At 42.4% G+C, this 72,089-nt stretch overlaps 1 protein-coding gene across 2 annotated transcripts in view; it reads right to left on the reverse strand.

Moving 5' to 3' along the window:
- Window positions 1-70,493: 70,493 nt before the first annotated feature.
- The window catches only part of Uri1 (URI1 prefoldin like chaperone), a 66,237-nt gene continuing 64,641 nt past the window's right edge, over window positions 70,494-72,089 (reverse strand). For both annotated transcript variants that reach the window (XM_078032231.1, XM_078032230.1), the window contains one exon: window positions 70,494-72,089. This exon is cut by the window's right edge and continues 175 nt beyond it. In XM_078032231.1, the coding sequence (XP_077888357.1) occupies window positions 72,085-72,089 (5 nt within the window). In that variant the 3' untranslated portion in view covers window positions 70,494-72,084.

Consider the following 72,089-nt stretch of genomic DNA (forward strand, 5'->3'; position numbering starts at 1 on the left):
CATATTTTAGAAACGTACAACCTTCTAATAGAAATGAATAAACTACTCAACCATAAAGTTGCTATAGAAGATACGCTTGTTCTGATTCGAAAGGGCATCTGCTATCTGCAATATTGATAATACTTTTCAAATTTCATCTGCTTTTGTTTGCATTCTGTGTCGTCTGTTTAAACACACTGGGAATAATAATGAATCCCTGCATTATCTCTACTTTTTCAAGGCCGAACATATAACTTTATCACAAAAATAATTAAAATTCTTTGGCACTCTTGTATCTTTTCCATTAAACGTTATCAACCAGTGACAATAAACTAACATGAGCCCAAGGCTGGCCATGGGCCGCCTTTACAAAGAATGCATTTGTCCCCGGGCGAGAGACATGAATTTTCAGTTTACAGGGTCAGACGGTCCTGAAGTTTTTTACAGTAGGAGACCACAAATCTATACCTCCTGTCCCCTAACGGGGGGCTGGCGGCGGCCACAGGGTGCCCCATAAATTCTCAGGCAAGAATACACTTTAATAGGCAAAAAAACCTTGGCAGCTTAATAATTCTGAGTTGCAAATTTAAATATTTTACATATCATTAGACATTAAAAACAAAGATTTATGCCGCTCGTCTCCACGGAGTGAGGACTCCGTCGACTTCACACACGGCCATGAATCTGCTTGAGGTTCATTAGCTGAGCGTCTTTGGCTAAGAAGGCCCCGTCGAGTGGAGGCTGCCTCTAAATCATGGCTTTTATTTTCCCGCCATCAGGCGCCACTTGAGGAGACCCCTCCCCTGAGCAAGGCCCCACACCGGCTTCCCCACCTGCCAACATCCAGTCACCAAGGGCAGGACCCCAGCTGTCCCCACCTCCGGCCATCAGGGGCGTCCAAATCCTTTTGGCAATGGGACCCCCATCACCCAGGACACCCTAGGGCCTGGGGGATTGGTCTAGAAGGAGGTACTGTGCCAGGGGGCTCTGGGTGGGGGCTCTGGGTCAATTGACATATAACTGGGTCTTGGTTGGCAGCTTCAGAGGAGACAAAAGAGGAAGAGGAGAAGGAGAGGACCAAGGAAGGCCTGGGGGTGGGGGATGAGAGGAGGACCTCCAGCCACAGGCCCTATTCCTCAAGGGCCAGAGCCTCCTCTCAGTGCACTGTTTGGGGTGCTCCCCACCCCCTCTTCTCAGAGTGGCCCCTTTGTACAGCTGCACGTGTCTCAAAATCCTGCTTCTCTTTCCAGCGGCCTCACAGCCCTCCTGGGGAAGCTCTTCTGCTCCCAGTGCAGCCCGTGCCCTCTGGAGTCTCCCTTGGGGTCTTCCTGAGCAGAACCTCACCAGCCTGGAGGCCCCTGGGCCACAGCCATGGCTGAAAATGATTCTGGGGGGTGGTGGGGTACTGGGGGTAGCTCAACCCAAGAGGAACAGCGCCCCCTCCCCACCTGGCACTCCCCCCACCCCCACGTGGCCTGGCGTCCTGAGGCCCAGAGGTTCCCCACTGGCAGCCAGGGGTGAGGATGGGGGGAGCTGTTTTTTAAGGTCTTTTATTTTCTGAATTTCAAATACTTTGACTGAGGGGGGGGTGGGGAGGGCCCCTCCTAGGGGTTGTCAATCCCAGGAGAGAGTAAACAGCTAGCCCCTACAGCACTGTTTTCAAATGCAAACCACCTCCTCCGTGGGTTCTCACTCTCTGGACTGCTGTCTGTCCATCTACCCTAATGACCCCAGGGCAGGTGTGGGCAACTGGTGACAGTCCCTGTGCCCCAGAGCCTGCTGACATGACCCAGACTAGCAATCTAAACTCCTGGCCCTTCTCCACCAGTTCCTCCCCAGGGGAATCGGGTTACAGCCCCCTACCTTTCCCTCTGTCCCTCCACCTCCTGACCAGCCCTGGCACTTCCCTGTGTGGCTCTGCACAGGTGCCCGTCTCCTCCTCTTGGAAACAGTGAGCCACAAAATGCTTTTCAATAGCCATTGTCTTCTGATCTGTTGGCCTCATGATAAATTCAATTTTCTATCCACGCACTATATTTTAAAATAAGGCATAAAGCTGACAGAAACAGATTTGTTTGGTTTTGGGGTGCCGACGATTGGACCCAGGGCCTTGGGTGTGCCAGGCAAGCAATCTACCATTGAGTCACACCCCCAGTACCCCACCACCCCCCAAAATCATTTTAAGTCAGTTCAGCGTTACTAAAGCCTTTTTTGTATGCATTTATATGCATGTCTTTGGTTTTGGGGGGATGGCAGGGACACTGGGATTGAACTTGAGGGTGCTTCACCACTGAGCCACATCCCCAGTCTTTCTTCATTTTTTATGTTGAGATAGGGTCTCACTAAGTTGCTGAGTGCCTCACTAAGTTGCAGGAGGCTGGCTTTGAACTTGTGATCCTCCTGTCAGCCTCCTGAGTCTCTGGGCTTACAGGCGTGCGCCGCATCACCTGGCCACATGCATGTCCTTTGAGGAAGCAGGAGCTGTCTGGAACCACAGTCCACACCACTCCCTATTGTCACACGCACTTCCCTGCCAGGCCTGACGGCTGAGGACTTTGGGACCCTGGCCTGTGGGCTCCCTTCTTGGTGGCTGGAGTTTGAGGAGGAGGGGTCTAGTCACACTCAGGGAAGGCTCGGAGGCTCTGGGGGCTCTGGGAGGTCTGTGATGACCGGTAGGAGGAAGTGGGCAGCCGGGTCCCCAGATTCCCGGGACAAAGCAATGGCCCCATGTCGGCTTCCGTCTGCAGAGTTGGTGAAGTGCCCCTGAGACCTCAGCAGAACCCAGAGTCACCTCCAGAGCCCGCCAGCCCTGGAGAAGTCCTCTCCCCCAGCACTTTCCTCTTCCTCTAGGGGGAGACCAGGTGCAAGAGGCAGGAAGGAACTGACTGTGACCCAGCGGTGGTGGGCTTCAGGGTGCATGAGGAAGAGTCGCCGTGCCCACACCCCTCTGCTCTCATGCCAGACCCCGCTAGCTGACAGTGAGAGAGACAAAGAGGCACCGGGGACAAAGCAAAGGAGAGGTGGCCACAAAGGGGAGATTCTAACAGAAGTTTCACAGACGGTGCTGTGGCTTGAATGTGTCCCCTCCAATATTAAGGTTTTGAATCTGAGTCTCTACGCGGTCCTGTTGGAAAGACAGTGACTCAGTCAAAAGGATGAGTACCCTGTCAAGCTGCTGAGGCCCTCGATGCTCTTCAACTCTAGGTGAGGTCAACCCTCCCCACTCTGGGAGGTTGCAGCAACAATAAATATACCATCTAGGGAACAGAAAGTCTGGGTCCTTGCCTCTCAACACCTTGATCTGGGACTGCCAGCCTCCAGACTGAAAAAAACCACTTTCTGTTGTTTGTAAATTACCAAGTGTCAGGTATTTTGCTATAGCAACTCACACAGTCCAAAGAGAGATGGAAAGCAGATGGAGAAGCAGAAACTGACTGAGGAGGACTGGGCCGCACAACTGGGCAACGGACACTCGGGGCTGGAGGTGCCACCAGTGTCTGAGTGTGGGGTGTTGAAGGAGCTGGAACCGGAGGACTGGAGTCGTCCCATAATCTTCCAGCTGCGGAAGAGTATTCCTACCAAATCCAGCAAAAAAGTGGGGCACATTCTCTGAAGAAGTTGAGCAGAGGTGACAGGCCCCTGATGAAAATAAGGTGCAGAGAAGCCTCACAGGGAACAGAGGGACCCACAACTGACAGCTGTACTCACCCCTGCACCTCCATGCCTACGGAGACCAGAGGACTTCTCACAGCAAAAATGACAGGTTCAGGAGAAAGACCCACAGATACCACCCAGGACAGTTCCCTAGGGGCCGGCCACCTTCCAGTGACCCCCAGCAAGGTCCCAGCCAGTGGACCCTGACTACAGATCTCCTGGTTAATGCAGGGACTGCTGAGGGCCACTGTCTAGGAGGAATGTTTCTAAGGGGAGAGACAGAGGCCAGATGAGGAAGCTTCGAGAGTCCCAGGCAATGCCCGAGCAAGCGGAAGTGCCCACAGAGTTACCATGAATGCCTCAGAGAGGCCACAGAAGACACAGATGACATGACTCCACGAAATGTGAAATATGATATATCAAGAAATATGTAATGGAGGGGTAAGACAAGATAATACAAATGGAAGAAATGATTTACAGTAGAAGGGGTAGAGAGAAAAGGGGAGGGGAGGGGAGGGGAGGGGGGATAGTAGAAAATAGGACTGACAGCAGAATACATCAGACACTAGAAAGGCAATATGTGAATCAATGGAAGGGTAACTGATGTGATACAGCAATCTGTATACGGGGTAAAGTTGGGAGTTCATAACCCGCTTGAATCAAACTGTGAAATATGATGTATTAAGAACTGTGTAAGGTTTTGAACGACCAAAAATTAAAAAAAAGAAAAAAAGAAAAAAAAAAAAAAGAACTGGAGACTGATAAAAAAGAACATTTGCTAAAAAAGAAGAAAAGAAAGAGGGAAAGCAGGAAAAGAAGGAGAAAGAAAGGAAAATCAAGAACTTTATAAAAAAAGAATTTTTTCAGAAAATCAAGAGCGATTGGAAACTAAGAAAATTCCTTAGAAAGTAGAACAGAAAAAAGGGGGGAAATTAGATGAGAATAGATAATATGGAAGCAGAGAATAGATCGGAGGTTTAGAAAGTGAAACAGAGGACCACGAGGAAAGATGTGACTGAGAAAAGCCCAGGTAGATCGCTTAAAGGAAATAACTCAAAAACCATCCTAGGACTGAATGACCAGGTTTCCCGGAAGAAAGGGTCCATCTCTCAGAAGCACAGGGATAAAGAAAGAATATTAAAGTCTTCAGAGGACAAAAGAAGTCCCATTCAAAAGACTAGGAAAGGTGTTGGGCTTCTTAAAAACTAACCTGGGTCTGGGGGCGGTGGTGCACGCCTGTAATCCCAGTGGCTCGGGAGGCTGAGACAGGAGGATGGCAAGTTCAAAGCCAGCCTCAGAAAAAAGAGTTGCTAAGCAGCTCAGTGAGATCCTGTCTCTAAATAAAATACAAAATAGAGCTGGGGATGTGGTTCAGTGATCGAGTGCCCCTGAGTTCAATCCCCAGTACCCCACCCCGCAAAACATGAAAGCCAACCTGGGGCATTGACCACGGGGCAATGCTTTCAACACTGGGAGAGAAAATAATCTCAACTTAGAATTCTAGATCCATCAACTCACGGGCATAAGATATTTCAAACATGCACCTTTTCTCAGAAAGTCACTGGAGGATGCGCACCACCAGAATGAGGGCATACAACAAGAATGATGAAGATGATCTATAAAGAAGGGGAGGGGACGGTCAAGGCAATTCTCAGGCTGATGCTGAAGGACTGAACCTGCCTTCTAGGAAGGAACCGCTGCTGTACCCAATGGAATGAATGTCCTCAGGAGAGAGAGAAAAAAGAGGGGGGAAATGAAAGAAAAACCAACATTAGGTGTTTACTGTTCTGGCAAGATATTTGGCATAAATTAATAATAGTACATGAAAAAAATAAAATAAAACACAAAACAGTAACTACAACAACAACCAAAAAAACCTCAAAGGCAATTGGAGCAACCAAAGGAATGGAAAGTGCTGCCCAGGGGAAATGGAGTCAGGGTGGGCAGCAGGAGGACAGAGACTCCCGGTTTTCATTATAAGCACTATCTGGTGTTTAAAATTATTCACATACATCAGTTGTATACAAATTAACGTATAAAAAGAAAACGGGCCAGGCATGGTGGTGCACACCTGGAATCCCAGCAGCTCGGGAGGCTGAGACAGGAGGATGGTGAGTTCAAAGCCAGCCTCAGCAAAAACAAGTTGCTAAGCAACTCAGTGAGACCCTGTCTCTAAATAAAATACAAAATAGGGCTGAGGATGTGTCTCAGTGATTGAGTGTCCTTGAGCTCCATCCCTGGTACCAAGAAAAAAAAAAAAAACGGAAATGATACTGTCTTCCATGCAGCTGTGTCTCATCCACAGGAGATCTGCCTGGCTAGCCAGCAAAGCAAGGGTACCCACAAACCCAAGGAGGGCCAGGACCTGCTCTGGCCTGGATACCCCTTGGCACCCTCTCTGAGAGTGGCTTGCTGGACCCTGACCTCCAGATCCCGTCTGGCCTCTGCAGCCCTCGGGTCTCTGAAGAAGGTGGTAGTGGCTGCCCTTCCCTCCTGGGGAGGGACTCTGGATCAGCTGAGCGAGACATCCATACTTCTAACATGAAGAGACGGTTCTCCCCGAGAGATGGATGTCTTTCCATTACCCCAGCCCGAGAGAACCAGCCTGTTGTACCAGCACATCCCGCCCTCCTCCTGGCAGAGAGCAGGCTGATGAGGAACCCTGGGAGCCGGGACCCCTGCTCTGTCCCTGCAGCCACCTCCACCCGCAGCTCTTGGCTGATCCCAAGTCTTCCTCACGGATCTCTTCTCTATGAGGCGGCCACCACAGTTCCCACCTTCTGGTGAGAAAGCCCAGCTCAGAGAAGGGAAGACCTCGCCGTGGACGAGGCTGGCAGGATCAGACAGAGCTGGGGCCACCCTCGATGCCCCAGGGGTGCTCCTCCTGGCTCAGCAGGCTCAGCGCTGTCAGGGGTGCAGCGGGGACCACGCGTGGGCTCAGGGAGGCCTTCCTTGTTCCTCGTCTCCCCAACCCCCAGGCAGCACAGCCAGGAGCCCAGGCTGCAGTCAGGACACTCCAGGACAGATACCAGCAGAACCCAGATGTCCCTGTCCCCTGGCTAATGGCCTTTCCCTGGCCCTCTTCCCTTCCCTGTGTCCTCTCCTAGGTGGACATGCAGTCTCCTGGGTCCTCTGCTGGCTTCCTCTCTTTCCAGCCACAGTGGGTGCTTTTCGTGATTCTTGAGGTTAAAATAAAAGGGATTTTTCCAGTTACACCCTGTGTTTCCCTCTGGACCAGACAGTAGAGGGGGTTGTGGGAGGGACGAGGCTGAAGAAGGGGGCAAGGTTATAACAGGGACCAAGCCTACCCAGGGCCCCCATGCACCCCGCCCCCAGCCTGGCCGGGTGAGTCCCGTGGAGATGCGGGAAGAATCCCACCCCTGGCCTGGTTTCTGTGCCCCCCATGCCTGCAGGCATTTCCCACATGCAAGGTGGTCCACCCTCCTTTGGCCCAGGCATGCAGGGACCTCTGTGGGGCAGAGAGGACTGTCCAAAAAAGCTTGGTCCAGCCTCAAAATAGCCATCTTCTGCCAGGGAAGGGATCCAGGAGCAGTGAGCACGGGCCACCATGGGTGCAGGAGGGCAGGCTGGTCCTCAGGGTCTCCCGAGGGTGGGGGTGTGGGTGGACTGTGTGTTTATGGATGGGTGTGAGTACGATTGTGAGCGTGTCTGCTGTGTGTGTACATACGTGAGCATGTGGGAACCCCTGTGACTGTGTGGAAGCAGGAGCAAGGCAGAGCATCCCTGTCCTTGCCTCTGATGTCCCAGGTCCCCGGATGGTGTGGTGTGACCTGGTTGAGAGTCCTGGCTCAGAGCCATGGCTGCTGCACTGCATGACTCTGGAGGAGCCCTTGTCATGTTCATCTGCATGAATGACACCCCTGCTGTGGTTCAGTGCTCAGCCTGTGCAACTGTATACCACAGCTGCACTCTGCATACATAAAGTGGAGGATCTCCTAAGCCCTGGGCAGCCCTCCTGGACAAATCTACAATCACAGAGCCAAGACCAGCCCTCGCTCTCTTCTACAGAGTTGTCTTCTAAAGAGGCCGAACCTGATTTTGAGGTCTCTCCTTCCTGTGTCATGCATCCCAGGGGCTGTCGGGCCAGGGGCTGCCTCTTTGTTGGGTGAGGGTCCAAGCCTGGATGGGTATGCACAGGCCTGAAGTGCGAATTGGGGGATCTGGTAAAGAGTTTTCAAATTGAGGAGTGGGGGGCCATGGAGACAGCTCAGGCACAGAATCACTGTGCACCTTTCCCCCCTTTGAGCCTCAGTTTCCCTATGTAAAGTAGAAGAGCTGGACTGCAGGGTCCCCTCCCCTACAGCTCTAAAGAATCAGCACCCCTTTGTTCCACAGAGCTGAGCAGAGGCTGGGGATTGCCCAGGGCCGGGAATGGTAAGAAGCAAGCAAGGCAGCGCTGGGCGGGTGGGGAGGGTGTCCTGCCCCTCGCCCTGTGTCAGTGACTAACATGGACGTCTGGGTACCTCTCCCAGCGACTTCTCATCACCGACTTAACACTGTCTGCCCAACGACCCCCTTTAAATCGTGTTGTAAAGGCACTGACTTGGGGGGGGGTGTTCTGGTCCCCAACACACCAGGCTCCCTGCAGGCTGGGAGGGGAACGGGGACCTCACGGATCTCTAAAGCAAGGTCCCCGAGTTCCCACGTTCCCCTAACTCCAGAGCCACGGCTTCACGCAGCGGCCAATAAGGATTCATGTTCCCGTCTTCCTGGGACCCTGGACAGTCCCACCGTTCCCTGATGGGGGTGAGAGGGGCCTGGGTGGGGGCGGCAGAGGAGTAAGAGAACAAGGAGCTGCTCAAAAGCCCGCCAGCCCGCTCTCCCCTCCCGGCTCCCCAGATCACAAAGGGCTCGCTTCCCATTTGCTTCCTATTCAACCATGTCTCTCCATTGTCAATAAAAGCCATTTTTAAGGTCAACTATCTTCTTCCATCAACCGCCAACCCCACACAGCTTCCACGGCATCAGCCCCAGCACCACATCATGAAATAAAAATTAAATTGTAGTTGGGCTTTTAAATCAACTCAATTAAAATAAAGAGATTCTTGGCTTGATATAGGGAAATATTTGTATTTCCAATTCTATTTGTTAATACATTGACATATGTGCTATTTTTTAAATGTAGCACTAAGTGCACTTTCTGTCAATGCCATAGATTTTTTAATAGACTGAGAAAATGCATTTCATTTCTTCTTATTTTCCTTCAATACATCATTTGGTTCTGCTTTTTTGCCTGCATGAAATTCATTTTCTAATGGAAATATTTGTTTTGTAAATCAAATATGTATTATGCACAAAATGCAAAGCACAAATTAAATTATGTTAATGAAATGAAAGAGATATGAAATGCATATTTCATGGACAAAACATAACCTCAGCAAACAACCATTTCTTGATAAAATCTTTAAACACAATCTCATTCTGTGACAGACATATTGTTAAAGTAGATAGCACCTCATTTAAATGGTTTCCTTTAATATTAGTGCTTAGTATATAATTGTAAATAACTTTTGGGATGAAAAACCAATAATGAAATACTGTCTTTAATAGTTTGCTATTGATGTCAGCATAAAATTTGTCGTAGTTGAATATTGGAAATTGGGAGTGCACAGAAATATTCTCAAAAGCTGTAAATGATTGCATATTTAAATAGAGCTGACTAAGGCAAAGATGTTATAGATATTAGTAATAGGCAGAAAATTATGCTGACCTAACATTATTTGACAAAACCCACTGTTTTAAATTATATATTGGTTACACTTAATGAATAATAGATTTTGTAGGTGTTGTTTCTCCGATCATAATGCTGATGGTACGATATGTCGGGGTTTCTTAGTCATTTTTCTGACAATAAACACAGCCTCGGCTCACAAAGGTCAGGTGAGAGGCCATCGGGTCACTGATGTCCCCCATTCAGTGCTCTCCTACTAGAGAAGGGCTCTCCCGGGGAGGACATGCCCTAAGGGTGTATGGAGCTACAGCGACCATCTCCCAGGGGCAGGGAAAAGCCTGCTCCCACCCAAGGGGCCCTGTGCCCTCCACCAGTTGGTTGGCTTGGGTCCAGCCAAGGTCAGGAACTCCTGGATGGACCTGCTGGGAGCTCCAGCTGAGTCTAGTTCACCAGGAATGCCAGATCCTGGGAGTGGAGGAGGCCTGGGTCAGAAGACACCAAGGGACACCCGTCTTGGCCCAGGTCACCTTTATCATGAATTGTGGCAAAGATGGGAAGGGACGTGTCCAGGCAGCAATGTGACCAGGAAAGACACGGTGGCTTGTGCTTCTTCCTTGAGGAAGAGACCCTGAGCCTTTGTCCTCAGGCTCCACTTGGAATACAGTGCTGTGGGTCAGCTCCTGTCAATCTGCGTGTGTGTGTGCGCGCGCGCACACACCCATGAGAGGGGGGTGTGCGGTGCATCCATCCAAGGAGCATGTGCTGGTGCAGGTGTGTCTTGTGTGTGGCTCTGTGGACAGATGAGCACAGCACATGTACATACTCTGTGTGAGGCCTGATTGTGGGGGGCCTAGTGGCTCACTGTGTGCACATGTGGGGGGGTAGGTGGAGGGGTTGGTATGATGAAGAGGGGGCCACCTGTGACAGAGAAGGGCGCAAACAGGAGTATGACGAGAGGGGACAGGAGCTGGCAGAAGAGCAGCAGCACTCTGAATTTCTTCAAATGCTTTTGAAAAACAAGCGCTTCAGACTCAGGTTTTTGTGGTAGGAAAAGAAAGAAAGAAAACTCTGAACTCCCTATCGATGCCGGTACTCTCTCAATCCCTTCTTTCTGTAAGTGTCTAAACCCTAAGCCTACGGTCAGGGCTGGGTCCTCCAGTGCTCTGACCCTGAGCTGCTGTGTGGCCTTTGATAAATCACTCTTCCTCTCTGAGCTTTTATTTCTTCTCTTGCCTCCCCTTCTGGGCCAGAGATGTCTGTGAAACAGGAACAGACTTTTGCAAACCCTCTGTATGACTTGGCACTGCTGCTACCTACCTGAACAGGGAGCAGGCAGGAACGTCCTTCATGGTGGGCACAGGGGCCAGCTGCTTTTCTACCAATCCCCACGATGAGGATGAGTGATGAGAGTCCATCTGCCAATGCCCGCTCCCCTCCAGCAGTGACCCTAAGTTTCCAGGGTCTTCCACAGTCACCCCCTGGGCCCCAACTGAGGGTCGCATTTGGGGTTCTATCTTGAATCTCCCAACTCCTGCCAGATCCCCATAAGGTCTTCAGTAAGTGAAAAATGACATTCCATCAGGACACACGAGACAGGTGTTAGGGGGTGCCTCCTGTTCACAGCCAGCCCCAGGTACAGTCCTGGGCAAACAGGAAGAGTCTAATGATCGCTTACCGAAAGATTTCCGACGGCAGGCAGCAAAGTATTCGTTCATTTATCCGACAGCTACTCTGGACTCTTACGATATGCCAGGCACAGCCCAGCATTGGGCACGAATCGATCACTGTCATCGTCCCTTCCTCATGGAGTTCACAATAAAAATCATTCGACTCGCTGTATAATTGTGCCTGGTGACAAATGCTGTAAAGGAGAAGTACGTGCACGTGTCTGCTCAGGCTGCTGGAGCATCCACGGCCTGGATGGCTGTGACCACAGACTTTTACTGTCTCACTGCCCTGGAAGTCAGAGGCCCAAGACCAAGGTGTTGGCAGGATGGCTTCCCCCTGGGGGCTGTTAGGAAAGACCTGTTCCAGGCCTCTCTCCTGGCAAGCTTTGGTGTCCTTGACCTGCATCATACTGATGTGTGTGTGTGTGTGTGTGTGTGTGTGTGTGTGTGTGTGTGTGTACACGCGCACAGGTCCCCTGTTTATCAGGACACCATTCATTTTGGATTAGAGACCCACACCACTCCAATATGACTTCGTTGTCATTAATGACATCTGCAATGACCTTCTTTCTGAATGAGGTTGCTTTCTGAGGCGCAGGGCATTAGGATTCCAACATCTAAATTTGGGGGACACAGTTCAGCCCGTAACAGAGGAAGAGCTACAGAAGAGGGTCTGCACCAGGTGGTCTGTGTGAGATGGGAGGAGGCAGAGGGGGGCAGACAGGCCCATGACCAGCTCAAAAATGTGAAAGACCTCGCTGAGCCCAGGACAAAATGGAAGACGGGGGACAAAATACCGAGGGCGTGACGGGGAGACAGAGAGCAGGGGCAGAGCTGGCAGGGCCCCAGTGGGAAAAGCAGGCTTGAGGTGATGTCATTCTCAGAGGTGGGGACCCCCAGCTCCCCAGGATATAGAAGAGGCTCTGGGTTCTTCTCCATTCTGTTCCCCACCCCCACTGTCCGCCAGCAGGTGAAGGCGAATTCTTGATCAGGTGGCAGCCGCAGGGGAAGTCCCATCCCGCAGCCCACAGACATGGATTCAGAGAGATCATGGCACAGCATGTGCCCACATCACTCACCCATCGGCCAGGTAGGCTGGGAGCTCTCTGGCCTTTGTGCACCTTTGTAGAGCTCTGAGCTTCAAATCCCCCCCGGGGCCACTGGACACCCTCCATCCTGACGCTCAGACCAGGTTGGGGAACTGCAGGAGCCTGTCCAGAGGCAATAGCAGCAAGGGTCAGCAGAACCACGAGGCCCCAGCTAGAGGCCAGCCACTCTCAGGCACTTAGGCCAGGGCTCCCAGGCATACCGAGCTCCGGGTCAGTGGTCACCTCCCAGACCTGTGCTCCGTCCTGTGGGAATCGTGCCACCCGGGGGGCCTCCCATGCCGCTTACCTCGCAGCGGGCAAACGTTTTTATCCATTCCCTGAAATTAAACTTTCCCATTTTTCATTATCAAATTCCGAGCTGGTGTCATCTCCCCCATGCCGGCGTGCGGCACTCGTTTACAACGCCCGAGATTAATATTAGGTGTTTGTAAAAGGCGAATATTAGCTTCTCCCTTATATCTGTCAGAATTAATAACTTCCCCATCACAGATAACTCCGGGTCAATATTAGATTCGCAGATGAGGCTGGAAATCAAATGTATGGAAATATAACGTCTCATTTGTACGTATTCAAAAGAGGCCCTTTCATTATTGAAATTCAGCGGCAACTGTTCAAAGGTCAGAGGACTTTGTGGCCTGGAAATACCCACCATCTGGCCTGGGCAGTTGAGAGCTAGGACAAATTGGTGGCCCTCCACGGGGAGCCCGGGAGGATGCGGGAGGCAGCGCTGGCGCGGGCGGGCAACTCTGCCAGGAATTTTTATAGGGCAGAGAGGGATCGAGAGCTTACCCGCCACCGTCCCAGCTCATGCTGGGACCCAAGCCAGGGCCTGGCATGGGCACCCCGCCAATGGCTGCCGTCCATATGCCCTCGCCACCTGAGTGCCAAATTGGGGGCATGGGTCGCCTGCCTTCCTTCGAGCAGCTGGGTAGGGAACTCGCAGGCAACAAGGGGTTAAAAGCCAGTGTGCAGGAGGACCCATCTTTTCCCAGAAAAGCCATGCCACCCCCCAACCTCACCCACCATATGTGGGGGGGGGATACAGACAGCGGCCTCCAAGATGGGCAGGCCCACCTCCCCGTTTGGCAATCGCTCATAAATCATAATTGACAAGCATAATTTTTCCCTTGAGCAGCAAGGGTGCTTTATTTAGTTGTTTCTATTTTATCTGGTTGTGGGAGATGATGGACCCCCCCCCTTCCTCACCACTTTGACTGTTTCCCATAATAATAAAACTCCCCACGAGGAGGCTGAGCTCTGATCCCGTGAACTCCTCCTGCCCTGGGGAAAGAGCAGCTTGGGGAGCCAGCCCCCCCCCCAGGTCAGGGAGTTGGAGGAGCCACCCACAGGAACCCCAAGGTTGACAAAAGGAGCTGAGTTTCCAAATCCCCAGTGGAGAGGGGCGGCTGGGCCCCATCCCCCACCTCCTCCCAGCTGGGGTGCCCCGAGACACCTCTCCTCCCCCAAGGAGGGGTTACAGCCCTCCAGGACCCCAAAAGCAGATGAACCGAGGAGGTTCAACAAGGGGAAAGGGCTCACCTGCCACCGAGGAAGAGGACAGATTGGCACCCCAGACCCCAAGCAGCAGGTACCAGGTTAGTCCATGGGAGCATCACCCTGATCCTTTTAGGGGTTCCTGGGAGCAAAGACCTAGGAAGATCTCCACTGTCCTCTGTATCCTGAGGCCACGTTCCTAGGGTCTGCAGGAGGCTCTCCACAGAGGCCTGCCTACCGGCTATGTCACAGACCCTGGCACCCCATGGTAAGATGGTAAAAGGGGTTGAGTCCTGTGTGTACCCCGGGCTCCCCTGCCCCAAGCTGTCTCGACATCTAGAGGGCAGAGGGTCAGCCGTCCCCTCCAGGGGCCAAGGAAGAAAATCCCCCAGGAAATCCTTCAGCCCAGCCCTCCAGCCCTGGCAGCTTCGGGAGCCCATTCTTCTCGCTGCTCAGAAACCCCTCTCCGATTCCCATAAATGACTTAAGCTTTTCCCTGTTACCAACTCCTTCCAGCTGGGCTGCCATTGAGGTCCCCGCTCCAGGGCTGTGTCTTTGTGGGGAAGGGGCCCCTGCTCTGGGGAAGATGAAGGAAAAAGGCCTTCTCTTTCTCCCCCCCTAAGCCCCTCACACTGGCGGTGACCCACAGTTAAATCCGTTTTAACAAGGCCCACTTCCTCACCAAACCAGTTAAAAGGCTCCAAAAATAAACAAGGTTCAGGGCAAGTGTTTCCTGCAGCTCTGGAGGCCCAGATGGGGAGGAGGGGACGACATCAGGGCCCCTTACCTGATGGAGCAGTGTGCTGCCTTCCCATACAGGGTTCTGAATACACCCCACCTGCAAAGATGGGGTGCTAGGCCTGTGCTGAGAGCCATAGCCAAGTAGGAATGACGCATGGCAATTTCCTTGTCAGCCTACCCATGTTGCTTAGAGGGAGGACTCTCCATTGTGGAAATGGGCTTGCCTTGGACCCAGGTCATTTGCAGTGACATTGCATGAATGTTTGAGAGTTTGGGTTTGAAAGGTGACCCTGCTCAGGGATTAGGGTGGCTCCGGGTTTAGGGTGAATCCTGCTGGGAATAGGGCGAATCCTGCTGCCTCAGGTGCCCGCTCCTTGAGTTCCCGGGGAGTTCTCGCGGGGTTCTGAGAGTATTTGGTATGCAGAGCCCGGTGGAGGGAGTGTATTTTCCCAGAATGTGCGTGTAGAGTGCCGGTGAAAGTCGGGAATAAAGAGTTGCTGTTGGAATCTACAAGTTTTTGTGGTGGCTCCGTTATTTTGTGCCCAGCTAGACTGTGGCAGGCCTGGCTGCTACCTTCCCAGATGGGATGCTAAGACCCCCCTCCTGCAAAGATGGGGTGCTAGGCCTGTCCACTGTTTTCCCAAATGGGGTGCTAGAATGTTTCCCTTCCTAGCAAAGATGAGGCACTGAGTCTGCTTCCCCAGCCTTCAAAAAGTGGGGTGTTAGAAATTCCCCTACTTCAAATATGAGGTCCGAGGCCTGCCTCCTCCCCTGCCTGAAGTCCCTCCACAGGGCAGTATCACTGGGCTGAGAAGTGGTTATTCTAGGGGCAAGCCTGGGCCACCTGAGCTCCCCCTTCCAACCAGCAGCCATTCTTACTGCGCCCCCCATGGGACACTCACCAAAGTGGGCAGCGAAACTTGGACCTCCCCCGCCTGACCTGCGGTGACGGTGCTGGCCAAAGGCAGACTTGTCCCATCCTTGCTATGACTGATTTGCATACCTGTATTCCCCCAAATGGAGCTGGGGTATTAGCAGGAGCCAAGCCAGCATGGGGGGCTTGAGGAAGCATGTTCCCCCAAAGGCACCAGGGAGTCCAAACCCTCATCTTCTTCTCAGAGCAGGCACATCCTCAAACACCTCTCAGGCTGCAGCCACGGTCACCCTGGGTCACCCAGAGACCAGAGCCCCACTCTGAGGAGAATCACAGAGCCTCCTTTGGGACAGGTGGAAGGACTGGGAGCAGGGAGGAGAAGCAGCTCCTGTGCACACTGGCCATGGCCATGGGTATGTCACAGGCCAGGCCACATCTGCACCTATAGCGGGAGTCCTTTTATCTCCAGAGCTTTCCACCTTCATTGGAGCTAAAAGAGGCAGAGGAATGAGCCAAGGACTCACTCACAGGCCCCAGAGCCGGTGGGTATGCGATGCAGATTCCTACCAAGGCTGCAGGGTACTAGAAGCACCTGGGCACTCAGGGGGCTCAGGGCTTGGAGGGCAGAGCCCTGTGCACCTGCTCCCCTCCCACAGCTAACCAAGAAATCAGTCTTGCTAAGAAGCTCCCACCACTCACACAAATACCATGTCCACCCCAGATCCACGCCCACTCATTCATCCACTCGTCAGTCCATCTACCCTCAAACATTAATCGAGCACTTTTATGGGCAAAATACCAATCTAAACACTAAGGATACAGTGGCCACTATGGCAGGTGACAGGCTTTGGCATCATCATGCCTAGAGGGAAATGAGAAACCACCTCATATGCTCTGAGAGAAAACAGGAAAGGCCCTGGGTGGTCAGGGATGGCTCCTGCAATCCAAGGGTCCAGAAATAGGCACTGTCTCAACCAAGCCCTATGGTGAGGGGAGCTGGGGATGCAACGGCTCAGGAAAGACCCAAGGGCCAAGGCCACACAAGTGTGCTCAATGCAAAGTACCTGCATGTGCTAGAAAAGGTAGAGAGCAAGGCTGAGTTTACCAAAGGAGAGGCTGAGGTTCCCTCCCTAGACGGCTCTTACCAGAATGGCCCATGTGGGCTGCAGTGGGTCCTGGCCTCATCCTGGGCAGCCCCAGCCGGTCCTCTGTGCCAACAAAGCAGGAGCAATCAGCAGGCCTTGGGGACCCTATGTGTGGAGCCCTCCCTGACTTGGCTCAGCCAGGGCCTGGACGGCACTTTCTGTGGCCCCCAAGCAGCAGGCTATGGGGCCCTGGGGCTCCAGACCCAGGCTCCAGCTGGCAGGTATATGAACAGGGTGGGGCGTCACAACACACAGAGGATGGAAGAGGCAGCCTGATCTCCCTTATCCTCCAGGGGATCATTGTTTCATTCATTCCTTCTCTGAGTGGGCCTAGGACAGGCAGATCTAGACCTGGGACTTGGGTGGCTGTTGACTGCTGTTTGTGTTAGTCAGCTCTCCATCACTGTAACAAAATGGTTCCAATAAACAACTTAAAAGAAGAAAGGTTTATTTTGGCTCACAGTTTCAGAGGTTTCAGTCCTTGGTCTTCTGGCCCTGTTGCCTTTGGACCTGGGGTGAGACAGAACATCACGGTGGGGTGTGTATGGTGAAGGAAATTGTCTACCTAACGGTGCCCTGGAAACAGAGAGCGAGAGAAAGGAACAGGCTGAGGTCCCCATATCCCCCGCCGCCCCCAGAGCTCACCCTAATGACCTAACTCCCTTCCAAAGGGCCCCACTTCTAAAGGCTTCACCATCTCCTAGTGGTGCCATCAGCTGAAAGCCAAGCCCTCAACACACGAGCTTTTGGGAGACATTCAAAATCCAAACTATAACCTTGCTTATCTCTGTTTTAATCAGGCTTATTTTATTTTATTTTATTGCCACAGTGACCAAAAGACTTGTCAAGAACAATTTTAGAGGAGGAAAAGTTGATTTGGGGCTCACAGTTTCAGAGGTCTCAGTCCATAGATGGCCGACTCCATTCCTCATGGCCGGAGATAAGGCAGAACATCATGGTGGAAGAGTATGGGGAGGGGAGGAAAGCAGTTCAAGACACGGCACCAGGAATTAGAGAGAGAGAGAGAGAGAGAGAGAGAGAGAGAGAGAGAGAGAGAGAGAGAGAGAGAGAGAGAGAGACTAAAGACCAGGGACAGATTATATATCTCAAAGGCATGCCTTCACAATGACCCTCCTCCTCCAGCCACATCTTACCTGCCCATAGTTACCACCCAGTTAATCCTCATCAAAGGGTTAATGATTAGGTTTTCATACCAAATCATTTCACCCCTAAACTTTCTTGCATTGGAATTTTGGGCAGATACTTCATATCCAAACCATAATACTCGCCCCCTGAATTACACATTCCCAGGGAGAAAGGTCGAGTCTTACTTGCCCATCACCATATTCCCAGGGTCCAGCCCAGGGGAAGTACCTCACAAATGTCCATCACAAGAAGGAAGGAGCCAACTGATTCTCGGTCCTCAAGTTGTTGACAGTATTAGGGCTTCTACTCACATGGGCACTGCCATGAGCTCACCTTGAATGCTGTGGGGCTGGAGAGGGTGGACGGACCAAGAATCTGAGCCCAGTGCCCTGCCCACCCAGCCTGGTTTGGTTTTGGAGAGTGATTTCAATAGACCCCCATCTCATCAGGAAGTTGAGGGGTGAGTGGCAGGTGGAGAGATGGAGGGTCTGCCTGCTACACAGGGCAACTGTTGGCTCAGCAGGTGCCCATTCTCTTGGCTGAAGTGCTGAAGCAAAAGTGAAAACCACTATCAGAGGCCACAGTCTGCTGTCCCTTTGCTACCAGCACCCATTTACTAACCACTCAGAAGACCTCATCCAGTAAGTGAGCGTTGGGGACAGATGGATGGATGGATGGGTGGATGGATGGATGGATGGATGGATGGATGGATGGATGGATGGATGGGTGGATGGGTGGGTGGGTGGATGGATGGATGGGTGGGTGGGTGGATGGATGTGGCGGGTGCATACATAAGATGGACGGATGGCAAAGTCAGTGGACCTGGCCATAACCCTCCTCTTGAGCCTTGCTTTATCTTTTCATCCCCCTGCTCTGAGCTACAGAGTGAAGTGGCAGCTCTCCTGGCCTCCCGTGTGGGATTGTCCTCCCCCGCTGTTCTCCAGCATCCCTCTGCTGGAGCTGGCTGGGTCATTGTCACTGCCTCCAACACACTTCCACATCCTATTCACCACCCACCATGCTGGGGCCATTACCTCCTATGCTTCTCCCCTCCTGGATGCCTTTTTGGGCTTCTCCTGTTCTCAGTTAGTGGCGGGCCAACTGCTGACTTCTCTCCCTTCCTACAGTGAGGCCAGCAGCAGGGCCACTGCTCCCTGTGCTCTGAGCCAGGAAGCCTCTGGATGCAGGTTTAAAGTTCTCCTTCCAGGAACTGACTCTGGCAGTGTGAGGTTCTTGGTGATGAGGAACAGTCTCCAGGACCCTTTCTCCCTGGCCCCAGACCCTGGCCCCATTTCCTGTATGTCCTAGACCTGGTGATATTCTGAACCCCTGCCCTGCACACAGGTCCTGATTTATGTATATGACCAGAAGCTCTGGGGGACCATAAGTAGGAGCAGTAGGAAAGGGGTCACACCAGTGGTGCCTCTTCTCCCAGAGCCCTGCAGGGGGCTGGGTGGCGACTTGGGCCCACCAAGCTAAACTTATTAAGCCCCTGAGGTCTCTGAGCTGCTGTGTTGCAGGAAGTGGGGATTTTGCCTTCACATCAAGAGCCTCAGGCAGCATCATGAGTGTCTTCCGAAGTGGACAAGGCAAAGGACAGCCTCATGGCTCGCCCTGTGCTGGGAGGACATGCAGGGCCCGCTGGCCTGGCTGCACAGCAGCTCTAGCCATGGGCAGCGCCCACGTCACCGTTGTCGGGCCAGCTCACTGTGCTCCAACCCCAAGCTCCAGGCCTGGGGGCTTCTGTCTGGGTCTGCACATCAGCCACATGGCTGCACCTGGGCTCAGGTGAAGGTCTGAGCCCAACCACATAGCACCTGGCTGCAGAGCTGAGAGGTGGTCGTGTCACCTCACTCTGCAGTGTGGTCCTTCCCTCCCTTCTTGAGGTTTGCCCGTCCTTCTTGGGGGAGGGTGCATTTCCATATCACACATTCTGTGATCTCTGTGACCTTTCAGGCACATTTACTCCTGGCACGTTGGCCAAATGACAGGTCCTCCCTCTGAGACACCCGGGTCAATGCCCAATATCCACAAAGCTCCTGATCCAACAGAGCCTGCCTGCCTCCTCCCTCAGCACCTGGGCCGCCTCCATCACCCATTTCCCAAATCCACATCCACCTTCCCCAAGTGACATGAGGCCATGGAGACCAGAGGTCAGGCCTAGGTGGCCTGGGGCCTACACCACACTGGCACAGAAGGCTTCCATGCAGGCTTGTTGGACACCAGAGCCCCAGATTGATTTTGCAGGCACTCCCTAGCATTCAGAGTCCTCTTGGAATGTGAGCAGAGGAACAGCTGATTTGCCTCTGGAGAGTATGAACCCAAAGCCTGGGGTCCCCAGGTCATGCTCTCTGGCAGCCCCTAGTCCTGGGGGACAGCCCAGTCCTCTGCCCTCCTGCCAGGGCCCTGCACAGTCTGCCATCCTGCCTCCTGGGGGGCATTTGAGCACAATGGGCTTGGCGGCCCCTCTGCTTCCCAGGCGGATGTGATGGCAAATAGCAGGCGCTTGGCATATCCTCGGGATTTCTGAGCATAACAGAAATGTCAGGCGGATTTTAATGAAAGGCTGTGTGCTTCTGGGGATTGACAGGCCGACACAGAATCCTAATTTTCAGATGGCTTGTTCTCGGGGCTCTTGGCACCCTGGGCCAGAGCTGAGGGGAGCCCCCCAAGTGCTCCTGGGGGGCCTGGTCCATCTCCCCCACTTGCACCGGCAACCACCCTCAGCCGACAGACTTTCCTTCCCGGCTCTGGCCACCGGTTCTGAGTCCTAATTTAGAAACCAAATTACTTCTCTTCCTCACCCGCAGCAGTTGGACGCCTGCCTTTTGCCTACACTTTGTGAACAACGTGTGGTGGAGGAGGCTGTGTCCCCTCCACTGACGTCAGAAGGGCTTGCTGAGAGCACAGTGGCAGCCCTGGGCAGGTGCCACCGGGTGGAGGGCCTGGGCCAAGCGGCCATAGTGGCCGTGGTAAAGGGAAATCCTGCTTCCTGGCCAGCTCCAGATGTTACAGACCTTGACCCCAGGGCCAGGGTTGGTGAGCTGCTGGGGAAGGGTGCTCAGCAGGGTGGGCCTTGCCTTCATCAGTGAAACGGTGGTCACCCCCCGTGGGCTGAGAGCCTGGTCCTCGGATGTGAGCTTCTCAGGTGCTTTTGGTGGCTCTTTCTGGGCCATGGCAGCCCTAGGTGCTGGGGACAGCTCTGGGCTGGACAGACAGGGCTGGGGTCCGACACAAGGTAGTCCAGAGGGACAGAGCCACCACATCCCCACCATCCTTCTTTGCAGTGCAAATGCAAGCCCCTTCAAGTCTCCTCCCTCTTGACTCCATCATCCAATCCCAGGAGCTAAGGTCTGGTGGGAGGGACACAGAGCACGAAACAAAATGAACCCAGCTGTGCAGAGGACAGCGGGGGGGGGGGGGGGGGGGGGGGGGGTGGGCGGGTGATTCAACCTGGCAGGGCCCCTGGGGAGTTGGAGCCTGGGGCTCCCACAGTCTGCTGGCACTTGAAAGGGACCCAGGTCTGAGGGAACTCCAGCTGGCCTTCAGCTGCCCCTCACCCAGACTTCCAGGCCTGGTCAGCTCCGTCTCTCTAGCTAAGCAGGGGACAGGAATGGGCAGCTCTCAGACTATAGTCTGGCAAGTCCAGTCAGAGGGGCGGGGGGGAGAAAGAGAGAGAGAGCCTCAAGCAGGCTGGGTATCCACACCTGCAGCATGGGCCCTCTCCCCTCTCCAGGGTCTTAGCATCACCAGCCTGGTGCTGAAGGCCTCTGGTGACTCCTCAGTCTAAATCCTTTCCCTCTAAGGAGCTGAACCAAAGCTGGGATCCCACAGCCAAGAATCTTACTGAGAAACCTGAGCCCAGAGGGAAGCTAGCCCTCCTGGGGCAGCCCAATCCGAGAAGGCTGCCTGGAGGAGGTTGGTACTTAGGCCTCTACGAGGGACAGGATTCCGATGGGCAGCAGAGAAGGAGGCAGTCCTGGTGCAGGGACAGAGTGACAGAGGAGACCAGGTCAAGGACCCCAGGGCTCCCAATTGCTGGGCAGGGAAGCAGGGCAGAGGCAGCGTGGAGGCTGGGAAGCTCCTCTGACTCCGCTGGAGGGCGGAGCTCTGTGCTGTGAAAGGTGCCGAGGTCAGAGCCCATAAAACCAGTCCTGACCCGTTCACCCACCTATAGGCCTGAGAGGACCTGGGAGCCACCTGCAGGCTCCAGGTGGGGATGGTAGGGCAACTGAGGGTCTGAAGGGATTCTGAAGAGGATAAAGTCCATGGTCACTTCAGGAGGCAGCTGGGCAGGGTGAGGGGGATCCAAACATCAGGCCACTTGGCTCCGCTGTCTGCAATGTCCTCGGGCCCTGCAGCCCGACCCCACCTTCACCAGGGCTCTCCTCTGGAAGTCATCCCTGTTACTCGCTCACCCAGGCTCCTCCCTGCCACTCACCCCTTCCTGTCCCGCTCTGGCCACCAGGCCTTCTTTCCAATCCTCGAATGCACTGGGCTCCTTCCCAGACTCCTCTGCCTGCCAGCAGCGCTCTGGGCTCCAGTCCGCTGGCCTCCTCCTCCCGCCCTCCCTCTCCACCCGCAGCTCTCCTGCACACACCCTGGCTCCCGCAGCTGGGTTGAATCCCCCCCTCCATTCTCAGAACGTTCTGTGGGGGGGCCCCTTAGGCCCCTCACCATTCTGGGGAGCAGTGTGCTCCTCTGGGCTATTGTGTGATTGCTGTCACCTGCCCTTCATCCCCACTTAACCAGGGACGCTTTGAAAGCAGGGCCCAGGGTAATTCCCAGGACACAGCCCCAGTCTGGCACTTAGTCCACGGTTACCACCAGCCAAGGGGGTGAGGGAATCGATGAGCAATCCGGGGGAATGATTCACACCGGCCTGTGCCAGCACTCACCAGGAATGACCTCTATCTACAGGTCTGTCCCCGCCACCAGATGGGAGGCACCTCGTGCACTGCAGGGTCTGACTCCCTGTGTCCCCAGGACGCAGGACCTGAAGCATCAGTCAATCGGGCTGGCTGATTGGCTGAGTGACTCGGGAAGGAAGCAGAAGGAGAGTCTCTGGCTTCTCCCCTTGGCCCCTCCCCTCCAAGGCCACAGGTCCCCATCACTCAGCCCTCCTCAAGGAAGGGGGTGCCAGGGATCACGGCAAGGGGTACTCCCTGAACTACGCCTCCCGAGCATTGCAGATCTGAAGCGGAAGCTCCACAGATAACCCCAAAGAGGAGCAGAGATCAATGTCCTGGCCTATTGACAAAACCCTCCTCCGCCGTACTGCAGATATTTTTCACATTTTTTATTGTGTTCATGTATGTTGATTCATAGCGGTTTTGTCAATAAAAACACACCACACAAAGTCTCACAGTAAAACTGTCACCAAAAATTATTTATGGCTACGATAACTGCAAATTATACATCGAAGGGGATTTGTGGTCGTGGGTAGGATAGAGGGTGCTGGCCTTGTGGGTGGAGAGGAAGACCCCTCTAAACACCTGTGTCACCTGGCTGCCACTCCTCCCAACCACCCTTCCTACCCCCCCCCCCAAGGAGGACCAGCTTCAGATCAGGTCCTGCTCCCCCAGGAATATCAGGGTCTGGTGGGAGGTGACATCATGGATAGAGTTGACACTAACAAACACCAGGAGAATGCAATCAGTGCGGTGACACAAGCACCCACAAGCGTGACGACCATTTTTCACCTGGAAAACCGGGAAGGCATCTTCAAGGAGATGACAACTGGACCACCTCTGGAAGAGCAGGTGGATTTCAAACACTCCAGCAGAAAGCAGGAGTGCACAAAAAAGCTTGCAGGCAAGAAAATGCTTACCATGTTCCTAAAACAAGGAGGCAACCCGCTTAGCACCCTCAGCACACGATCCTGCGTGAAGGGATGCTGGGGACAAGCCCAGATCCACACGCACCTACAAGAGCCCGTGCTTCCTGGAAGATGGAGACCATCCGCTGATCTACTCAGTCAATAAGTGCTTTTATTGAATAATAAAATAAGTGATTTCTTCCTTGGAAAATGGACCCCCCATTTTTGGCATTTCTTGGGCAAAGTGTAAATTGTGGAGGTGGCACAAACTATAAAAACATGCTTTTCTTTTAAACTATAAATGTGCCAAGAGGTGGTGCAGGGGGCCGGGGGTTGGGGGGGAACCTTAGATTCCCTAGTGGCTGCTGCCTGTCGTCATGGACAATAATCGGTGGGCATGGGCACGAGGGGTGGGCGGGCCGCGTGCTGGTCCTGGGTAAATGGCACCGGGGCAAGCCAGGGGCGGAGAAACTGGTGGGGAGTGGAGGAGGGGGCAACTTCTCCAGCGCCATGCTTGCTATTTTGGGCAATTAACAAGGAGGCAGGGATCATTTTTTTTCCTGGAATGTCTGCCTGGGGGTCAGGAATTTATACTTACATCAATTGGTTGAGTAAATGGGAAAGAACGCATTTAAAAAAAAAAAAAAGAAAAGAAAAGAAATCAGTGGAAGATTTCTGCTCCACCCCAGCAGCCCCTTTTCCTGCACATCTTTCTCTTTATGCGGTTTTGTCTCAGTGATTTGAGCATGTTCTAATTTTGTCATTCAAGCCATCTGACTTTCACTGCTCTATACAAACAAAACCTAATTTAGTCTGAGATGTTTTAAGTCATAACAATGACGGATGGCCAGGGTTCAGGTGTGGTGGAATATTTAAATACCTAGTCTATATTTTTCTGATATAAAGACAGGCAGCTTTTTTGTACTCTGATTAATTATGATTTTGCATTTCAGAAAAAAAAATAGCTTTTTCTATTCTACATTATTAATTGGTTATTTAATTAGGAATTCTCCAAGCTTCAGATGTTGGGAAGCTAAATCTGTGAGTGGGTTTTAAAAAAAAAAAAAAAAAAAAAGCCGAGCTCCATCCTGTTGCCTTTTTTGTATCTTATGAAGGTCACAATAAGACGTGATTGTTTGGCATAGCGGCGGTGAATTATGCCACCCAGGCAAGCTTTTAACCTATGTGCCTTCACTCTGAGTGAGACACACGGGCATGTGCTCTCTTTAAACCGTTCTCTATTGAAGAGGATTCAATCACCATAATGAATCTGAGGCCAGGCAGCAATCTTCCGCACTGAAAGAATTTCTAAAAGATTGTAGAATTTGTAAAACGAACAGCTCGCAGACTAAATGGCTGTGTGGGTGAATCAATTATTGCAAGGCCCCAAGTAGTCATAATATTTAGTACATATCATAGAGTGTTTCAGGTACAATAAGATATGCTCGTTTTTTCCCTGCTCCTGCTGCAAGTGGTACCAAATGCCTGCAAACAAGCCCAGCCGATCCGCAGCAGCCGGGGAGAGCTGGGTCAAGTGGAACGCGACGTGGCGCCCATCCACTCGTGAGCGTGGGCACGTGCGCCGGGCCAGGAGGGGCTGCCTGCTTGGAGAGGCCAGGGTGGGGACAGCGGCAGTGTCTCCCGCCAGCCTCCCCACAATCCCATCGAGTCCGCTTCCCAAACCCACGGAGATGCTCAGTTGCCAGTTCTCTCTTTTTTTAGAGCCTGGTTTTGAACCGTTTCCTTATTAATACAATAATTATTTTTCTCTGACAGCACCATTTATAACCATCTACTCTGTGTCCAACTAGCCCTGTTTTCATTAATCAGTGGGCATGGAGACGACTGTCATCACCTCTCTGGATTATGACTTATCGGCCACATGCAGGCTCCTTTCGGGTGGACCACAAATCAGGTGAGGATGGAGGTTTGCTGGCTGCCCGGTGGGAAAGCCGCTCACACACAGGCCTCGGGACAGTCTGAAGTCCTTGACTTTCGGGAAGGGCATCCAGGGAATCCCAGGGAACTCGGGGAAGACTGTTTCCACACTGCTTTTGAAGTCCTGAGACAACCGTAATTGAGAATGTAAAATAGTATCACCCTTGTGGAGAATAGTATGGAGGTCTCTCAAAAAACAGAAAATAAATCTACTGGATGAACCAGCTGTCCTCCTACTGGGTATGTCTCCAGAGGAAATGCAATTGGTGTAACAGAGCGATACCTGCACACCCATGTTTACTGCAGCACTATTCACAACAGCCAAGAGATAGAATCAATGCGTCCATTGATGGACAGAGGGACAAAGAACAATAGAATACTATTCAGCCACCAAAAAGAATGACATCCTGTCATCTGTGGCTATGTGGATGGAACTGGAGGTGTGTCAAGTGAAATAAGTCAGGCATAGAAAGACAAGTACCACATGTGGCAGCAAAAAAAAAAAAAGTTAATTTCATAGAAGTGGAGAGTAGAAAGGTGGTCTCCAGAGGTTAGGAAGGATGTGGGAGATGGCAGGAGTTCCAATAAAGGTACTGAAAGACAGTTGGATGCAGGAATAAGTTCTAGTGCTCTGTAGCACCCTACAACAGTAGGGTGGTTGTGGCTTATAACTTGTTTAATATGCTATTAGGAACTAGTAGAGAGGAGTTCAACGTGTCCCCACTCCAAATCATAAATGTTTAAGGAGACGGCTATGCTAATTATCCTGATTTGATCATTACACATTGTATATATTTACCAAACGATCACACTGAATGTACCCCACAAGAGTGTGCCATTATGTGTGTCAACCTAAAATTAAATTTAAGAATCGTAAGACAGGGAGTGCCCACCTCCTTCAAGCATTGTGGGAGGGTTGGGTGGAATCCAAGGGGAACTTAAAAATATCATCAGGCCCAAGTCTCGACTGTAGGAGTTCTAGAGGAAACCTACCAAGCCAAGGCAGGGTTAAAGATGAATGTTGGATGGGTTGGGATTGAGACAAGGTAGTTTGCTGGCTGTTTCTAGAAAGCAGCTGGGAGATCCTTGAGGTCCCTTTAATGCAACATCTCAGATGCCTCTCTGTTATCACGGCAACCCGCACCCCTCCAATCTGCCCTAGAAGGGAACCCAGTGCCTGGCATTTTAGATTCTCAGAGTCACAGACATGGCTTTGACTTAGGCTCCCTGGAGGAATCTTTCCTCATTGAGGTCCATGAAGCCTCAACGGTGTCTCCAGAGGACAGACACATCTGGACCCTGGTGAACTTCAGTCTGGCTCTGTCCCTGTGACGACTCCCATGGCACAAACACTCTGATGACTTGAGTGACTTGCCATTCTTAGCTGGTAAGGAGATAAAAAGAAAATCCCCCACGTTGTTCCAACTCCTTGGAGATCTTTCCTCCTGTGAACCTCACTTTGGAGCACCCTTGATTATACAGCATAGAAAAGTCACATTCTTTCTGGAAGTCTCTTGGCTGGTAGCCAAGACTCTAGCATGGGTCTCTGGAGCCCCCGTCTCCTCCCTACAGTGCATCTGCTGGCTGGCTGCCTCCTCCTTAGCCAGTTCCTCCCTGGATCACCCAGGACACCTATGAATCATTCCCAGAGAAGAAAAGATGCCTCTTCCCGGAGATGCCCAGCGCAGAGCTCCCTCACTAGCTTGTTCAAGCAGCAGCAATGGGTCAGACTATCCATGACCCAAACATTCTCTCAGCCCCAATCTCAATGGTCTCATTCTAATACTCCACTGAAGGAAGGGGAATCAATAAAAGTAGCTTGAAAAGCTATGTAGCAATAAGACCCATAGGAATAAAGACCATCGAGTACTGAGGAAGAAATTAATAAAAAAAATATGTCCATAAGCTTTACAGGGAATATTATAGAACTTTTTTCAAGAGCTCTTAAAGAAGTCTCAACTCAATGGAGAGCTATACCATATTCATGGATAGGGAAGTTGAACATGGTGTAGATGTTCATTCTCTGCACCTCTGCAGACTCAATGACTCAATGTTATTTCATTGACTCAATGTTATTTCATTTAAAATCCCAACGGGAACTTTCAAGAAATTTGTTCAATGAAATGGAAGAATAAGGAGGCAAGAATAGCCAGAACTCTTCTCAAGATGAAGGGTATCAAGGAAAGACTTGCCCAGTTATATCTCAGGACTTAGTGTGAACCTTCAGTAAAATAAAGTGAGGTATTAAGGCAGAGGGAAAGAAATCAACCAGATAAATAGAAAGCCTAGAAATAAAATTTCACTCTAAGGTATATAGTATTCAGTTTATGAAAAAAAAATTGTATCACATCAATAAAGGACAAAAAAATGCCCTCGCTATTGAATAATTAAAGCTGAAAACTTATTAGCCATTTGAGAAAAGAAAAAAAAGTATCTTCTTTGCATATCATGTTGACAAACCAAATCCAGTTGGATTAAAGACTTAAATATTAAAAACAGAACTTTACACTTCTTGGTAGAAAATGTATCTAAATATCATTTAGACTTTGGGGCAGGAATAGATTCCCTTAAAAAGACATAAGTAATTATAAAGAAAAATATTAATACAATCAACCGTGTTAAAATTAAGAACTTTGTATTTATCCGAAGATATTTTTAAAAGTAAAAAGAGAAGTCATTAGATACTTGCAATGTGTACCATTAAAAGTATGAATAGTTCATTGAATATCAATGATAAGAGCATAGGCAACCCAATGGGGAAAAGGCAAGGGACATGAACATGCATTTCACAGAAGAATAAATAGAATCAATATGTTTATAACTAATAAAAGATCAATTTTATTGGTGATCGGGGAAATGCAATCAAGAACATAATGAGAGATGGTTTCATACTTACTTAATTAATATATACTAACAGTCTAATAATACCAGGTGCTGGAGAGGATATGGATCCACATGATTTTTTAAATTGTTAGAGAAGCAATCACTTTACAAAATCATCTTGGAATCAGGTCCTACAATTGACTATTCTCAGCAATTCCACTCGTAGATATATAAAACCCAGAGGCAAATTATGCATGTATACAAGAAGAAAGGCGCAAAGATGTTCATTCATATATCAATTTGTAATATCAGGATCCCAGAAACAACCCAAATGCCCATTCACAGGAGAGCAGATAATTAGTATTTTCACCCAATGGAACACTATATGGGAACACTACATACCAGTGAACAATGTCCAGATGCAATAGTACCAAAGAATCTCAGTAATATAAGATTAATTGCTAAAGTGGGCCACAAATGATCATATACAAGATGGTACCCTTCTACAGTTAAAAACAACCAAACAAAAATATATGCTTATAGGAATGCAATGTAGACATAATAAAATAAATCAAAGGAGAACAAAAGATTGACAGAGAATTGAGAAGACAGTTCCCTTGAATAAGGGAGGTGGGGATACAGGGTGTTGGGTAGGTTATTAAGTTCTTAGCTTTTGTTCTGGATATTGGGCTCATGTTATTGAAAGTACCATTTAACAGCTTGAGAGACTGAGGCAGGCGGATCAAGAGTTCAAAGCCAGCCTCAGCAAAAACAAGGCTCAGTGAGACCCTGTCTCTAAATAAATTACAAAATAGGGCTGAGGATGAGGTTCAGTGGTCGAGTGGCCCTGAGTTCAAACCCTGGTATGACTCCTCACACCCCCTGCAAAAGAAAAGAAAAGAAAAGAAAAGAAAAGAAAAGAAAAGAAAAGAAAGAAAGAAAGAAAGAAAGAAAGAAAGAAAGAAAGAAAGAAAGAAAGAAAGAAAGAAAGAGCCATTTAAGTTGTAACCCGATATAAGGGCCATGCACAGAGCAGGGATGAGTGTGTAGGAACTAAGGAGGATGAAAGCTCTGTTCTATGTGCTCAGGTCTAACTGTCAAAAGCACACGCGCCTTGACCTGGCAATTCCACTTCTAGGGACGTCTCCCACGGAAAATGACCCGAGATGTGTGCACAGAGCTGTGCACAGGCTGGTCAGGGCTGAGTTGTTTCTCAGGAAGAGCATTAATGCCCGACCATGGAGGACCGGCTAAATAAACACATGGCACTATCGTGCGATGGAATATTAAAGAAGTTTCAAGAAGTAGGGTGGCATTTTGTACATATGTACCCTGGGGGAAGAAATTAAAATGAAATGCAGCAGAAAATCTACGACTCTGAGAGCATGATGAGATTACAGGTGATGCTTTGTCTTCGTCTTTCCTACCATCTCTGAGGAGGCTATCCTATCACCTTTAAAGGTATATTTAAAATAGAATTAAAGGTATATTTAAAATAGAATTAAAGGTATATTTAAAATAGAATTAAAGGTATATTTAAAATAATAAAGGGCAAACGATCACAGCTGGGGTATGAGAAAAACAGCTGCTATGAACAAGACTCCTTTTCAGATACTCTCCTAATTACTTCCTCTCTTGGGCAAGGAGGACACTTTTTTAATATTTTATCTTTTCATATTTTACATGTTAAAATAGAATGTTTGTTACAGAAACCGGGATGATAGAGAAAAATATAAATAAATACCCCAGAATCCCTCTACCCAGCATAGCCTTTCTTCCTTCTGACCCTTTTCTCCAAAGTAGACTCAAGAATTACAGGCCCTCCACCAGGCTTCAGCACAGTTATGGGGATGATTAACTGAAACACATAACTTGACTAGGGTTTGGTACCTAGGACTGGTTAAATTCAAGTCCACATGTTGCTTTGAAGGTACTTGTTAGATGTAATGAGTAGTTACTGGGGGTGAGCCTCATCTAATCAGTTGGAGGCATCAAGAGAAAAGACAGGTTCCCTGGGGAAGAAGGAATTTTGCCTCCAAACTGACTTTGAACTTGAACTGAAACATCAGTTCTTCTCTGGACCTCTAGCCTGCTGGTCTGCTTTGCAGATTAGGACTATCATCATCAAGTAAGATGACTGCTTGAAATCTTCGTCTAAATGTGTGTGTGTGTGCGTGTGTGTGCGCACGCGCACGTGTATCTGTGTGTGCCTCCATCCTACCAGTTCTGTCTCTCTGGATAACCCTGGCTAATACCTACTAATACAATTATATATATTTGCATTTGGAATTTTTTATAACAGGATATGCACATTCTATTTTCACATCACATTGAATACATCATAAGCATTAGCCAATGTTATTTTAGGTCTTCAAAAACCTTCTTAATAATGGCTGGAGTTGTAGCTCAGTGGTAGAGCGCTTGCCTAGCATGTGTGAGACCGTGGGTTTGATTCTCAGCACCACGTATAAACAAATAAATAAAGGTCCATCGATAACTAATAAAATTTTTTTTTTAAAAAAAACGTCTTAATGATCATATATTTTTATGATTTATTTTTAACCAGTTCCCTATTCCAGACCCTGGGACTGTCCCCCAATTTTTCACTATCATAAGTAATGATGCAACTCACAGATTATGGACATCATCTTTGCCTTGCTGATTCAATTCTTACAACATTATTTATTTGTTTATGGTGCTGGGCCTCAGGCATGCTAGGCAAGTTTTTTTTTCCAAAGGACTAAGGAGTCAGGGGTCTGGAATCTAGAATTGGTTTGACTGGGTCCCGTGGTTTGCTCCATCTCTGGAGGCCTCAGCGGGTTGACCTCCATTATTTCCAGCCACTAGTTATGAGCTACAAGACTAGCCCTTGTTATTTTATTCTGAGACACGGTCTCACTAAATCACCCAGGCTGGGCTCAAGCCTGCCATCCTCCTGCCTCAGCCTCCCAAGTCACTGGCATTACAGGTTTGTGTTACTGATCCATTCTTTCCTGGTCCCCGGTGTCACTGAGTTCCTTGGTGACCCCTCTATCCAGGCTTCTCCATCGGAACAGCCCTCAGGTCACCCAGCCGCCCAGCCAGAAAACAAGGGATGATCCTCGATACTTCTGTTCCCCTGTGAGTCCACCCATGAGTCCTGTCAGTTCTGAGTCAAAAATATACTTAGAATTTGCCCCTTTATCTCCATCGTCCTCACCCCCCTCTCCTGAGGGCTGTAACAACCTTCGACTCACCCACCTGCTTCCATGCTCAGCCTCCCACGGTCCGTTCCAAAGGGAGTGGACCGAGTGGTCTTCTTTAACCCAGAGTCAGATCCAGTCTAGTCCCATTTGGAGCCCTTCAGGGCCTTCCTGTTCCAGAGAACAAGCCCTTCCCAGGCCAGCAAAGCCCTGGTGACATTCCATCCCCCTGCGGGCCTCTCTCTGCCCTGTGACCTAGGGTCTGATCTCAGGGGACACTCCCGGGAGCTCAGTCCGGGCCTTGGCATTGGCCGGCTCCTCTGCCCAGGTGCTCTGTGCAGCTTCTCTGTTTACCCTGGGGTCTGGTGACCTCCTTGGTGCCTCCTCTTGGGTCTGGATGACCGTTGTCTCTCTTGACCCTGCCCCACCCCTGTTTCTGCAGGTTCATTTGGTATTTAGGTTGTTTTCCTCACTCGACTCCAAATTCCATGAATTTAGGGTTGAGACCTGTCCATCAGCGTCGATCACGTGATAGGAACTCAAGACAGACTTTTGAATAAATGAAACGTGTCTCCCTCAAACAGATTGTTAGAAATCCAAACCCGCAGAAGCAGCGATCCACCACCTCCCAGGGCAGGAAAGCCACCGAGGCCAGCTCCGGCCTCTTCCTGGCCCCTCTTGGTGAGCAGCACCCAGAGGGCGGAGGTCCCGTGCATGCTCTGGTGGCAGGAGGTGAATGGCTCACACCCTCTCCAAAACTGAGTCCCGTTTCCCCCAGGACCTGATTACAGTCATCAGAGCAGGTCTGCAGGGAGGAAAGGCGGACACTGTGGCTTGACGTTCCCGGGGATGCTGAGGGGCCGTCACCAGGTTTCCTTAGGCAGTGGGTGAAGGAGAGAGTAGAAAAGGAAAAAGAAAAAAAGAGGAAGAGGAGGAGAAAGAGAAGAAGCAGAACAGGAGAAAGCAGGAAGGTGAGCAGGATGGGAAAAATAAGAAAGGAAAGAGGGGGAGAGGGGGAGATCGGCAGCTGCTCAGGATTCGGAGGGTCAGAAATGGGACAGAAGCGCCCAGGAGTAGCACTGGGGAAGCCAGGGGCACGGCTCCAATTGTGAGCCTCTCCCTCCGCCGAATTCATCCGTTCTTCAGGGGCAACCATGGCTCCGCTCTCGCTCCACCTGGAACACGAATGCGAAGGCGCCTTGGGAAAGCTTCCCCTGCTCTGAGCCCTCCCTGCACCTGAAGGTCCTCTGTGACTTCAGCCCATCAAGATAGGGACAGGGGAGGAAAAGGCAAGATCACCCAACCAACGACCTGGGACCAAAGCAAATGTCCTTCAAAGACCAAGGAAGTGGCTGGGTAGGGTGCACTCGCCTGTAATCCCAGCGGCTCAGGAGGCTGAGGCAGGAGGATCGCAAATTCAAAACCAGCCTCAGCAACTTTAGACCCTGTCTCTAAATAAAAGATAAAAAGGGCTGGGGATGTGACTCAGTGGTTAAGTGACCCTGAGTTCAATCCCTGGTACCCAAAAAAAAAAAAAGAAGGAGGAAATGTGTTCCTACACCCTACAGAAAACAATCACCATCCTCCACCCTCTTCTTTTTAAGCACTTCCATCTACAGTGCTCCATCAGGCCACCCAGTTTCCCACATGGACCTGTCCTGGCTCAGGGGTTAGGTCACCGGGGATGTGCCCCTGAGGGGGACGGAGGAACTCTCCTCTCCTCCTCCTCCTCCTCTCTTACTTTCTGGCAGCCATGAGGTAAGCAGGCCACCTCTTGCCCTGCATTCCTGTCGTGAGTACAGTGTTGCCATAGGCCCAAAGCAACATTGTCAAGCAAACATGGGCTTAGAGCCTTTAAAACTGAACCAAAGTAAACATTTTATCTTTTTAAGTTGACTGTCTCAGGTATTTTGTTATCATATGGAAAGTTCCCTAGCAGAAAATACTTGTGATGATCTTGGTTGTCAACTTGCCAAAATGCCTTCTGCTGTCACATATAACTAAAAAGAACAAGTAAAACATGTTTAAAAAAGAAAAAAAAATGTCTTGGAAAAGTAGAATGACTTGGACGAGTGTTGGTCAGCTAGGAAGGGTCAGAGGTGGGGTGGGGGTAAGAGTGAGCTCCTGGTCCCCAGGGCCAACACCTGTCCTCTGGGCCCTGCTTCAAGGGAATGTGCTACAGATGAACATCCCAATAGCTTTCAGTGTTCAGTGGAGAAGTCGGTCCATGGTTCCAGAACACAAGATTCCTCTAAAAGGCCCTTTCATGTTCTGACAACACCAAAGAGACAGAAAGAAAGAGAGACTCCCCCGTGAGCATGAAATGAGACACCCCAAATAACACATGCAAGATAACCTTTCATGGAGGCAGTTGTCAGTCACCAGCTTGGTCCCCTCTCCCAGAGACGTGTTCTAAGAAATGTATACAGCACTGTTCCCTTACAATTTAGATGTTGTTGAAGGAAACGATTTTTTTTTTCCTGAGAAATTCTTAACATACTCCCATTACATGCTTGGACCATTTGTGCCCTTAGCAGTGAGATCCCCAGATCCTTAGCTGCCCCCTCTCAAAATGCACACTCTATACATTTGTTTACGTGGAGCTGGGGCGCTGTCTTGATTGCACAGCAGTGCAGCTTGCTGATGAGGTTTGCCGTTGACATTTCCACATTAGCTGGCTTTTGTCAATTGTGGCAGCCTAAGAAATTCTATCTTAAGGGCTGCTCTTTATTAAATTTGCAAGATACAAAACTGTGACTGACAAATAGTCTCCTTTCCCTTTGCAAATGCATAACGGCCAGCAACTCTCAAGTAATTAGAATGTGCTCTCGATTTAAGCCAAAATCGCCAAAGAGTTTTTTACAAGGATCGGGGTGTCCGACATTTGGCTGAACAAAACATGTTCTCGATATTTTTCAACAGTTTTCAGCAGGCAGATCTTTGGGGGATTTGAATGGGGGGGAGAGGGCGCAGCAGGGAGAAAGCAGAGGAAAAGGCATTTACATGAGCCTCCTTGTTCTAGGTTTTACCAAACTTTGTCACAGAATCTTCTATGTGCAACTCTTTTATGCTATCAGTGACATAATTCCTATTTTTTCCCCAGCCATTATATATGATAAATAAAACAATGCTCTGAAAACACTGAGATCTCTCATCAATGTCATTGTGAAAAGGGCCCAGATAAATGAGTCCTGGAATCACAGGCAGATGACATGGCTGGCCATGTATCATCTTCTATGTATTGAACGTAGTCTTTGTAAAGATAGAGCGGTAATAAAGAGTGGTATTGTGTGCTCTGAAAGGCTGTGTGGGTCTATGCATGACTAATCTGTCTTTCTGCATTATTTTATTCAATCTTCTCTGACTTTATGCCTTTGACATTTTTGCTACACTCAGTAAATTTGAGTGAATAGGCAATTTTAAAGAATTTTTATAGGGCTTCAGAGAAGTCATATGCAGACTGTATCTTTGTTCAAATTTAACAGTTTAAATATTTCCTTTGTCTAGGGTGCAGAGTAATCTTTAGACAAAAAAAAATAAATGAAAGAATGCTTTAACCTTAAGATTTTAACAATGTTTCCTGAAACAGTTCAATTATTTAAAGAAGAAAAGAAAAAGGAGGAGAAAAAAAAATAAGAGCAGGCTCCTAATCAAGGAGCTGCCCAACTTTTAAAAAATTTTATCATTATTATAAACAGAAGACTGGCCGTCCTGAAGATAAAGACGTTCTGGTTTTTTCTAGAACCCAGAGATTCAGATGATGAAATTAAAAGGGGGCGTTTTCTGAATGTAGAGTTCACACGGCCTCTCTCCAGCTTCACCCACTTTTTCTGACTTTGCTCTGCCAGGGTAATTGTCTGTCTTCACTGTGTGTCTTTAATTTGCTGTATATCATCATATCACTATCTAATCTATAACACTAGTTTGGCTAGGCCCTGCAGTTTAAATAATTTATATCACAGAGGCATGCAATATGAAAATAAAGAATTATTTCCTTTGCTGAATCGGGTAGAAGTCCCCACCTGACGCATATCAGACCACTACACTTCAAGAGACTCACTCTCCCTTCTATTTAGGTTGTTTAATGATTCGGAGAAAAACTGGGATTACTTGATAAAACTGTTTGGGATAGCAGGTGCCATCCTCGTAGTTGGAGCTTATAAATACTTTTTAAAAGATTATTAAAGTATGTAAAGTGAACCTAAACTTCAGATGACCCCATCCTGATGGATTCATACACCTCAGCACATTGTACAGAATCTCTATGCAAAACATAGCCCCATTTACTTAATTTTTTTAAAATAAATAACTCCATAAGCGGACATCTAACAGGGTGACTGAAAACTTATGTTTAAATACCTTCGAGGAGCTTTCGAGAAATCGGACCACAGGATTCCCTCCAATGAGAAGCTGGTTCTCAGTGAGATTCAGAGTAACTGTTGATCCCCAGGCTCTCTCTGTCCAGTGCAGCGGAGCCCTTGGGCCCACATTCTGGAGCAGGATGGAGTTGGGTCAATGGCAGAAGGCACCCTTCCCCCAGGTATCCAGGGAATGCAAAGGGCTGAGAGCTGTAAGCTCTGGCCACCTGCAGGTCAGAGCTGGTGTGCAGGTATCCTCACTGCCTCTGGTTGTGGCTCCCCACCTCCCTGCTCAGCAGGACCCAGGGCAGGGCAGGTGGGGGGCCTCTTAGGGGAAGCAAAGGCAGGGGTGTACCAGTTATCCCAAGAGCTATCTGATGACAGACTGCAGGAGACGGCTGTGATGGGGTGACAGCATGGTCCCTCAACAGTCTCCTTCCCAGGAGCAGGAACCTGTGTGAACGGCAAGAGGCTCCAGAGTCGAGTCCTGGTTCACATACAAGGAAGTCATCGGTCATCACCAGCTCTTGTGGCGTCCCCACCATGAACGCTGACGGGAAGACAGCTTACATCTTGCCGAGAACTCGTGGTGATAAATGTACAGGTCCAGTGTGTGGGACTGAACATTTCTGTCATCATCTAGCAGGGAATGCACCCTGGATGTATCATGTCTGGGGTTTGTGACTTCTGCCTCGTCAATGGATAAACACTTCACGTCTCCATGTAAGACTGAAACATGAATCCCCTATCTTTTTTCACAGCAGACACAAACAAATACTACTTTTTATCGCTGCAAAGCACTTGATGTAAGTTCATTAAAATGAAAGATTAGAGAGCCCCCAAAATGTAGGATAATATGATTCATGTATAGATCCCTGATAACAGATGCGGTTTCTATTATTTTCCTACCACATAAAGGACTAATCCTGCTCCTGCAGGAAGAGTTACCTTCCTCTTTATGAACCATTTTCATAAAACTGAATAAACAACAAACACATCCATGATTAGCAATGACAGTTCCCCATTGATTTATTTGACTCACATCCGAAGGAGAGGTCTCGTTACAGGCCTGTCTCTGCACATTTTCATTAAATAATAAAACTTTAAAAATGAAATGATCCACCGTTTCCAAGAGAATCAAAAATAATATGTGCTGCAACTTAAAGAGATCTTACCAATGTTACCAAGCAGGACGTAGAATTTGCATTTTTAGAACCCTGATCCTTAAAAGTGAAGCAGTGGAGGAGAGGCCCTCTCACCGGTACGCTTTTTAAGCCCAGCCTGAGCTCTCTATGCTTGAGAGCATCTTATGATGCTGTAACTAACCTCAAACCTGGAGCAGCAGGGGGGCAACAAACCTCAGAATACAGCAATGTCATGCTTTACAGGCACTCTCTCCGCAACAGCATGAATGAGGGGGGAAATTGGTTGCCTAGGAAACCCTCCAGTCCTGGTAATTATTACTGTAACTGACTGCACACCCCACCTATAACAGAAATGAATAATAATTTATAATCGCTGACTGGCAGCTTTCTGTCTGTGCCTCTGCTCACCACTGCTACCTACTGGCGTGCAAAATTAGCTACAAGCAAACAGTGGGGTATGCCAGAGAGAAAAACCACCAGCAGAAAGAACATTTAAAGAAATCTTCCCCATCTTTCTCCACCAGGTTCTGAATATAGTTCAAGTAAATTGCTGCTCGATCGATAGAGCAAAAATGAAAAGTGCTTTGTGTTCGTCTACACAATGGGGGTTGAACAATCTAATGGAAGTTGGTCATCTCAATTAAAAGCAATTTCATATTGTGACATGAGCTAGACCAAAAGAAGGTACTTAATAAGGTTAACAGAAGCTAAATAACAGCATATATCTTAATGACCCCAAATATACGACTCACAAGCTATTTAATAGTATAGAATTTGATACTAAGCAAAACCGCTATAAATAAAATCCTATCTGGTAGTTTTGATCAATTAAACTACATAATTAACAAAGATGGTCCATTTATCTTAGGTTGTCTAATTTGCAGTACAGTGTTAAAGTACCTCTACTGGAAGACTAGTTTGTTTAGAAATTAGAACATTCATAGTGATTTACTGGATTTGATTTAAAAGACACAGCAGGAGTTGGCAAAATTCACATATCATGGGGTTAATGTGGGTTAGAATGTAGCTATTTGTAATACAAAAATATTGCATACCAAATACACACATCTGATTTCTTTTAATCCTAGTTCATCTTTTTTTTTTTTTTTTGCAGAAGTCATTAGTCTGCTAAAATAAACAACAAAAACAGCTGCATTTGCCACTATTAGGACACAGAAATCTGCCATTTTCAAATTTCCACAGCAAGAAGACGCTGCATGGGTAATGAATCAAGCACTGGTTTCTGAAAAGGTGTCCACTGACTGGTGGTTCCCACAGCTCCACCTTTAGTATGGCTAATCCCACTAAAGTCAGTCATTTCTGGTTTGCAGCCACCACATATTCAGGCTGCACAACTCACTAGCTATCTGGTCAGGACCTTTCAAAGTCATGTGAGTTCTTTCAGTTCAAGTGGACAGGTTTACTGAAGCTTCATTAAATATCCCAAGATATAATTAACAGAGGGTATGAGGAGTAATAATAGCGAAACTCTCAACTCTTCCATGGGGCAGTCCATGCTTAGACCCTGAGACCCGCAAATCCTTTAAGGTTCTGGGAGATTTATTGGCATGAGGAAGAAGCATCATGGAATTACCCATATCAAGCCCTAATGAGTTAATTACACTGTAACGTAAAAAGTAATTTTCTAAAAATATCTTAGTTTTGAAATCCATCTAATATAATAGTGATCATACATTTGTTTGGGTTTTCTTCACCTTAAATCATTTCAGGTACAGATATCGAATAGTTACCACCTTGCTTTTTGGAAATCAAGATTTCCAGAAAATTTTCCTAATTCTTCAGACGTTTTTGCTCAGTTCCAAAATTTATGTTGCCTTTATTAGAGGTGCTCTCCTACTAAAGGACCCACCACACACACAGGCCTAAGGATGAGGATACCAGCATGCACAGCAGACGATTCCCGGTCTCAGGGAAACCTGTGCAAGTCAGAGCAGGCTCCACATTTTTTAAACGGATTCAAGTTTTGAGCAAGTATTTGCAAATTTCACTTTTCTGAAGAGGTTTTGAGTGCTGCTCCTTGGTTACACCTCAATTAGCTCCTAACAAGTGCTCCTTGAAAGATTTCTAATAACTGCAAAAGATTAAACTTACTCTTTTAGCATCTGTGACGATGAGTGGATCTAGGCTATACACTGAGAACAGCAGAGGCTTCCCTATAGCACAAAATTTTTGTTTTTTATTATAATTTTCACCAACTGAATTATTCCTCCCTTGTGAATAAGATTCATCACAGAATCATCACTGACAGCCGGCTCTTACCTCCAGTCTAGCTTCCCAGCCCCACATATATACATTGGTAAAAATATCTCAGATCCCAAGAAAGTATTTTTAGTCTCTAAAAATACATGTTACTGATAATAGACTGTTATTACTTAAACATAACATAACCAAAATCCCATGTAGGTTCTAATTTTACTAGCTCTGTCCCCAGTTCTAGGACATTTCTGTCTGACAAATCCTATTGATCTGTAATCTTACCTATGTGCCTCCTCTGACATGAAGTGGTTCCCAGTTGTCTTACCTCAAAGAAGAGGCGGTGACTCCAAGTTTGAACTCTCACTGCCTATCTCTGATGGCACTTTTGGTATTCCCCTTTGACCTGCTCACTTGACCTACCTTCCCAATTAAGTAAGATGAATGACTTGAAGTCAATATAATACCTTCTTTAGGATTTAGCACAGTATTTTGCACAGAAAAAAAATGCTCAAGGATATTAGAGACAATGTACTCTGCCAGCCCTCCTGCTACAGAATCTCTAAAAATGCTGGATAAAATACAAGTATCTTCTCAAATATGAAGCCCTACTTATAAGAAAATAGCAGGTATCATCGGTGGCTTAAAAAAAGGAGAGAGGGAGAAAGAGAAAGGAGAGAAAGGGAGAGAGAGAATGAGAAAGGAAAGGAAGAAAGAAAGAGAAATAAGAAAGAATGAAAGTGAAAAGGAAAAGAAGGAAGAAAAGGAAAGAGTGAGCAAAAACCACTGACATCAAGTTGGAACTGTCACCCTGGGACCTAAACAAGAAGTTCAAGTTTGAAGGCTGTAGGAAATAGGTGTTGAGTCCTTGGGCTCAACTAAAGAGTTGATTAGAACTCAGATCATACATAAAGTCTGGACTTGCCAGAGTAAAAGTTTAGATTAGGAGAATTTTTTCCACCATCAAAAGAAAATAGCAAGGAAAGTTGTTTCTATCCACCGGAGTGCTAAATAGGGCAGGTCAGGGTGAGGTCCCCTTTGAGGATGGATAGCTGTGGGTTACCCCTCACCTGAGACCAGATCTGAGAAATTGTAAGCCATAGAATTAACTGAGAAGTTCCAAGCAATGAACTTAACATGAAGAAGTCCTGCCAGAAGCTTCCGATTTAGTCTCAAAGGAGTAAAGTGAGAACTTGTTCCTCACTGGAAAACTGGACAAGGAAAATGATAGTGTTTTTAGACACCAGGACAACAAGCAGTACAGGACTGAGTTCCCTAACAAAAGGAAGCAAATGAGGTGAGTTCTATGATCACACCAAAATTTTGAGAGACATTTAAAAAAAAAAAAAAACATAGCACAGGGAGAATGAATCCAAGCACAATACGCTGAACATTATAGGGGAGAAACCAACCTGTTACCAACCTAACAAGGTGATCAAGGTTAGAGCACTCTGATACAATGTATGGAGGAAAGCATCTCACCTTATGGTATCTTCCCCCCAAAGGCACATCCCACATTAATCATAAGAAAACACTGGGCAAAACCAAATGAAGAATGTTCTATAAAATTATCGGGCCGATATTCTTCAAAAGCATGAAGATCATGAAAAAATAAGAAATTCTCACTGATAGATAAGATCAATAAGACAAGACTTTTAAATGCAATAGGTATCCTGGAAAAGAAAGATACTGGTGAAAGAACTGGTAAAATTCAAATGAAGTCTATAGTTTAGCTAGTAGTATTCTGCACAAATTTCTTAGTTTTGACAAATGTAACTGCTAAGGTGATATGAACTGTAGGGGACACTGAAATTGGGTAAGAGATATTATGAGGACTTTTCTGTACTGTTTTTGAAACTTCTGTAAATCAAGATTTATTGTCAAACAAAAAGATTTATAAAGAATTCTGGAACCAAATAAAAATACAAAATATGAAAATAAGCACTAAATTGTGACCCAGAGCCAGGAGGAAAATCGTGTAAAAATGATAGGATAGAATTAGCATATAAGGACTTTAAAATAGCCATAATAAATATGCTTAAAAATATAAGGGAAATCATTAACACAATGAAGAATAAAAGATTTTTGCTTAAAAACAAATGAAAACACTTTAATGCCAAAACAAATACAATATCTAAAATAAAAAAAAATGAATGTGATCAAAAACAACTTAGACACTGAAGGAAAAATAATCAATGAATTTGAATACGTATCAATAAAAATTATTCAAAGTAAAATACAGAGTAAAAATGAATTGAACAAAAATGATCTGTACCTGTGACCTTGTGTGACAATAAAAGCTGTATAATAGAAATGTAATTAGCATTCCAGAAGAAAATAAGAGGTGAGGGACCAAGCATTTCTTTAAAAAAAATGGCCAAAGTATCTCAACGTTGGATAAAACTAAATTGCTGGGGTGAAAAACATATATCACCTACAGTATAACAAAGATAAGACAACATAATAAATTATAAAAGACACAGAAGAAACCTCTTCCAAGTACTAAACAAATTTTTAAAATCTTTAAATATAAGACCTTATACTTACTAAAATTTTCAAAAATAAAGGCAAGATAACATTTTAAGAAAAAAACACTGTATAAAAATTGATCTATGGGCTAGGGCTGGGGCTCAGTGGTAGCACACTTGCCTGGCATGTGTGAGGCACTGGGGTTCGATTCTCAGCACCACATAAAATAAAGGTCTATCAACAACTTTTTTTTAAAATAAAGTTGATCTAGAACACCAGTACTAACAGAATCTCAGAAAAAAAGTGGAGGGAAATCAAATTAGGTGGAAATTTCAGTGTAGACAAAGGAATGAAGAGCACTAGAAATGTTAAATTCATGTGTATACCCTAAGGCTTTTTACACATTAAAAAGAATTCTTTTAAAGATAATTGAGAACATCTCCCCCAAAAGCAGAGGTAAAGTTGGACAAACTTTGACTTAGATTCTTAGTTTCCTATGGATATGGAGTGGAAGTTGCCACTACAGCATAACAAGCAAAAATCTGAACAAAGTGAAACATCAACAGCTCTTCTTAGATTCTCAAGTGCAGTGAGTTCACAGGAAAAGTTACTGCCCGCCCCCCCCCCAAAAAAAAAATTGGAGAGACTAACAGGCGAATACAGAGAATCATAACTTACTGGGTGAGAAATCCTCCAACTGAAGCCTCCATAAAACCAGTATCATGGGAGGAATGAACTTGATGAACTGCTAGAAGTTCAGGATAGACAAATTTGAGTCAAAATCTTCATGGGGATCTAATAATTGCCCTTCCCACCATACGCACACACTTTTGTGAGTTGTACCTTCAGGAGCTCTACCAGGTTCACACATGAATGTCGGAGGAGGGAACATTTTGAAATAGGCAGTCTTGGGTTCAGGAAGTTCAGAGAACACCAAGCAGGATAAATGTGCACGAAAAATTTTTAAACCCCTACACCAAGGAATATCATTTTCAAACTACAGAAAATCAAAAGGAAAAAAAAAAAGCCAGAGAGGGAAAGCATGTTAACTATAGAGGAGCAAAGATGAGACTTATCCTCATGCAAACAAGACCTTGTTAGAAGTAAGGTCTGCCCTCCAGGTGAGGAGACAACAACAAAAATTTATCAGAGCCTAAACTATTTGGGTTTTATAAGAAAGACCCTACAAGGTCTGGGGGAAGGGAAATAGCCACTCTCAGACATCTCTAGCCTTCATGTGAGAGAGGTCAAACATCAAATTCCAGCTAAGCCATCCTATCCTTCATAGGGGTGGGGGAAATAAGTTGTATATGTGAAGTTCACAGCCTAAAGACAGGCTCACTAAAAGACTGAGACCTAATTATAGGGCGATAGAATGCTTCCCTTTCTCCCAGATCTTACCTACTACATCACCGTATTTACAGCAGTTCTTTTTATCCAAGACATCTTGCCCAGCTATCAAGGAAATTTACAAAGTATACTAAGGGCAAACAGAGCTTGAAGAGATTGAGCCAGACACAGATGTAACAAGGTTGCTGGAATTATCAGGCCAGGAATTTAAAACAACTGTGAGTCATATATTAATATGAATTAGTATATGAATCTACTTTAGTATCTACTTTATCTAAAGTAGATAGTATAAATAAAGTAGATAGTATGCAAGAACAAGTGAACAATGTAAGCAGAGAGATGGGAAATCCTAAAAAGTATCAAAAAGAAATGCTAGAGATGAAAAATACTTAAACAGAAATGAAGAATAAGTTTGATGGACTCATTAGTATACTGAATATGGCTAAGAATCTGAACTTGGGAGTATCTCAACAGAAACCTCAAAAATTGAAAAGCAAACAGAAGAAGGACTGAAAAATTTGAACAGAATATGCAAGAATTAGGGAATAAATACAGAAGGTCTAACATATGCATTAGGGGAATACAAAGAGAAGAAATATGTAAAACAATAATGACTAAGAATTTCCCTTGAATCAATGTCAAACTCCAAATCACAAATTCAAGAAGCTCAGAGAACACCAAGCTGGATAAATGTACATATTCAAATTAAAAAAAATAATAACACCCCATTATATCTATGCATATAGTTTAAAAAAAGCCAAAGGGGTGTGGGGGGAGGACATATTACTCATAGGTGAGCAAAGATAAGAATTACATCTGACTTCTCTTCAGAATCCATGCAAACAAGAAAAAAGTGAAATATTTAAAGTGTCGAGAGAAAAAAAATTCCAACCTAGAATTCTGTACCTTGTAAAGTATCCTTTGAAAGGACAAATACTTTCTCAGACAAAAAGAAATATGAAAAAGGGAAAGAAAAATGGAAGGAAGAAAAAAAACTTTGAGGAAATTTGTTTCCGGTAGATCAGCCTTGTAAGAAATGTTAAAGTTCTTTACAGACAAGAAAAACAAGAGTGAGCACTGAAGATGAACTAAATGAAGGTAAAACAAAAACTTACTTTGGTCCAACAAAATAATAACAATAACAATGTATTTAATTATGTGCTTTTATGTGTATATATGTACGTATATATGTGTATATACATGTATATGTATGTGCACATATGTGTGTAAGTGAAATGAATGACAGGAATGATAAGGAATGAGAGGAAGGTATGAAGACTATTTTATTATAAGGCACTTCATTATCTATGCAGTGGTATGGGTTATTTGAAAGTGGATTTGGATCAGTTGTAGATGTATCGAAAACTTTAGGGCAATCACTAAAAAAAAAATAAGAAGAAGGTAGATGAAGTATAGCTGATAATGGGAGGAAAAGAAAGAAAATGGAACCATATAAAATGTTCAACTAAAGTCCAAAAAGGCAGAAAAGGAGTGGAAGATAAAAATAAAACACAAGGGCAACAAATTAACAAATATGGTAGACATTAATTTAACTGTATCAATAATCATTTGAAATACCAATGGCCTACAAGGACCAATTAAAAGACTGTCAGAGTGGATTCAAAAGTAAAATTCAACTACATATTTTCTATAATAAACTCATTTTAACTATAAATTTATAAAGACACATAGATTAAAATTACATGGATGGAGAAAGATAAACCATATTAATACTAATCAAAAGAAAGCAAAAGTAATTCTATCAATTTCAGAAAAGCAGTCTTCAGAGCAAAGAAAGTTCAAGAGAGAAAGGGGAAATTATATAATGGCATATGGGTCAATTTCCCAAGACATAACAATCTTTATTTTGTAAGTGCCTAACAAGAGAGCATCAAACTACATTAAGGCAAAAACTAATGTAACTGCAAGGATAAATGGATGAACTGCTTAGTATAGTTGGGGACTTCTTCAATGCCACTCTAATAGAAATAGGCAGATACAAGCTGGCAAAAAAAAAGAAAAAGAAAGAAAAATTGGTAAGGACACAGCTTAACTACTTCATTCAAAAATAAAAGTACACACATTTTTTTTTTCCAAAATAACACAGAAATTTAACCGAGAGAAACCACATTTCGGAAAACAAGAGACATATTACACAAATTTAAAAAAATAAAAACCACACAATATCTACATTTTGATCACAATGGATTAAACTAGAAAGCAATCAAAATGTAGTAGGAAAATCTCCCAAACATTTGGAGAGTAAACAACACACTTCTAAGAAAATACACAGATCAAAGAAAAAAAAAATCAAGAAAAATTTTAAAATATTTTAAACTAAATAAAAATGAAAACACAACTTTTCAAAATTCATGGGATGCAGTGAGAACAGTGCTTAGAGGAGAATTTATAACATTGACAATATATTATTTTAAAAGAATATCTAAAATTAATCATCTAGGCTTCAACCCTAAGAAACAATAAAAAGAGAACATTAATTCCAAAGTTAGAAAAATGATCAAAAATTAAGGCAGAAATCAGTGAAATTTAAAAACTGGAAATCAGCAGGGAAAATCAACCAAATCAAAAGCTGATTCTTTGAGTAAATAAATAAGCCACTAGTCAGGGTAAGAACAAAAGAGAGGATACAAGTTGCTAATATCAGAAATGAGTGAACATCACTACAAATCCTATGGAGATTACAATGATAACCTGCAATTAGTAACTCTATGCCCACAAATGTGAAAACCTAGAAAAAATGGACCAATTTTTGAAAAACACAATCTGCCAAAACTCACAAGAATATACAATCAAAATTATATGAAGGAATCAAAATAATAACATTTCAAAACAGAAAGCACCAGGCACATATGAGTACACTAATGAATTCTACCAAACATTTAAGAAGAAATTATATCAATTCTCTCCAATCTCGTTCAGAAGAGAGGCAGGGAGAATACTCTCCAACCCATTCTGAGTTCAGGTATTAAAAGTAAGGTATTAAAAGAAAGTACAGAGAAATATTCCTTATCAACAGGGACACAAAAATTTTCAACAAGGTATTAGCAAGTTGAATCTAGTAAAGCATAAAAAGAAATGTACACCATTACCAAGTGGAATTTATCACAAGTATGCAAAACTGGTTCAACATTTGAAAATCTACTAAGGTAATCCACATAATAGAAGAAAAATCACATTATCTTATCAATAAAGAAAAGACCTTTGGCAAAATACAATACCCACTTGTCATTAAAAAAAAATCTCTCAGGAAATGTGAAATAGAGGGAATATCTCAATTTGATAGAGAGTATTTATGAAGAATCTATACTTAATGGTGATAAACAATGTTTTCCCACTAAGGACAGAAATGAAACAAGAATATCTCCTCTAACTACTCCTTTGCAACATTGTACCAGAAGCCTTTGCTAATGCAATAAGACAAGAAAAGGAAATAAAAGATACACAGGCTTGTAAAGAAAAATTAAAATTATCTTGGTTCACAGATGACATGAATTTCTTTGGAGATAATCTAAAAGAATTGACAGGAAAAAAAAAACCTTCTGAAGCTATAAGCAATTATGAGGAAAATTGCAAAACTCTGTTGAGAGAAATCAAAGAACCAAATAAATGGAGAGGTATTCCATATTCATACAGATTTAATGCAATCACAATCATAATCCCAACAAGTTAATTTCGGAATATCAGCAAACTGATTTTAAAGTTTACATGGAAAGGAAAAATACCCAGAAGGCCCAACATGATGTAGAAAGATTAGAATAAAGTAGGAGAACTGGAGTTCCTGACTTCAAGACTTACTATAAAGCTACAGTAATTAAGATAGTATTGACTAAAGAAGAAACAAATTCATCAGTGTGACAGAATATGGAAATTTAGACATATGTCTACTGATCTTTAAAAGGAATAAATGCAACACACTGGAGCCTTTTCAACAAGTGATGCTTGAACAACTTGACATTCACATGAAAAAAAAAATGTTTCTTACACTCTTCCCAAAAATTAACTGAAAATGGATCACAGTATAAACATAAAAGCAAACAATAAAACTCATAGAACACAGGAAGAAAATCTGTAAAAAATTTGGTTTAGCCTTCCAGGTATTTATGACACCAAAGGCACAGTCCATAAAAGAAAAATTGATGAGGGGTAGGGTTGCAGCTCAGTGGTAGAGTGCTTGCAACTAACTTGTGTGTGGTACTGGATTTGAATGTCAACACCACATATAAATAAACAAACAAACAAAATGAAGATGTTGTGTTCATTTACAACTAAAAAATTTTTTTAAAAATTGATGGGATGGACTTTATGGAGATCAAAGATGGCGGGTTAGAGGAAGTCTGCACTTTTCAGTGGCTCTGTGGCTCAGGATTGAAGCAGCAGGAGTATCACACTTCAGCAAAGTGACAGAGGTAATTAACTGAAATTCAATATCAGACAGTCACAGAATTATAGAGACCCATAAATTCAGGTGATCTGCACAAAGAGCAAAAGAGTACATTAGATTCAAGTTGGTGGCAAAAGCACCACTAATTCACTGCACAAGAGAAAGACAACACAAAAGAAAAGAAACACAGCAAACAAATTTGGCATATAAAAGCCTGTAGAACAGAAAAGGAGTCTGAATTTAACTTGACCAGAGGCTGTGTAGAGAGCTGCTATTTGGAATGGGCTTTGTGGTTTTTAACCACCAAGTGGAAAACTGAGGTGGGGAACCATTTTGGAGTGGCCACACTGCAGCTTGCTGCTTTGGAATACCAGATCACAGCAAATATTGCAATATTGTCCTGCCAAGAGCCTATTGTGGGGCTAGGGTGTGCCTAGGATGACTCACTTTCCCTTTGAGTCTGGCAACTTCCGTGACCAGGTGACAAGGGTCCATAAATTGGACAGGTGAGCCATGATTTCTGTTAGAGACTGAGCTGGGAAGCCCACATTCACAAGTGGTAGGAGACCTGTGGAGGGTTGCTTATCCCTCCATATGAATAAAGTTCTCTGGAAGTCCCTGAAATATAGATGCCCAGCAGAGATCACCATCTGCCTGGCCCTGTGCAGGAATTGATCTAATCTCTCTGGAGCACATACCACCTGAAAAAGTTCCAAATGTTTGATTAGAACCAAACCCCAGCTACTGGAATTTTGCATTGAGAATTCTGCATTTGCCCCTCCCTGGGGGTGCATCAATCTAGTGTGTGTGTGTTTTACATACATACATATTTTTATATCATTTTTTTCATCCATTTGTTACTTCTGCTTTATCGTTTGAGGGTTAGGATTTTTTCATTTGCTTGTTTTTGTTTCTCATTGTTCTTTATTTCCTTTCTTCTCCCTCTTAAACATTTTTGTCCTTTTTTCTTCTGCTTTATAGCTAGATGTCACTTGCTTTCTCTATGTTCACATTTTGAATATTTTAAAATTTCTTTTGCCTTCATTTTTCTTCTATTAACTGTAATTTTACTGTCTTATTTTAGAACAATTTAATTTATATGATTGCTGTCCCACCATTCATGTTGCTGTGGTTATTAGTACTATGAACAGTGCAACTGACACCTGCTGTTTTCGTTAATGCTAGATCTGGCTCAGGGCTATTTATTGTTGTTGCTGTTATTAATTTCTGACCCAACCACTCCTCTTTTTTTGGTAATTAATAGCTACAGACATCATAGCAAGCACAAAGTATTTATTTTAATGTTGCATATTGTTTGTGCTTCTGATATTGTGGCTGTTGTTTCTCCCTTTTTGGAGAGGTGCTAGGAGTCTAACAGGACACTACAAGTTCACAGGGTAGAGACGCTGCTGCTGAGCTACACCTACAACCCAGCCATGAGACAGTGCACCTTGCTTTTACACATGCTCTAACCATGCTCAAGCTTCAGCAATACTTTAACACACAGGATAAGGGAGAGAAAAATCACAAAAGGGATGAAGCTCATTAGAAAAGAAGTTAAGCAAATAAAAATTAAGAACAAATTAAATATATGAAAGAAATCAAAATGGCAGAAAATAATAAACATTTCTCCATAATACTGAATGTAAATGGTCTTGGCTGTTCATTTAAAAGACATAGACTGATAGAGTGGATTGAAAAACAAGACTCAACCATATGCTATTTGCAAGAGACTCATTTTAGATGCAAAGATATCCAAAGACTGAACGTAAAAGAGTGGGAAAAGATATTCCATATAAATGAAGCTAGAAAACAAGCAGGAGCAGCTCTTTTTTTTTTTTTTTTTTTTTGTACCAGGGATTGAACTCAGGGGCACTCAAGCACTGAGCCACATCTCCAGCCCCATTTTGTATTTAATTTAGAGACAGGGTCTCACTGAGTTGCTCAGTGCCTCACTTTTGCTGAGGCTGGCTTTAACTCATAATCTTCCTGCCTCAGCCTCCCAAGATGCTGAGATTACAGAAGTGTACCACCACAGCCAGCTGCTATTCTCATATCTGACAAAGCAGATTTCAATAAAAAAGAAACAAAGACCAAGTTATTACATACTGGTAAAGGGAACAATTCAATAAAGAGATATAACAATAGAAAATATTTATGCCTAAAATATCAGTGAGGACCCCACACAAATTCTCAGCTGAGTTCTCCTGGACCTTTAAAGAAGAACTAACACAAATCCTCCTCAAATTATTTCAGTAAATAGAAAAGGAGTGAACACTCTGAACTTCATTCTCTGGAGCCTATATCACTCTGATACCAAACCCAAATAAAGACACATCAAGGAAATAAGACTATAGAACAACATCTTGATGAACAATAACCACAAAAATCCTTAAAAAAAATATTAGCAATCCACATTCCAAAACACATTAAACAAGAGGCTGGGTTGTGGCTCAGTGGTAGAGTGCTTGCCTGGCATGTGTGAGGCACTGGATTCAATTCTCAGCACCACATATAAATAAAGGTCCATCAACAACTAAAAAAGACTGAAAAATAAAAAACACATTAACAAGATTGTGTACCTTGATAAAGTTGTTTTCATCCCAGGGATGCAAGGTTGGTTCAATATATACAAATCAATAAATGTAACTGACCACATAAATAGAATTAAGGACAAAAACCACATAATCAAAAAAAATCACACAATCAAATTAATAGATGTAGGAAAAAAAACCTTCAACAAAATTCAACACCATTCATATTAAACACTCTGAGAATCTAGGGATAGAAGGAACTTACTTCAACATCATTAAGGCTATCTATGACAAACCCAAAACCAACATCACAGTAAATGGAGAATAACTAAAAGTACTTCCACAAAAATCTAGAATAGCCAGGTGCAGTGGTGCACACCTGTAATCCCAGTAGCTCAGGAAGCTGAAGAGGATCACAAGTTCAAAGCCAGCCTCAGCAAAAAGCAAGGTGCTAGGCAACTCAGTGAAACCCTGTCTCTAAATAAAATACAAAATAGGGCTAGAGATGTGGCCCAGTGGTCAAGTGCCCCTGAGCAATCCCTGGTACAAAAAATAAATAAATAAATAAAAAGAATAAAAATGTCCACTCTTACCCCTTCTACTCAATATAGTTCTTAATCCTTTTGCCAAGAAATTGGCAAGAGAAGGAAATTAAAGAGACAAATAGGAAAGGAAGAAGTCAAATTACCTCTGTTTGCTGATGACATGATCCTACACTTAGAAGACCCAAACAACTCCACCAGAAGACTTTTAGGGCTAAAAAACAAATTCAGCAAAGTAGCAGGATAAAAGATCAACATACACAAATCAATAACTTATACACCAATAATGAATCTACTGAAAAAGAAATCAGGGAAACTATCCCATTCATAATAACCTCTAAAAAAACAAAATAATACTTTGGAATAAAACTAAGGAAATGAAAGACCTCTATAATGAAAATGGCTTAAGAAGAGGGGCTGGAGTCATGGCTCAGTGGTGGAACACTTGCCTGGCATGTGTAGGCCCTGGGTTTGATCCTCAGCACTACAAATAAATAAATAAATAAATAAATAAATAAATAAATAAATAAAAGATCCATTTACAACTAAAAAATATTTTTTTAAAAAAATAGCATATAAGAAGGAATGTGAAGATGACTGTTGAAGACGAAAAAAACACACATGTTCTTGGGTAGAAAAAAATAATATTGTCAAAATGGCCATACTACCAAAAGCACCATACAGATTCAACGCAATTCCCATCAAAATACCAATGGCATTCTTAACAGACCAAGAAAAACAGTCCTGAAATTCATATGGAAGAATAAAAGATTAAGAATAGCCCAAACAACATTGATATTGGAGGCATCATAATACCTAATCTCAAATTATACTACAGAGCTATAGTAACAAAATCAGCATTGTATTGGCATAAAAACAGACATAAAGAATGAAGATCAATGGCTTAGAAGACACACAGATAAGCCTCACTAACTACAGGTCCTTGACAAAGATGTCAAAACAAACATTGGAGAAAAAAAAAACTTATAAAAAAGGGGGGAATCTGGGAAAACTGGATATCTATATGTAGAAGAATAAAACTGGATTTCTATTTCTCACCCTACACAAAAATCAATTTGAAGTAGATCAAAGACCTAGGAATTAAGACTAGAAACATTGCAACTACTAGAAGAAAACATAGTCAACACTTCAACATACTGGCACAGGCACTAACTTTCTTAATAAAATTCCTAAAGCTCAAAATATAAACAAGACAGGGTGTGGTGGTCCACACCTGTAATCCCAGAAGCTTGGGAGGCTGAGACAGGAGGATACCAAATTCAAAGTCAGCTTCAGCAATTTAGTGAGCACCTCTCTCTAATTTTCAAATTAAAAAATAAAAAGGATTGAGATGTGAATTAAATCTCTGATACCAAAAAGAAAGAAAGAAAGAAAGAAAGAAAGAAAGAAAGAAAGGAAGGAAGGAAGGAAGGAAGGAAGGAAGGAAGGAAGGAAGGAAGGAAGGAAGGAAGGAAGGAAGGAAGAAAAAGACAGTAAGTAGAAGGGCATCAAGTTTAAAAGCTTCTGCACAGCAGAGGAAATAATTAAGAATGTAAAGAGAGAGCCTACAGACTGAGAAAACAAAGATCTTTGCCAGCTACTCTTTCAACAGAGGATTAATATTCAGAAATTCCCAAATAACACAATCAATAAAATGAGCAAATGAATTAAAGAGACATTTAGTAAAAAAAAAAAAAAGAAAAGAAATACCAACAATATATGAAAAATTGCAAAATGCAAATCAAAATTAAACTGAGCTCTCATCTCACTCTAGTTAGAATGCCAGTCATCAAAAAAAATGCAAATAACAACAAATGCTAGTAAGGATACAGGGAAAAAGGTACACTTACACATTGTTGGTGGGACCTCAAATGAGTACAAACACTTTGGAAAGCAGTATGGAAACTCAACAAAAGACCAGAAATGGACCATCATATAACCCAACTATCCTACTCCTTGATATTTTTCCAAAAGAACTAAAATAAGCATACCATAAGTGATACATGCATACCAATTTTTATAGCAATACAATTCACAATAGCCAAGTTATTGAATCTGCCTAGGTACCCTCAACAGATGGATAAAGAAAATGTTGTACATATACACAATGGAGTTTTACTCAGCCATAAAAAAGAATGAAATTACATTATTTGATAGTAAATTGATAGAATTGGAGAACATCACACAAACTGAAATAAGCCGAACTTAGAAAGTCAAGTGTCAAATGTTTTCTCGCAAAAGCAGAGGCTAGAGAGAGAGTAAAAAAAGGAGGGGTAAGACTTTATGAAAATAGAAGGGAGACCAATAGAATACAGGAAGGGGATTGAGAGAGAGAGAAGGAGGAAGGGAGATTGGTGGGAAGTACTGGGGAACAACTAACAAATTACACTAACGTCCATGTGTGAATATACCACAATGAATCCTGCACATATATGTATGTATATATATATATTAGTTGTGCACCAATTGAAACAATAATAATAGAAGGGAGATCAGAGCAGCAGATCTGGGAGAAGGAGAAAGGGAAGGTTCTAGAAAATAAGACTGTGAATATGGCATAATGGACAGACTTCATTAAATTTTTTTGCTTTGTCAAAGACACTGTCAAGAGAATGAAAAAATAAACCACACAGGGAGAAAATGTTTTCAAGACATTTCTGATAAAGGAATATTATCCAAAACATATAAAGAACTTTTAACCTCAATAAGAACAACGACCTGATTAAAATATAACAAATTCTTAAGAGATTACCTCATCAAAAAAAAAGACATGCAGCTAATAAGCATTTGATAAAATGCTTTACGTTATATATGTCATCTGAGAAATGCAAATTAAAATGAGTTACCACTACACTCCTACTTGTTTGGCCACAGCCCAGACCACTGACACCAAATGCCAATAAGGATGTAGGACAATGGGAATTCTCATTCATTGATGGTGGGATTGCAAAACTATGCTCTACTTTGGAAGACAATTTGCATTTCCTATAAAGCATGCCACTTTGTACTTACCCAAAGTAGCTGAAAACATATCCTTATGAAAAACTGCACACTGATGTTTATGGCTACATTTTTAAATTAAATTTATTCTAATTTGTTATATATATGACAGCAGAATGCATTACAATTCATATTACAAATATAGAGCAGTTTTTCATATCTCTGATTGTATACAAAGTATGGCCACTTTTTGATAGTTTCCAAAAAGTTGGAAGCAACCAAGTTGCCCTTTACTAGGGGAATGAACAAAATGTAGCACCTCATGACAATGGCATATTATTCTACAGTTATCAACTCTTGAGGACATGGAGGAAATTTAAATAAATATTACTAAGTGAAAGAAGCCTAGATGAAAAGGCGGACCATGACTTTCTGGAAAAGACTTGTAAGGGATTGGGACAGAGAGAGGAATGCATATGTATAGTACAGAGGATTTTTAGGGCAGTTAAATTATTCTGTATGATATCACAATGGTAAATATATGTCCTTACTTATCTGTCCAAACCTACAGGTTGTACAGCATGAGTAAACATTAAGATGAAATATGGACTTTGCGTGACAATGTGTCAGTGTACGATCAGTAAATGTAACAAATGAATCACTTCAGTGGGGAATATTGAAAATTCAGGAGGCTTGTATGTGTGACACGGGATAAACAGGATATCTCTAGTGTCTGCTCAATATTACTATGACTCCAAATCTGCTCTTTAGTCTATTTTTTTTAAACTTGGACAAAAATATCAAAAAACAATTACTTCAAGACTAGAGATTGATCAAAGTGTAACACTTAATTGAGAAATGTTTATTCAAGAAAATTGCTAAAATTTGGGTAAGAATGATGGAACTATCTGACATTTTAGCCATCTTCTTGCATACCAACAACTTCCAAGCTGGACAATTTGTTGAAGAGGACTCAATCAATCTATTTGTAGCAATGTGAAAAAAATTTACCATCCAGGGGCTTTGTTGAAAACAATAGCAATTTTAGTTGTAAACAAATGAGAAAGGCTCATACTGCAGCTGAACTGAGGTTGCAGCATTGCTTGAGCCAACCAAGAGATCAGCGGACTGGCTAGAAATTTCACAGGAACAACCATGAAGTGGGACAACAATGGGCCTTGATAAGCTGGCATTTTGTAAAGTAGTGGGCATAGAGTAAGTTATAAGCACGCTAAGTAGAGACCCGAGAAGGCTCTAGCTATTTATATATTCCTGAAGAAGACTTGTAAATTACATGAATTATGAATGCATTCTCCAAACCAGTCATCCACTGACAAAGAATAAAAGCCTTACTGAACCAAGACATTTTAAGTACAATGTTTGACCAATTACTGGCTTATCACTAAACTATACTGATCTCAAGATGTCCAGTAAGTAGCCAGCTTAAAAACAAACAAAAAACCCAAGTGAGACATCAAGAGGCCACACATTAAACAGATTATCTCATAACCAAACCAAATCAACCAAACAAAAAAGCAACAAGCAGCCCAGGTAGAAAGGGATCAGAATCCAGAGCGGTTAATGTCAAATTTTAACCAGTCAATAATGGCTTATATCCTGGGGGTAGAGGGAATCAATAAACAGACTTTTGGAAGAGTCTCAAATGTTGGACTTGTCAGACAGACTTCAAAGCAGCAGCGTGTGTGTGTGTGTTTGTGTGTGTGTGTGTGTGTGTGTGTGTGTGTGTGAGAGAGAGAGAGAGAGAGAGAGAGAGAGCGCGCGCATGCATGCGGGCACATGTATATATACACACATGTGTATGTGTGTGTGTGTGTGTGTATATATATATATGTATATATATATATATATATTTGTCCAAAGAACAAAAAGAAATAATCTTTAAATGAAGCATAAAAATAATGCCTAATCAAACACAGAACACCATTTAAAAGATCAAAATTATAAAAAGGAATCACATGGAAATTCTGGAGCTGAAAAGCACAATAACTAAAGCAAAAAATTCACTAGAGGAAGTCAACAATTAATTTGAATACATAAGGATGAACCAGTAAACTTAAGATAAATCAATAGGAATGATATAATACAAAAGGCAGGGGGAAAAAAGAGTGAAAAATGGACAGAGCATGAAACCATGAATATAACCAATCATTAATATATACATAATGGTTAAGTTTCAGAAAGGAGAATATAACCATAAAAGTTTGCAAGTTTTTTGAAGTATAGGCCTTAAACCATTTTAAGAAAATTTGATGAAAAGCATTAATCTATCTATCCAAGTAGCTCAATAAAATGCAAGCCAGATAAACATTAAAATATCCACCCCCAGCCAAACAAAAAGCTTCAAAGCAGTAAGAGAAATCTGACTCATTACAAGGGTAACCCCAATAAGAACACACAAGGCCAGAAGGAAATGGTGTAACATATTCTAACTACTGTCAAATAATCATTCTCTGTCCAGTAAAACTATCCTCCCCCCACCACCCCCCAAAAAAAAGAGAAGACAAAAATACAGATGATCCATGATAAATAAAGCCAAAGAATTTCTTGCTACTGAAATTTTCTCACAAGACTGAAAGGAAAATGACACCAATGGTAACTTGAATCCACATAAAAAAATTAAAGAGTACTGGTAATTATGTAGGCAAATATAAAAGACAGTGTAGATACTTTTTAGCTTTCTTCTCTTATTTAAAAGACAATCCATGGGGAAAAATGTGTAACTTTGTATTGTATATTATAATAATAGGTCCAAGGAAGAGGAAGGGACTAGAGTGATACTGAAACAAAGTTTCTACATTTTACTGGAATTTAGTATTATTCTAAAGTAACAGTAAGTTAAAATGCATCCTGTAACAATTAGAGAAACTTAGCAAAGTTCTCTTCCACTGTGTGAGGATACAGTAAGAAGGCAGCATTTGCAAGGAAGGAAAAGAATACTTGGCAAGAACCAAATAAGCCAGTAATAATAAGCCTTGATCTTTGACTGATCAAATTCCAAAAAAATGAGAAATAAATTCCTGTTGTATATAAAGTATCATTTTTAAAAAAGAAGAAGAAAACTGAAGATGGAGTTCAGTGCCAAAGTTCTTGCCTAGCATGCACTGTGGTCCTGGGTTCAATCCCAATAACTGCCCCCATCCCCACCAAAGGAATTGAAGGCTACACTAAAAAAGATTTTTTAACACAAAAAAGGCAACCAAAGACAATAAAAATGGAGGAGGAGGAGGAGAATCATCATCATCCCAGCAAAGTGGCAGATGTAAATGAAGCATATCAGTATTATATGAATAAATGATACAGTCAAGAATTTTTTTAAAAAATAAGATTAAACCACATGTTGTTTACATGAAATATTAAAATCCAAAAATCACAAAAGTTTGCAATTAAAAAAAGATGCAAATGTAGCCACAACAGAGCTGGGGTGGTGGTAATAATCTCAGAAAAAAACAGACTTTAATATTAAAATGTTACAAGAGGGACATTATATAATATCAATAAATAAGGATGGTTAACAATGGCAAACCTAACAAGAGAATCCAAAAAACACATGGAACAGAAATAAATGAAAGTAAAAGATATGACAACACAACAATAACAGTTTAAGGCCTCCCTCAATATTTCACTACCAATAACAGATAAACCAAGTAGACGAAAAAAATATCAAGAACACAAAAAACAATAACAACAATAAACCTCACATGACATCTATACAGCACTTTGTAATATAACAACAGAACCCATAATCTTTTGAAGCACACAGGAGAAAACATATACTATCTATTTGAAAAAGTCTTAATAAATTTTAACAGACACTAAGTATGATACACTAGGTATGCTCTTCAGACACAACAGAGTGAACATCAGAAAGAAAACTTGGAAACCCCACTAATATTCAGAAATTAAACAATACATATTTAAATAACCCACAATTCAAAAATAACATCTCAAGAGAAAAGAGAAGATATTCTTAGCTAAAACAAAATGAAAAGACAATAGATCATACTTCACTGAATGCAGCTAAGACAGTATTTTAGAGGTCAATTTATATTTTTAAATGTCTACATTGGAAAATGAACATCTCAAATGAATAACATGTGAAAAAAAAAACTACAAAAGACCAAATTAAGCTTTAAGCAAGGAAAGAGATGGAAATAAGAAAGATACAGTAGAAATCAATGACCTAGAAAACAAGAATAGAGAAACAAAACCAAAAGGTTTTCTCTGAAAAGATCAGCAAAATCAACAGAACTTTAGTTAGACTGACCCAAAACAAACATACCAAAAATCAGAAATTAATTACTACCAACTCCACAGGAATTAAATAAATTTACAAGGGAAGACCACAAATAATTTTATGATGACAAATGAGACAATTTATATCAAATGGACAAATTCTGGGTCTAAAATGGCCTCAAGAAAAAATATAAAAATATAAATTAAATCATAAGGAACTGAATAGCAATTATGAAACATCCCACAAAGGAAAGTGTAGATCCAGATGATCTCACTAGTAAATTCTACCAAATATTTAAGGATATAATACCAGTTCTTCATAAACTAATCTATCTCATTCTGTGAAGCCAAAATTATCCTTATATAAAAAGCCAGGCCAAGATATCACAAGAATTGAACATGACAGACCAAATTTCTGTGAATAAATGCCAGATATACAACAAAATATCATCAAGCAAAATTCATTAACATAAAAATTATTATGCATATTATAAAGTAAACTTTATCCCAGAGATGATCAGAAGATCAACTAATGTAAAACAGCATGTTAAAAAAAAATACATATATATATGAAAAACCTACAGCCAACACACTTAATGATGAAAACCTGAATACCTTAGCCCTAAGAACAGAAACAAGGCAAAGCTGTTAATTCTCCCCACTTCTCTTCAATGTTTACTTGAGATTCTAGTCAGAGCTGTCAGACAAGAAAAAAAAAATTAATCTCTATTCACAGATAAAACACTGTATTGCAGCAAATGTTAAGGAATACACATAACCCTACACACATATATCTTGACAAGAAGCAATAAATGAATTTGGTAAGGTTGTAGAATTAAAGTCAATATTAAAAAAAGTTGTATTTCTATATTCTAGCAACAAATAATTCAAAAAAGGCATTAAGAAAACATCTCCACTTACAACAGCATCAAAATGAATCAAGAAATTAGAAACTTAACAAAAGTAGTATAAGAGTTACACAATGAAAACTAAGAAACACTGCTGAGAGAAATGAATCAAGATCTAAACTAATAAATATTTCATGTTCATGGATTAGAAGACTCATTGTTAGCATGACAATTCTTCTCAAGTTCATTTATATATTCAACCTAATCTGTACAAAAATCCCCAAAGGGATTTCTGCATAGAGAAAAACAGATGAAATAATAGGAGTACACAAAAAAACCTTACATTTATGGTAAAATATTTCAAAAAAACAAAAACAAGAAGAGGAAGAAGGAGGAGGAGGAAGAGGAGAAGCAGCAGCAGCAGCAGCAGCAGCCACCTCTGCCAAAACACTCATAGCAACAAGATAATCTTTTGGAATAACTAAGTATCAAAACTATCCACACAAATAAGTTGAATACAGACCCTTGCCTCACACCATACACAAAAATTAACTCAAAATTGACCATATTCCTAACTGTAAGAGCTAAAACTATCAAACTTCTAGAAGCAAACATGAGAAAAACTTTTGTGAGTTTTGGGTTACACAAAGAATTTTTAAGACACCAAATGTATAATACATAAATTTAAAATTTACCAACTGGACTTCATTAAAACCAAAGAAAGACTTGTGCTTCAAGAGACAAATTTTAAAAATATAAAGACAAGCCACAGACTTAAGAGAAAATATTTACAAATCACACATGATGAAGAATTTGCATTTAGAATATATAAAGAACTCTTACAACTCAGAAGATATGCCACTAAAATAGCACAAGTTGAAATTTACTCCAAAATGTATACTTAAAAATGGAGATTATGGTATATGAATCGTACCTTAATAAAGCTATTAGAAAAAAATCTTCAACATCTATAGTCAATAGGAAAATATAAGTTAAAACTATGATAATGGCCACTAGAATGGCAATACTAAAAAAAGAAACACTAACAGTGCTACCCTGAATGTTGAAAAACTAGAAATACATTGCTGGTAGCAATGTAAAGTTACACAGCTTTTTGGAAATCTGCAATTTCTTAAGTTCAATTAGTTCAACCTATGTTCAAATTGCTAGGTTTGACCTATTTACTTTTATAAAAATAAATCCTATTTACTTATATAAAAACATGTTTACACAAAGAGTTGTATCATGTTCAATGCAACATTATTCATAATCAAACACTCCAGGTCCATCAATGTGTGAATATATAAACAAAACGTGGTATATCCACACAAGGGAATACTATGCAACAATACCTACTGTTGCACAACAAAAAGTGGACAAACCACACAAACATGATAATCAAAATGGTAAAACATTACATTTTGTATAATTCTACTGAACATGAATCATCAGAGGAGGAAAATTTCTATATACATAGAGAAAACAGATTTGTTGTGGACTGGGGCTACAGGTAAGAACGGGAATTGATTGTAAATGATCACTGAAGATATTTTTGATGTAAAAAAAATGTTCTATAATTGGGTTGCCACTAAAGTAGCACAAGTTGAAATCTACTTAAAACTCCAAAATGTATACTTAAAAATGGAGATTATGGTATATGAATCATACCTTAATAAAGCTATGAGGAAAAAAAATGGGACCAAAGTACTACAAACTTCATAATAATGTGGTCAGAATACTGTCTTTAGAAAGAGGGTAGCTATAAATGTGCACATTTTTAGAGCCGCCACCCACGCCTACAAGGTAGGCAGACCTGTGACCGACCGGCAGAACAGGCCCAGCGGCCTGCCGGCATGGTACACACATCACCCCAATTGGAGGAGGGGCAGAGCCGCCGCCCGCGCCTGCAAGGTAGGCAGACCTGTGACCGACCGAGAGAACAGGCCCAGCAGCCGGCTGGCATGGTAGACACATCACCCCAATTGGAGGAAGGGCCCAGCTGCCGCCTGCAAGATAGGCAGACCGGGTGTCCTGGAGAAGGGGCCCAGTGGCCCGCTGGCCTAGTTGAAAGACCACCCCAATTGGAGAAGGGGCACAGCCACCGCCTGCGCCTGCAAGGTAGGCAGACCTGCAACCTGGAGAACAGGCCCAGTGGCCCGCCAGCGTGGTACACAGATCACTCCTATTGGAGGAGAGGCACAGACGTCGCCCGCAAGGTAGGCAGACCACACGACCCAGAGAAGGGGAACAGCAGCCCGCCAGCATGATAGATCATCCCAACTGGAGGAGGAGCACAGTCGCCGCCCGCGCCTGCAAGGGAGATTTTGTAACTATACAAGAGCAATATAAATATATAGGGGGGAAATTCAATAACACAACAGTTTCACCAAGCAGAAAGAAACGCAAGCAGTATGAAAAGACAAGGAAAGAAAGGACCATAAGCAATGCAGGTCAACTCAATGTTAGAAGAGGTAATATCTGCAGCAATGGAATGTCAGATAAAGAATTCAGGATATACATGCTTCAGATGATCTGGAGTCTCAAGGAAGACATTAGACAGCAAAATCAGACAATGAAAGATCACTTCAACAATGAATTACATAAACAAATCCAAGAAGCAAAAGATCAACTGTACAAGGAGATAGAGGTTATAAAAAACAAACAGAAATCCTAGAAATGCAGGAAGCAATAAACCAACTTAAAAACTCAAATGAGAATACTACCAGCAGAGTAGAACACTTAGAAGATAGAACATCAGACAATGAAGACAAACTATTTCAACTTGAAAAGAACATAGACAGCTCAGCCAGACTGTTAAGAAACCATGAGCAAAAGAAATATGGGATAACATAAAGAGACCAAACTTAAGAGTCATTGGGATAAAGGAAGGTATAGAGGTCCAAACCAAAGGAATGAGCAATCTGTTCAACAAAATAATATGAGAAAACTTCCCAGGCTTGAAGAATGAGACAGAATCCCAAATCCTAGAAGCCTACAGGACGCTGAATGTGCAAAATCATAAGAGATCCACACCTAGACACATTATAATGAAGATGCCCAACATACAGAATAAGGAGATAATTTTAAAAGCTACAAGAGAAAGGAAGCAGATTACATTTAGGGGTAAACCAATCAGGATAACAGCTGATCTTTCAACACAGACTCTGAAAGCTAGAAGATCCTGGAACAACATATTTCAAACACCGAAAGAAAATGTGTTCCAACCAAGAATTGTGTATCCAACGAAATTAAGCTTAAGGATGGAAGATGAAATTAAAACCTTCCACGATAAACAAAAGTTAAAAGAATTTGCAGCTAGAAAACCATCTCTTCAAAACATCCGCAGCAAAACATTACAGGAAGAGGAAATGGAAAATAACAATGAAAACCAACAGTGGGAGGTAGTACAATAAAGGGAAAAAATAATCAAAGAGGAAAAACAAACCATGTTAAGTAACATAAATAAACAAATATGGCTGGAAGAACAATCCATATCTCAATAATAACCCTAAATGTTAATGGCTTAAACTCACTAAGAGACACAGGCTAGTAGAATGGATAAAAAAAAAAATAGATCCAACAATATGCTGCCTACAGGAGAAGCATTTGATAAGAAAAGACATACATAGACTGAAGGTGAAAGGTTGGGAAAAATCATATCACTGATATGGACTTCAGAAACAAGCAGGAGTGTCCATACTCATATCTAATAAAATAGATTTCAAGCCAAAGTTAATCAAAAGGGATAAAGAGGGACACTACATACTACTCAAGGGAACCATACACCAAACAAGACATAACAATCATAAATATATATGCCCCAAACAATGGTGCAGCTATGTTCATCAAACAAACTCTTCTCAAGTTCAAGAGTCTAATAGACCACCATACAATAATTATGGGAGACTTCAACACACCTCTCTCACCACAGGACAGATCTTCCAAACAAAAGTTGAATAAAGAAACTATAGAACTCAATACAATTAATAACCTAGACTTAATTGACATATAGAATATACCACCCAACATCAAGCAGTTACACTTTTTTCTCAGCAGCACATGGATCCTTCTCAAAAAAAGATCATATATTGGGGCTGGAGATGTGGTTCAAGCGGTAGCGCGCTCGCCTGGCATGCGTGCGGCCCGGGTTCGATCCTCAGCACCACATACAAACAAAGATGTTGTGTCCACTGAGAACTAAAAAATAAATATTAAAAATTCTCTCTCTCTCTCCCCTCTCTCACTCTCTCTTTAAAAAAAAAAAAGATCATATATTATGTCACAGGACAACTCTTAGACAATATAAAGGAGTAGACATAATACCATGCATCTTATCTGATCATAATGGAATGAAACTGGAAATCAACGATAAAAGAAGGAAGGAAAAATCATGCATCACTTGGAGAATGAACAATAGGTTACTTAATGATCAATGGGTTATAGAAGACATCAAGGAAGAAATTAAAAAATTCTTAGAGATAAATGATGAAAATACAGACACAACATATCGAAATCTATGGGACACAATGAAAGCAGTTCTAAGAGGAAAATTCATTGCTTGAAGTTCATTCCTTAAAAAAAGAAAAAAACAACAAATAAATGATCTCACACTTCATCTCAATATCCTAGAAAAAAAGTAAAACAACAGCAAAAGAAGTAGAAGGCAAGAAATAATTAAAATCAGAGCTGAAATCAATGAAATGGAAACAAAAGAAACAATTGAAAAAATTGACAAAACTAAAAGTTGATTCTTTGAAAAAATAAATAAGATCGACAGACCCTTAGCCATGATAACGAAAAGAAGAAGAGAGAGAACTCAAATTACTAGCATACAGGATGAAAAAGGCAATATCACAACAGACACTTCAGAAATACAGAAGATAATTAGAAATTATTTTGAATCCTTATACTCCAATAAAATAGAAGATAGTGAAGGTATCAATAAATTTCTTAAGTCTACCCAGATTGAGTCAGGAGGATATAGACAACCTAAAGAGACCAATATCAATTGAGGAAATAGAAGAAGCCATCAAAAGACTACCAACTAAGAAAAGCCCAGGACCAGATGGTTATACAGCAGCATTTTACAAAACCTTTAAAGAAGAACTAATACCTATACTTTTCAAGCTATTTCAGGAAATAGAAAAAGAGAGAGAACTTCCAAATTCATTCTACAAGACCAATATCACCCTGATTCCTAAACCAGACAAAGACACTTCAAAGAAAGAAAACTACAGACCAATATCTCTAATGAACCTAGATGCAAAAATCCTCAATAATATTCTGGCGAATCGGATACAAAAACATATCAAAAAAATTGTGCACCATGATCAAGTAGGATTCATCCCTGGGATGCAAGGCTGGTTCAATATACGGAAATCAATAAATGTTATTCACCACATCAATAGACTTAAAGATAAGAACCATATGTTCATCTCGATAGATGCAGAAAAAGCATTCGACAAAGTACAGCATCCCTTTATGTTCAAAACTCTAGAAAAACTAGGGATAACAGGAACATACCTCAATATTGTAAAAGCTATCTATGCTAAGCCTCAGGCTAGCATCATTCTGAATGGAGAAAAATTGAAGGCATTCCCTCTAAAATCTGGAACAAGACAGGGATGCCCTCTCTCACCACTTCTATTCAATATAGTTTTCGAAACACTGGCCAGAGCAATTAGACAGACGAAAGAAATTAAAGGCATAAAAATAGGAAAAGAAGAACTTAAATTATCAATATTTGCAGATGACATGATTCTATACCTAGCAGACCCAAAAGGGTCTACAAAGAAACTATTAGAGCTAATAAATGAATTCAACAAAGTGGCATAAATTCAACACGCATAAATCAAAGGCATTCCTGTATATCAGCGAAAAATCCTCTGAAATGGAAATGAGGACAACCACTCCATTCACAATATCCTCAAAAAAAAAATAAAATAAAATACTTGGGAATCAACCTAACAAAAGAGGTGAAAGACTTATACAATGAAAACTACAGAACCTTAAAGAGAGAAATAGAAGAAGATCTTAGAAGATGGAAAAATATACCCTGTTCATGGATAGGCAGAACTAACATCATCAAAATGGCGATATTACCAAAAGTTCTCTATAGGTTTAATGCAATGCCAATCAAAATCCCAATGGCATTTCTTGGAGAAATAGATAAAGCAATCATGAACTTCATATGGGAAAATAAAAGACCCAGAATAGCAAAAACAATTCTAAGCAGGAAGTGTGAATCAGGCGGTATAGCGTAGCGATACCAGACTTCAAACTAGACTACAGAGCAATAGTAACAAAAATAGCATGGTACTGGTACCAAAACAGGCAGGTGGACCAATGGTACAGAATAGAGGACACAGAGACCAATCCACAAAATTACAACTATCTTATATTTGATAAAGGAGCTAAAAGCATTCAATGGTGGAAGGATAGCATCTTCAACAAATGGTGCTGGGAAAACTGGAAATCCATATGAAACAAAATGAAACTGAATCCTTTTCTCTCGCCATGCACAAAAGTTAACTCAAAATGGATCAAGGAGCTTGATATCAAATCAGAGACATATCAAATCTGATAGAAGAAAAAGTTGGCTCCGATCTACATACTGTGGGGTCAGGCTCCAAATTCCTCAATAGGACACCCATAGCACAAGAGTTAATAACTAGAATCAACAAATGGGACTTACTCAAACTAAAAAAGTTTTTTCTCAGCAAAAGAAACAATAAGAGAGGTAAATAGGGAGCCTACATCATGGGAACAAATCTTTACTCCTCACACTTCAGATAGAGCCCTAATATCCAGAGTATACAAAGAACTCAAAAAATTAAATAATAAGAAAACAAATAAGCCAATCAACAAATGGGCCAAGGACCTGAACAGACACTTCTTAGAGGAGGACATACAATCAATTAACAAGTACATGAAAAAATGCTCAACATCGCTAGCAGTCAGAGAAATGCAAATCAAAACCACCCTAAGATACCATCTCACTCCAGTAAGATTGGCAGTCATTATAAAGTCAAACAACAAGTGCTGGTGAGGATGTGGGGAAAAGGGTACACTTGTACATTGCTGGTGGGACTGCAAATTGGTGCGGCCAATTTGGAAAGCTGGGAATGGAACCACCGTTTGACCCAGCTATTCCCCTTCTCGGTCTATTCCCTAAAGACCTAAAAAGAGCATACTACAGGGACACTGCTACATCGATGTTCATAGCAGCACAATTCACAATAGTAAGACTGTGGAACCAATCTAGATGCCCTTCAGTAGATGAATGGATAAAAAAAAAAAGTGGCATGTATACACAATGGAGTATTACTCTGCATTAAAAAATGACAAAATCATAGAAATTGCAGGGAAATGGATGGCATTAGAGCAGATTATGCTAAGTGAAGCTAGCCAATCCCTAAAAAATAAATGCCAAATGTCTTCTTTGATATAAGGAGAGCAACTAAGAACAGAGTAGGGAGGAAGCACATGAGAAGATTAACATTAAACAGGGATGAGAGGTGGGAGGGAAAGGGAGAGAAAAGGGATATTGCATGGAAATGGAAGGAGACCCTCAGGGTTATACAAAATTACATACAAGAGGAAGTAAGGGGAAAGGGAAAAAAAAAAAACCAAGGGGGAGAAATGAATTACAGTAGATGGGATAGAGAGAGAAGATGGGAGGGGAAAGGAGGGGAGGGGAGGGGAAGGGGGATAGTAGAGGATAGGAAAGGCAGCAGAATACAACAGACACTAGTATGGCAATACGTAAATCAGTGGATGTGTAACCGATGTGATTCTGCAATCTGTATACAGGGTAAAAATGGGAGTTCATAACCCACTTGAATCAAAGTGTGAAATATGATAGGTCAAGAACTATGTAATGTTTTGAACAACCAACAATAATTTTTTTTAAATGTGCACATTTTAAAAACCAAGTGTCCCATGCAAAATTATAACTGCTGAATCAGTGGCAAGAATATGGGAGCAAGGGGTGGGAGGGGCATGAATCTAAACAATAGTAAGGAGGGAAAGGCAATAAACAAGAAGCAGAAACAATGCCCAAAATGAGACAGCAGAAGTTGTCCCAACAAGAGTAATTATAATAAACACAAATTATTTTTGACAGTTATAGGGTATCATCACAGTATGTTAAAAACTATTTAAAATACTACTACCATTAGGTACACATATAATACACACATAAAAACAAAACAGAAAGATCACATGTACACACAAAAGATGAAACCTGTTATACTAAGAAAATATTTAACTACCTCTATGGTATCCAAAAAAAAAAAAAATCATTAGGGATAAAGAAAGCCACCGAGGCCATTTGAGATACAAATTCTAAACTCATTTGTGTATGTACATAAATTAATGTAAAGGAAAAAAATGTTTTCACAATGAAATAATTGTTACACTATCTCTCTTCTATTATTCTCTACCTACATATTGATTTCTTTTATGCATATAGCCAAATTAACATTGAGACTCCACCAATGATGTCAAAAGAAGTTCAAGAAACAAGTTTGAAATTCAGATTTTTAAAAGTTGAACTAATGGTTAAAATCATAAATATTATACAGGTCACATATTTTCTTACTAGCTAAGTACTCTTGGTTGGAGAGAGCAGATAATGCCGCCACCACCACCAAAAAAAAAAAAAAAAGTCTTAAAGTAAGCTGATTTTGGAGCAAGGATGCTTGAGTTTAACCCACTTAAATAGTCATATGATTTAAAATGTAGCTGTATCCTTCTCTAAGTTTCCACATCTCTAAAATGGGAAATAGGAGAAAAATAAAACAGTAGTACTCATATTACTAGGCTGTTAATGAAAAATAATTCACATAAAGTTCATAAAAAATGTTTGACAGTCAGTGCTCAAAAATATCTGATTCATTGGTTAAAGGAACAGCAAAAATTTTTATCCTGATATTCCTCAAAAATAAAATTTAAATAACTGAGAAAGTATTTTAAAATGTAAAAATTTGATATTACCAACCAATAAATTAGACACAAAAGCCATAAATATTTACTGTAGTTGAGGAATTCTTAGAGGCATTTACCTGGGGGTATATATGCCACTCAACTAAAGGACACACAGATTAGTTTTAACCCTGGAAAGCTGTTTCTTATGGAGAAGACAAATCCATAAAGTAAGTAGATAAGTGAATTTTATGAATTTGGAAATACTACAATAAATGGAAAATTCATATAAATCAGAAGCATAAGTAATTTGAAATTTTGTAGCAAAATGAACATAACTATACAACACAATATACTACAATGACTAAAGTCCGTTTAAGACACTATATTTTCCCTAAATCATTATTTAAATGTAGCTCAGTGGTAAAATGCTTGCCTAGTATGCATAAGGCCCTGGGTTCTAATCCCCAGCGGACAAACAAAAAAAGAATCTTCAATAATATGCAGATATGCAATCATATATGTTAAAAACACATCCTCAATAAAGGAACAAAACAAATATATTTAAAAATAGATTTTGCTAAAGAAAACATGTAGTAATAGGAAAAAGTATATACTAATTGTGCAGACAGCTCATCTATCCTACTTTTAGGAATCTACCTCAAAGATAAAACCTCCAATGATACAAAAAATACAAAATGATTTACTACATCATCATACTTTATTGCAAAATACAGGAAACACCCTAAATGCCCATACATAGGAAAGTGGTTGAGCAAACAGTGATCTACCTTTTCAATGGAGTACTCTATCTTTGTAAACAAGAATAAGGTCTGTATAAACTGACATGGTGACGTTACCAGGGTGTATTATTAATTGAAACATTAATTAAAAAGCAGTGGAGAGTGTCCTTCACTAAAGAAATATAAAAAGATATGTAGAAAACATCTGCTCTTTGTGCAAAAGAAATGTTAAACTAGAAACTAAAAACATCAGTTACTTAAAATGGGTAAGTAGGGGTTTAACAGAGAGAAGCTGGGAATGGGAAGGAGGGAGGTGGAATTGAAGAGAGAGAAGAAAACAGGGAAGGGAGTGGCACTTTTCTTAAGTATGCCTTTCCATACAACTCTCAACTCTTGAGAACCAAACTTAATGTTCCCATTCCTTTACAGACACCCCCTCCCCAATAAACCATTCAAAACAACCAGGATATGCAGAGAAGCCTCAATGGAATTCAGAGTGACAAACTAGCTGTAGTACAAATGAATGACAATTACAATGAAGAGAGTGGACAAGAATGAGCCTGTGTAACTTTGGAAACAGTTTCTCCACATAATATAAGGCTACCACAAAAAGAACTATACTTAAATAGTGTAATGTACTTAATAAATGTATTTCTCCTATGGGTACAAATTAGTATTTCCAAACTAATGAGTATTACACTCAAAAACCAATAAATACATTTAGATAAGAGCCAAGGTTTATCCATATTGGAGAAAAGAAGTCACAAACAAGGAAAAATTTGAAAACTTAAGTCCTATGGTAGTTAAAATCAAGTATCAGTATAAGCTCATGGTTTTTAATATAATTAAACATACAAAAGTGTGTGTTGGTAAGTATACACATAAATTTCTCTCATCTGAAAAGGACAAGAAGCAATGACAGCTCAGTGACAGTAAATACATGAACAGATGTTGGTTGGTTTCTAAGCCCCATTGTCCAATAAAAAGAACCCTTTCCCTGGAGAAGTGGTTGATTCCAGTGCTGGGACAAGTAAATATATAAGCAGAGCCTGTAAAATTTTTGGTGTTAAAGGGTAAGAAAGTATTCAAAAAAAAAAAAAAAAGAAAAGAAAAAAAGAACTTGTTGAATGAACTTCTAAGCCAACCGCAAAGGAGTTCCTAATGGCCAAAGATAGAACAAACTAAGCTGCATAACAATGATAGTTTTGAATTTTAATCCACAGAATAAAATAAATATCCAGGAGTCCATACTGATATAAAAATTAAATTAACAGGGTATGGGTGGAGGCACTGTTTAGAACAAAGAATTCCAAAAAACAAATGTAGAAGGAAAGGAGAAAACAGAAAATCACCATTAGGAAAATACAACAGTGCTGTTACAGATAAGACCCAACAATAGATGCCAAAATTCGTGGGCTCCACATTGAGAAAAAAAAGATTTACACATCTTAAATTATCTCCCCTGAGATATTAACTATAAAGGAAAAGATATAAACTTTACAGCAGAGATACCTCCTGACAGAGCTCCACTGACAACATCTTCTCTCAGGGGCACTTGACCACTGAGCCATTTCCCTACCCTATTTTGTATTTTATTTAGAGACAGGGTCTCAGTGAGTTGCTGTGACTCGCTTTTGCTGAGGCTGGCTTTGAACTCTCATTCTCCAACTTCAGCCTCTGGAGCCATTGGGATTACAGGTGTGCGCCACTCAGCCCATGACAGACATCATCTTAACAGAGTGATTACAGTTCACAATTTGAAGTAAAGATTTCTTGAAATGACACAGCAGAAGGTATCTCTAACAAGAACCTCTTGATATGATGTGTATCTATAGTAATCTTGTCAAAAATGCAAAACTTCAATCTAATCATTTGAGTATATTAAAAAAAACTGAGGAACATTCTACAATCAGTACTCTTCAAAAATGTCAAGTAAAAACTGAGGAACTGTCAGAGATCAGGGGAGACTAAGGAACAATAATAATTAAAGTTAGGGTACTATACAGGATTCTGGAAGGAACATTAGTGGAAAAGTTGGTTAAATTCAAATAAGATAAGCAGTTTGTAGAATTACACCAATATAAATTTCCTAGTTTTGATCATTGTAGAAACATTGTATGTTATAATGTTGGGGGAAGCTGGCATACAGGAAATCTCTGTACTGTTTGGTATAATTTTTGGTGGTAGCATTAAAATTATTTCAAAGTAAAGGTGAAAAAAAGAGTGTTTTGGTCTGCTGCTCTGTTTTACAGTGGTTTAAAGCAGAACCTTTAAGACCAGCTTCATTTTGTCCCAAGGAAATTTGAATTTAATAACTTCAAGCTATAATGTAAAACTTTGCTATAAGATTGAAATTATGAAATGGGGCAACACTATTTCATATGGTCTTGAGCAGAACATACAAAAAATATGTTATCAAACACTTGTTGTTGTTTCTACTACCATATTCTATGAAAGAAAAAATTATTTGAAGGAAGTAACAGACTATATAAACAGCAGGCTCAAAATGAAGTTCATAAACATGAAAAAATATTTAATGACAATACTCTTGAAATTATACATCTCTAAATACCACCACAGTCCTACAATAAAGTTTGTTTTAACCAGGGGCAGGGAGTGGGTGTTAGCACAGAAAGGTTCACTTAAATAGCAATTGAGAAAGAAAGGGAGAACTCCTTTGTGAGTGGTTTGCACTATTTGGTTTATGAACAGGGTGAACTGAAAGAAAACCTGTTTTTAACTACAAAACATACAGCTGATCAGAACTCACTAAAGAACAAATTTTCTACATTTTTAGGTGATCTTTCAAAATCAGTTCTCTGTTCTAAATGATCTATTAATTACTGGGGATTCAAGCTCACCCCTTTATCATTAAAATACATATTCATAAAACTTTTTACAGTTGTGCTGTTCTAGTTACAAATAGCTTCTACTTTTCTAGGACATAATTTCACTTTGTTTAAGCAAGAATTCATTAAAGAAGCTATAAATAACCCTTAAATATTTAGCCATGAATAGAGGGTGGACTGGCATTGATGGCTTATTTTAGTTCTAATGCAGAATGCTTTTTAAAAGCTACATTTTAGCATGCATCAAGCTAATTATTAACACTTGCAGTATAATTTTCAATGTTAGACTAAATTTATCTTTAAGGAATTTTACTACAAAAGTAACAAAGTAAAAATGTTATCTAGTTATTTACTAGTAGTAAAGTAGGCTTAAAGAATGAAAATGTTGGAAAGATTAAAACATAAGAAAATTTTATTTGAAAAATTCATTCATTCATTCATTTTTTTTTTTAAAGCATCTAGACAAACTTTCCTTCTCTCCCAAAGGTAAATCCCAGTGAAAACTATACAGAAAGGGGAGAAGTAGTTCCTATGGAATTGTAAGAATTCAAGAATCTGTTGTGTGGTATATACACATAAGAATCAAAGACATATTTCCATATTCAGTGCTAAATCATAAAGTTCGCAATATTTTAGAAACCAAGTTTCATAAAATTTTTACTTGAAAAGAAATACTTTACAAAATATCATTCTTCCAGTCAAAGAAACTTTTCCATGGGATACATGTAGCTTTCTGTCTTAAAGATTACAGTATGACATTAAAAGGGAAGAGGTTTTTGTTTGTTTGTTTTTCTTTCTTTCTTTCTTTTAAATAGCCACCTAGCTTACAAAACCTATGAGGGAAGTAGATTTTTTTTAAAGTGCCTTTAAAATGCAAAAGCAAGTAATATAATTGTTGAATCTATTTGATATCTTAAAAGATTCTTTTAAATGGTCCATATGGTACACACAACATCACAGCTGGTACAAAACTGCTTGTATTTAGTTTAAAACACAAAAGCAATGCATATGAACTGTGTTCTTTGAAAAATAATTCAAAATTGTAAGGCCAACTTAGTAGTCAGAGAACTAACAAAACAAGCTGAATATTAATGTATTCAAACATTTACTATGATTTTTGTAATATCACTGATAAGAGAACTTGCTACCAAACTAACTCAAAACACCTTATTTCAAACTACATGTAACATATTTTGCTTATACATTCTAAAAATGCACAACTAGATTTTAGGATATAAACTCCCATTTCCTAGT

Source organism: Ictidomys tridecemlineatus, chromosome 15, assembly GCF_052094955.1.
Source record: "Ictidomys tridecemlineatus isolate mIctTri1 chromosome 15, mIctTri1.hap1, whole genome shotgun sequence".
Taxonomy (NCBI): domain Eukaryota; kingdom Metazoa; phylum Chordata; class Mammalia; order Rodentia; family Sciuridae; genus Ictidomys; species Ictidomys tridecemlineatus.